At 48.0% G+C, this 64896-nt stretch overlaps 1 protein-coding gene across 4 annotated transcripts; it reads right to left on the reverse strand.

Annotated features, from left to right (window-relative positions):
- Positions 1 to 2866: 2866 nt before the first annotated feature.
- XYLB (xylulokinase) lies at positions 2867 to 50614 on the reverse strand. 4 transcript variants are annotated; one of them, XM_046002296.1, is made up of 20 exons: positions 50483 to 50614; positions 49127 to 49209; positions 39967 to 40036; positions 38016 to 38096; positions 35681 to 35767; positions 34970 to 35098; positions 34142 to 34207; positions 32739 to 32811; positions 30464 to 30582; positions 26853 to 26934; positions 23804 to 23844; positions 23103 to 23218; positions 22210 to 22325; positions 21501 to 21574; positions 20016 to 20112; positions 16109 to 16172; positions 11766 to 11824; positions 11153 to 11240; positions 8429 to 8523; positions 2867 to 3264 (listed from the first exon to the last, which is right to left on the reverse strand). In XM_046002296.1, the coding sequence occupies exons 1-20, from the start codon at positions 50537 to 50539 to the stop codon at positions 3227 to 3229; spliced, it is 1635 nt and encodes a 544-aa protein (XP_045858252.1). In that variant the 5' UTR covers positions 50540 to 50614; the 3' UTR covers positions 2867 to 3226. The 4 variants fall into 4 exon arrangements, with proteins under 4 accessions (XP_045858252.1, XP_045858253.1, XP_045858254.1 ...); XM_046002297.1 differs by lacking the exon at positions 16109 to 16172; XM_046002298.1 differs by lacking the exon at positions 16109 to 16172 and having other exon boundaries at positions 8429 to 8536.
- Between the last annotated feature and the right edge of the window lie 14282 nt (positions 50615 to 64896).

Genomic DNA, 64896 nt, shown 5'->3' on the forward strand with positions numbered 1-64896 from the left:
TAACAGACTGAGCCACCCAGGCATCCCTCTCCTGCAGCAGTTTTAACTATTAATCAATTCCACTGTCTTCTTTTTTGGTAGTTTCTGGGAGCTCCAATTTTGGCTGTGTTACTTCTTTACCTATCATTTTCGTTCTGTACCTTTTCAGCTCTTCCTCTGTATTTTTTGCTCTTAGCTTTTGTCATTCCCAACCTCTGTACGCTTTACTATACTTGTAGTCATCTCTATTGATTTTGTCTTCCTATCTATGATGATTTTAATTTTTCACTCAAATTGTTTCCCAAGCTTGGTCATTTCTCTCTTCATATATTCCTATTGCTTTTTCATTTTTATTCTGAGTTTGAAATTTTCCGAACTGGTATCTTTCCTATCCACAACTGTTCCAAAATTTGTATTTTAGAGTTCATGATGGAGGGTTGTTATGGTTTACTCTCTTTTGTTCTCTTTATTTTGGAGTATTTCCTCGGCTTGAAAAGTTATGATTCTCACTCTGTTTTCTTCCTGTATTTGTACACACAGTGAATTCCTTGTTCTATTTATGTTGACATGCTTGCAATAACACACAACTCTTTGGGGGCAGAGGTAAAACGGATTGATCGAGTGGCTTTCTCTGTTTCTTGGTCCAAGGGAATCTTTTTCAATTGGATAATGTTGTAAAGTGCCTTTAATAAGTAATGTCTAGGAACTAGGGGTGGGGAAGTTGTCCATTTTCTTCTGAATCTTTGACTTGCTATTGATAGGCTTTCTGCTTTCTTTTTCCCCTTCATCCACCAAGCTTCCTTAGGGATACCGCTTCCTTTCAAGACGACTTCATCTCTCTCAGAAGAGATGCCGCTGGTCCCACTCATTTTCTAAATCTCTTCCTCTAACGTCCACCTATCCACTGCCTTGATCGAGCAGGTCTCAGACCCGGTTTGCAGCACTTTTCCAGCCTGGGTGGAAACCACAAGTAGTCTGGTTTAACTGACGTTCCCATTTAGGCAAGGGCCTGCAGCAAAGGTAAAACTGGGGGGACTCTGCAGGAAGCAGATCACATAGGACTTGATCTGTAGGCTTTTGTGATAATTTGAGCATGGAATAAAGGGGCCCAAAGCAAAACAGGAGGGAAGGAGAGAAAGGGACTGCTTCAGGAGTTAACAAAGGAATAACCAAACTCAGCTCGGTGACTGATCTGACATGGGAAAGGGGGAGGACATCTGCATTTAGGGTTTGGGTTCCGCAATCAATGGACGGGTGAACAGTGGTGTCAGTTCACTGAAACAGGAACACGAGAGAGAGGAGGAGGTTTGGGGAAGGGCAAAGGAAGATAAGTGGAGTCTGAAGTACTCCTCTGAGTGAGAATTCTGGTATACTCCAAGGAGAGTTCGGGATGGAAGCAAAGATCGGTGCTCCTGGCATATAAGCAATGACTGAAACCCAAGAAGAGACGAAATCATCCAATAAAAGAGGACAAAATGGGAGAGAAAGAGGGATGAGGATAAAAACTGGGGGCCCAGCAATCATTAGGGACTACACAGAGCGTTTGTACCAGTAAGTAAGAAGAAATGGCAGATTAGGAAAGCAGGAGAAAAGTTGCAGAGAATGACTGTCAAAAAGAAGGCAAGGACAGAAACAATTACCGTAATGGATTAACATACATAAAATATATTAAATGTATCATATTGGCACTAAAAACAAAAAGCTATTGGCTGTTAGACAATGCTTGGAAATCAACCCATTATTTTGAAAACTGGTGAACAGAGGAAAAAATCTATTTACCCAGCCTCTCCTAGCTCTTTTGGGTAAGTCGATAGGGAATGTCAGTCACATAGAAGAATCCCGGGTAAATGAAGAGGAATAACAAGACTATATCCCTAGTGAACTAATGGAGCTAGGTATGAACATCCCTCAAATGAGAGAAAACCAGACATATGTGCCTCCTGATGGAAGAACACACCACCCCCCGATGAAGCTGACATAAACAGGCAAATAATCACACATGCATCAGATCAAGCCTCCAGGTCAGTGGTTATGAACCAGGGGCCACTTTGACTTCCTCTCCCCACCAGGAGGTAACGTGTGCAATGCCTAGAGACATTCTGGATTGTCAAGACTTGGGGAGGGCGTGCTACCGGCATCTGGTGGGTCAAGGCCAGTGACCCCGCTGCCCCCACAACCAAAACTTATCCAGCTCCATGTCAATAGTACTGAGATTGAAGAGCTCTGTCTTAGATCCAATCACCAATTTAAAGGAAATACAGAAGATAGAGAATATGTTAAATGACAAAACAGAAACGGAATCAACAAAATCCAGAATTAGAGAAATGCTTCCTGAAGGAAGGGACGGAGGGAGGGAGGTGCTACCCTGTACCACCTGGGAGAGGGCTCCTGCAAGTGGTCTGGTGTTCTGGGGAGTAAGGCAGGCTGTGGGCAGGGTGGATGGTGGGGTGGACAGAAAGCTTGGTCATTAGGCCTGTCAAGCATTTTGGGTAAGAGGCAGTGAGTTACAAAAGGTGAGCATGGGGAGGGAGGAGAGATCACGAAGGATGAAGGGGCAGATGCTGGGAGGTGACAGGGCAAAACCTTGGAGGGGTGAGCAAGGGGAAGACAAGAAAGGAAGCTACTAGGAAGCCCTTCAGACACTCAAATGAGGAGGGAGGCAGCAGCTGAGGAGATCAGGTTGGCGTGGTGGGGTAGGATGGACTGCAGGGTCACAGTATGGGGGGGCAGGTGGCTGGGGGTTACAGTTTGAGGAGAAGAAGCCAGAGTGAGAGTTGGGGAAGAGGTTGCTGGGTAGGTGTATGGGAGCACAGCTTTGTCTCCACCATTCACCCAGTTTAGGTCCCTGTATTCGCTTTACCTCTGCAATGGAAAGGGGGCAAAGTCACAATTTTTACTGGATATATCCCAGATTCATTGCTTTATTTTGCCCCCCAAGATAAAGGACAGGAGGAGACAGAGGCTTTCCTGCCCCAGGCACAAGGGCACAGAATCAGAAACAGCCCGTTTACATTCAGGAAGATGCGCTAAGGTGGGTTTCAGGTAGTCCCAGGCAGGGCCGGAGCAGCACGAGGAGTCAGATGGGCAGGCAGAGTCACTTAGGACAGGGAAGAGGATCCTGCTGTCCAGGAGGAGCACGTACATCTCAAAGTGGGATCCGTGAGCCTGGGCAGGCAGGGTTAACAGGGCTGCCTGGGCCTGAGGAATTCACTCCGGAGGCCCCCGGGTCTGGGACAGGATTCTCTGCTCAAGCTTGGTGTACTGTGGGAGAAGGGCCTCGTAGACCTGGAGGGGCAGAAAGAGCCGTTTAGAATGGGGAGGGAGAGATGCCTCTCATCTCTTTGCCACTTGCACTTTTAAAATTTAGCATGCCATTTACTTGCAATTTAAATGTTTGTGCTGGGCAAAAGAAAGGAGGCACCAGTTCACAAAAGAGGAACCGCTTCTTCCCAAACCTACAGCTTAAGATTTTAAAAAGTTGCAAATCAGGACCCAACAGTTTGTTATCAAATCTACAAAATGTTTAAAAATCCCGTGAAGACACCTGGAAATGCCGTCTTGTCGCACAACTGGTGAAGTCGGTGGCGCAGCCCTCCTGGGAATCAGCTTGACCGTACGTCGGTATGAAAGGGCTTGAAAAGGGGCGCCTGGGTGGCTCAGTGGGTTAAGCCGCTGCCTTCGGCTCAGGTCATGATCTCGGGATCCTGGGATCGAGTCCCGCATCGGGCTCTCTGCTCAGCGGGGAGCCTGCTTCCCTCTCTCTCTCTCTGCCTGCCTCTCTATCTACTTGTGATCTCTTTCTGTCAAATAAATAAATAAAAAATCTTTAAAAAAAAAAAAAAAAGAAAGGGCTTGAAAATGCCCACAGTCTTTGGCCCAGTTGTTCTACCTCTACACAGCTCTCCTTAGGAAACCATCCTAAATGTAGGGCACCATACCACTAACTGTCCAATCTCCTAAGACTACCACGGGCCACACACACTCCGTCCCTCAGGGTACAACAGGGTACACTGGAGAAACAAGCTTGAGTGAAAGACGACGTAGTGGTCCTTATAGCAGTTTGCACAAGTGTCCAGGAAAGGGTCTCCCCGCCCCCTATGCTACAGCTCAGATGCAAGGGGATAAAATTCACATGGTACAGGTGCAAGAGGCATCCTGGCTTTGAAACCCCATGCCCCATGGGAATATCTCTTATAACAACTCCACAGGCAAGACACGTGCCCATGAGACATCACTGGGCTCAGGGAGGCCCTCAGTATGACTTCCCATCAGGCATATATGGTTTTCCCCCCTCCAGATGCAGTGCCCCGCTTAAAGGCCATTTTTACATCGGCGATGGTGCATAGTAATACTGTTGACATTCCAAAGGAAACAGAGCTAGAAGTTGAACCAAAGTTCAAATTCTAATGCAGAATAGGAAAAGGTTTCTCAACCTTTGACCCACATGATTTCAATACAGTAATTTAAAAACTAGAAGGCATGCATGGGTGGCTCAGTCAGTTAAGCATCTGCCTTTGGCTCAGGTTGTGGTCCCAGGATCCTGGGATCAGGCCCTGCGTCAGGCTCCCCTGCTCTGCAGGGAGCCTCTTTCTTCCTCTCCCTCTGCTGCTCCCCCTGCTTGTGTTCTCTCTCTCTCTCAAGTAAATAGGCAAAATCTTTTGTAAAAACAAAAAACAAAGAAACTAGAACCAACTGCTCTAAGACATATAAAATCACAAGTAAATTACGGCCAAACAGAATATTTTGTAGTCATTAAAAATGTATATGCTCATTTTAAAGAATATAAATACTCATGTTGTACTGTAGTGGTTTTTTTTTTTTTTTTTAAGTGCAGTGTGCTGGATAATCAACCCAAACCAAAAACCAATAAGGGAAAAGGGTTTTTTAAAAGATTTTATTTTTGAATAATCTCTACACCCAATGTGGGGCTCACACACAGCACCCCGAGATCAAGAGTCCCGTGTCCACTGACTAAGCCAGCCAGGTGCCCCTCACAACTCCATATTCTTAACCTTCCTTCCCCCCTCCTTTTTTTTTTTAAGCTGTTTTCATCCATGACTCAATAAGCCTTGCCTGAGAAATGTGGGCACTTCCGGTCAGCACACGGGGTCTTATAGACAAGCAACATTTAACCAAGGGACCCAGATTTCCTTGCGACTCACAAATGCCACTACTCGCGCATGCCAATCCCACTCCTTCATTTGGTTTAATCAGCTCCAAAGTCAGTGCTTTAGTCACTGATCATGTACCCAGGGCCCACTCTGGGCGCATCTGGGGCAACTCAGTGAAGGTGACAGAGAACAGAGAACTCATCGAGAGCTTGGACCTCCTCTGTCAGGAGGAAACTGCAATATTCAGGCGAGCGGGCAGAAAACACTGGTGTGGGTACACCCATTGCTGTACGTGCCACAGAAAGAACACAGAGCATGGTACCCCGCTCCCAAGGAGTTTACAGACCAGTCCTCCAATAGGTCATTCCACCAACAGACACAGACTGCTGTGGCTTGCAACCTGGCCTTCCGAAGGATTCTGACGTTGCCCTTGGGTTGAAGGGTATGGAGTTCCAGGAGCCCTTAGTGACTCTGGCCATGGGCAAGCCAGGGAAGGTGGTGGTACACACACAGAGTGTTTGCTACCTGTAAGGAGACACGTGCAGTTGTCTGCCCCCCTAAAGCTTTCTCCAACTACCTTCTCCCTCGTGGGCCTCCTTCTGGAGGACAAAAGAGCCAGAACCTACCCCAGCCTTTCTTACAACCAAGTGTGATCATAGGTCCAAGCGGCAGCCTGGTGGGGGAGTTGAGAGAGCAGACCAGGTTTCTCCCCCTGATGAGCAAGGAGAGTGTGAGGAGGGGCTGCCCAATGCCAGGCTCTCAGTCCTGCCTATGGGTACAGTGGGGGGTGGGGAGTGGGATGTCTGGAGCAGCTGCAGACATCCTGGGGTCACCTGGAGCGCATTGAGAGCTGCGATACCCAACACAGGAGCTGTACGTCATACACACCTGGAAGCACTTGACGAGTGCTACAAGACTAAACGCCCATCAGATTTCAAAAGCTTCTTACAAAAAAGAGGAATGTAAAATAGCACATTAGCAATTTTTCTTATGCCTGTTGAAATGGCAGTATTTCAGACATACTGGATTAGATAAAAAATATCTTTGAGGTTAGTCATTTATTTTTCCTTTTTTTTATTTTTAAATGAGACTTCTAGAAAATTGTAAGTGACATAGGTGGGTCTCACATTGCCATTGTCCACTGCTGATCTGTAGAACCGCAGAGACGGTAACCCAGAGCCCCGACATTGTAGAACCACAGAACCAGCCTCATGACTACAGTCAGACTACTTGTTACATAATAAAGCCATTCGAGCCAAGGAGTCTTTTTTTTTTTTTAAAGAGATCAAAAGTAGGCAGAGAGGCAGGCAGAGACAGAGGGGGAATCAGGCTCCCTGCTGAGCAGAGTGCCCTATGTGGGGCTTGATTGCAGGACCCCAAGATCATGACCTGAGCCAAAGGCAGAGGCTTAACCCACTGAGCCACCCAGGTGCCCTCCAAGGACTCTTTTTAAGCCTCGCAATTAGAGGGCTGAAAGTAGGCAGGACCAGATGTTATCCCCACTTCACAGACAAATAGGCTCAGAGATGAGAAATACTGCTCAAGGTCACACGAAGGTCACATGCGATAGGACAGGCAGGGTAAGAATGAAAACCCAAAGGTCCTTTATATCAGTTGAGATCTTCCTACAGCATTTAGCTGCCTCTTAAAGGTAAGAACACACAACTTAAGGACAAAGTAATAGAAGCTAGGGCATACCTACGTGTGTGGGTTTTGTGGTCACCTGGAAATGGGGAGCTTCTGGCCCAAGACAGGCTGGGAGACAATTCTCCATGGTGTGTCTACATGTCTGGTGACAGCCTTTGTTGCAGACTATCTTTTCAATGTTTATACAGGAAATAGCACTGGCAGATAGAGATAGAGTCACCCTCAGGGCAGAGGGAAAATTTACTTGCTAACCAGGCTAGTACAGAAAATGTCTCCCTCGAGGGCAAAGGTTGGGCAGTTCTGCCTTGCAGGTCCTTTATAATTTGGGAGCTTCCTAAGCTTTGGGGTCACTCGGTTGTGATACGGTGTCTGCACAGTATCCTCCTGGGCCCACTCCACATCGTCCCATGGCACTTCAGGGCCAAGGGAATCTGGGACAAGCATGAAGCCCCTACTGCCTGCTGCATCAGTAATAATGCCCTCTGTCTGCACAGCCCCGCCCCTGGGCTGCAAGAACATTCTGCAAATAGGAAGAGAGGTTTACTGGATGCGGTGGCCTACCACCCAGATTGCCCCTTAAGAACGAAGACCTTATTCATCCAGGCCTCAGCTGACAGCCCCTTTTGGGGATGGCTTTGGCTAGAGAGCGCTGCCTTACCCCATCCTGGGGTGGCCTGCACACAGAGACCAGCTGACATGAGGTGTAACGGCCCAGCCACCTCACCCTAGCTTGGTTAGAGTCCAAAGAGTCAGCCCAGCTTCAGAACTTGCCCTTAGGGCTGGCTGAGGTCTCCACGGGGATTGCCCCATGACTTACCTCCTCCCTCTGCCCTGTCCTGCCTCCTCATTTTCCCCTCACGGATGTAGATCCCAAGAGCACTCCCAATAAATGTCCTGCACCCCAATTAGCATCTCAGAGTCTGCTTTCCAGAGAACCCAAGCTGTAACAAGGGGGGATTTCTTGGCCTGGGGAATTGCACACCTGTCTTGGATCCAGACTTCAGATCTGAGGGCTAGAAATGCAGCACGTCTTACGCTTAAGTGACAGAGTCTTTCTGTGGCTTCTGTAACCCTCAAAATATAAGGGCTCGTTCTGAGGCATACGGAACACTGAAGACATACCCAGCAATCGATCTGACCCCTGGGGCTACAAAATCAGCAGTATCTGTGAATCTCAGCTGACAACCTGGCTCCTTTTGCTCTGTTTCCCTGACAATTAAAACCCAAAAAGGACAATTTCCCCATTAGCTGAACATTCAACTTCAACATTAAGTGACACAGCCAAACTTACCTTTTGGAAAGAAGAACCGAACCTACTGTTGACCTTGAACATCATGGGTTTGAACTGTGCGGGTCTATTTACAGGTGGATTTTTTTTCCAATAGAGTCGATGGTAAATGCATTTTGCTTATTATTTTCTTGGCAGTTTCTTTTCTCTAGTTTATTTGATTATAGTAATACAGTATATAGCACATATAATATATAAAATTTGTGTTAATTGACTAGGTGTGTTATAAGCAAGGCTTCTGGTCAACAGTAGGCTATTAGTAGTTTTGAGGGAGTCAAAAGTTATAGGCACATTTTTGTGTCTGCAAGGGGGCTGGTACCCGTCACTCCTGTGTTGTTCAAGAGTTAACTGTGGTTGGTTTTCACAATGCAAAGGCTACGACCAGATTCTGATGGTCTCTCACCTGAGAAGCTCCTGGGGTTGGGGTAGCAGCTAATCTGGGGTTTGGGGCTAACTTCACCACCTCTGAAAAGGGCATGTCTGTTCCAGCTGCAAGGCCTAGAAGGGAAAGCTCATTTCACATTAGTGCATGTTGCAAATGAAGACATTAACTAAAAATAGCGTCTTATCTCTGGGGTGATAAAATATTCTAAAACGGGATTATGGTGACGGTTGCACAACTCAGTAAATTTACTAAAAAAATCACTGAGTTGTACACTTAAAATTGGGTGACTTTTATGTCATATAAATTGTGCCTCGGTAAAACTGTTACAGAAAAAAAGAGAGAGAAGGGAGAGAAATTTGATGTGCAGACCTCTCCCCAGCAGGGCCTACTTTGTCTGGCTCACTGAGACAGCAGCTGCCCCAGCTAACACCAACCCCCCCCACTGCCCCCCCTCCCCGACCCCGCACCTGACAGGAGGAGCTGCCTGCCTCTCCTCCCTCACCTGGCTCCCATGGCTCAAGGCACTGAAGCCACCCCAGGCTTCTTACAATTCCTTCTACCTCAGAGCCTTTTCACTGTGTCGAGAGTCTCTGTTTCCTCTCTTCATGGACCTATGCTCTTCTCAGACAACCTGTGGTTTACAATGTCACCTGTTCCGAGCCTCCCTAACCCTCCACCCCTAAGTACCATCTGCTGTACCCAGAGACTTCCTACAATTTCTGGCCCCAAATTTAAGGTCCCGCCCTTGCTGAGCCTGAAGCTCTGTGAAGCCAGGCACTGGGTCTCCAGAAGAGCCTCAGGGCCTCAAACAGCACCTGCATACCTGAGACACTCAATAAATACTGCCAAGCAAATGAGCACAGGGCTGGGAAGGAGGAAAGGCTACCATCGGTGGGCAGGAAAAGTGAGGAATTTCTAGACAGTCTTTAAGGAGTGCTATCAGATTGGCAGGGAAACACAGGACCACCGTGAGCTTGGCAGGGAAACGCAGGACCACCGTGAGCGAGGTAGGGCCTAGGGAAGACATGAGGCCCAGTTTCCAAGCAAATGCTGGGATATCTCGGCTTAGAGCTGCATGGGAACGGGAGGGGGGGCAGCACTGGTCCCTTTACCACTCAAAAGACACTGGTCCCTTGTCCACTCATTCAGAGACCGCCTATGTGTGAGGTTCAGCCTGGACGCAGCTGGGAGAACAGATGTGAAGTGGCTGAGACACCTCAGGGTGAGGGCCGGTGTGCTTGGACTTTGCCTGGGCTTCAGTTTTGGAGGGCAGAGTGGGGCATTGCCCCAGGTAACCTCTGGCAACACAATAGGCATAGAAAAGGAAAAATAAAAAAGAAATGCAGTGCCACATAGCAGTGGAGGCCCTAAAGGGCAGCACCTTTCCCACTTTAGCAGGAGGAGCAGTGAGAAGTGGGCTCTGAGCTTCTCACGGGCAACACTAAGGGCCAGAAGATTATGGAACAGTATTTTCAAGGTGCTGAGAGAAAGTATTTTGAAGTTAGAGTCCTTTTCCCAAACAAGGTAGCATTTAAAAAAAATACATTATTTATTTATTTGAGATAGAGAGGGAGGAAGAGCACAAGTGGGGGGAAGAGCAGAGGGAGAGAGAGAAGGAGACTCCCCGCTGAGCAGGGAGCCTGACTCAGGGCTCAATCCCAGGACCTGAGCCCAAAGTCAGATGTTTAACCAACTGAGCCACCCAGGCGCCCCAGAAGGTAGCATTCTTTTTGAGGGTAAAACAAAGTCCATGCTGGGTATGTAACGCCTCCAAAATTATCACCTACTAAATTCCCTCTTAAACTTATCTAGGTTGTAGAGTCCCAGAAAACTACCATGGAAAAGAAAAAGGAGAAAGAAAATGCACAGAATTAGAAAGAGAGAGAGATTCATAAGGAAATGCAAATAAAAGCCAGTATGATGTAAAGTTTAATTAAAAACACAATCGGGGAAATAAATTACCCAGTGATCTTGACACAGGAGGTGGCATGAGGGTAGGGAGGGAGGGAGTCAAAGAGTAAGAGGTTAATTATTAAGAGAAGGATCTGGTCCCTGATTAATTCTCAATGTTGATAGAAACATGTACGTTTAAATTGGTGTGTTAAAAAGCGAAGAGTAAAAGCATGAATAGAACTGCCGGAGGGAAGAGAGCCCTTGAGATAAATGGGCAGCTGGAGGAGCAGTGGGAGCCAGCAGAGGACAGGGCAGATTGACTAAAGGGGCCTCTTGTGGGCAGGGGCAGCTCCCAGGAGAACCTGCCTGGAACGGGGAGATCGGAGTTTCAGCAAGGCCTCCGTCAGAGCGGTGGACCCTCGTGGAGCTGTCCAGGGTACTGGACTGTTTGGCTCTGACGCCTTCAGCTTTGTCTCCACTTCCTGCTTGCTGAAATGATGGCCCTGGACTTCATCCACCTCTCCTGCCCACCAGTTGTCCAGACCCACCCCCATGCGCCCTCAAGCATGTCCTGCGTCCTTTCCCAATGTCCCTGTGCTGAGCCTGAGTGTGACCAAGCCTCATTCAGTTAGGAACCTACTTTTCTTTCCCGACTTTAAATACAGAATAAAAGAACAGAAGATTTGAAGTTGGTTCTTGCCTGCCAGGTGGGAGAAAGATGAAACTGAAGCCCAAGACTCCAATGTCCCTAAAGACTGGGAACATCCTAATCTCCCCTTTTCTATCCCCCTTAGTCCAGCCAGTGCCCCAACTCTTCCAGAAGCCTCTGCTCTCCATCCCTCGACCTACCATGGAAAGCTCGGTATGCAGAGCCCACACAGGCCGAGTTGGCAGTGTCTCTGACATAGACTGGAGCGCCAAACACATCTGCAAGCACCTGGAAAGGAGGGAGGTTCTTACTGAAGTAAGCCGTTCCTCGGAGGGAACACAGACATTGGGCACACATTTCCTATGCTCTCTTTCCTCATGTGTCTTTTGATGTCTTCCATTCCACCTCTACTGTCTGACAGGAAGTATACTCGGCCATGCCACCCTAATAATAATACAGTCAGGGTGGCCTGGGAGCCTTAGCATTTCCCCTGGCCCTGCCTGCCCCCCTCACTGTCTCCTGGGAGCACCTTCTCAACAATCCACTTATAGAAGAATTCCCAACTTGGGCTCTTCTTTCAGAGAATTTTATCTAAGACAGGTATATTATAAGTCAATAGTTGACACAGCCTCAGGATACATCCAGAACTGCTCAGTGTCCCAACAAGACACTGACAGCCCCATGATGTGATAGCCTGGTGATCAGACACCTGCAGCAGTGGGAACAGAGGCAGCCCAATAAAGACAGTGTTTGGCTCTTAGAAGTAACAGACATGGAAGAGGCCCTACTGCTTGGCCTGCTATCATCACATACCTGTAGGATGTCTCTGTTGTGAGATGCCCCTCCAGTGGCCAGAATCTTTGTCTTGGGCACTGCAAGGAAGAAGAAAACACTGATGGCTGTAACAATCTCCCCAAGACAAAAAAGACTTTTGCAGAGTTCTTCAGCCACAGAGGGCTTGTACTGAGCCAATGCTTCTTGCTTATCACAGGACTCAAGAAGAGATCCAAAGCTGGCTCTGTCCATGCAGGTTTGTCATAGGTAATTTGCTTGTGAGGCTGCTGCCCCACCAACCTCTTACTGTCTTCAATTTTTTTGTCATTTAAAAAAGAATCTATCAACAAACCAGGAATAGAAGGAAACTTACTTAAATTAATAAAGGCCATCTATCCAAAATTTATAACAAATGTCATTCTGCACAGAAACATTAAGAATTATTTTCTTTTTTTTTTTAAGATTTTATTTATTTGACTGACAGAGATCACAAGTAGGCAGAGAGGCAGGCAGAGAGAGAGAGAGGAGGCAGCAGGCTCCCTGCCGAGCAGAGAGCCCAACTTAGGACTTGATCCCAGGACCCTGAGCTTATGACCTGAGCCGAAGGCAGAGGCTTAACCCACTGAGCCACCCAGGTGCCCAAGAATTATTTTCTTTAAGACTGGTGTGCCTCTCAGACCTCAAAAAAATGGCCTCCAAATATATTTAGGTTCATGTTGTTCCCTTTCACAGTCGATAGGGCCAACTCCTGTGACCAGTGGGATATTGTATAAATGGTGGAGTGTGAGTTCCAAGAGTAGGTCATAAAGGACATTGAGGCTTCTATTCTGTTCTGCTGTAGATCACTCTCCTGGATCCCTCACTCTGGGGACTCCTGCCAACAGCTGTGTGAGCTGGCCACCTGGGAAACAGATACTGCAGCCCGAGTCAAGTCTTCAGCTGACTGCAGCCCCAGATGACATACTGACCTCAACCTTAGAAGAGACCTCAGCCAGAATGACTGAGTTATGTTAATCCAAAATCACTGACCCACAGAAACCACATAAGATAATACATGTTCGTTGTTATTTTAAGCTGCTGGGTCTTGAAGTAATTTGTTACATAGCAATAGATAATAAATAGTAGGAACAAAACAAAGACTTAATACCATCCACTACACTGGCACATAGTACTAGTTATACTAGCCATGCCTATAAGGCAAGAAAAATAAATCAATGTATCAGGATTTAAAGAAAATAAATAAAACTACCATTATTTTACAGACAACAAACTACCTACTTAGAAAAATTAAAAATAAGCAAACTAATTAAAGTTTAATAAGGTTGCCAGATACAAAAACCAACTTATAACAATCAGTGGCATTTTTGGCAACAATCAATTACCAAATGTGATAGTTACCATTCATAGTGGCAACCAGAAATACAATGTAGCCAGGAAATACCTTAGCAAAGAATTCAGAAGTATCTATGTGGGAAACAAATGGAAACTTATTAAAGTACAAAAAAGAATATCTAAGTAAATTAAAAGATATCCCAAGGTCTTGGATGGATTTGAACTAACATTATAAAAGTGTCAACTTTTTCAAATGAATTTATAAATTCAATGCAACCTAAACAAATATTCCAACTGGATTTTTTTTTAATAACTGAATCAATTTGGTATATTTATGGAAAAATAAAGACCCATAAATGACTAAGACAACAATGAAAAAAGAAATGTGAGGGATGAATTGCTATATTAGATATTAAGACATGTTTGGGGCTGAACTGTGTCCCCTCAAAATTTATATGTGGAGTTCTAACTCCTAGTACCTCAGAATGTGACTGTATTTGGAGATAAAGAAAGATACATGTTTTAAAAGGTAGTTAATTGAAATGAGGCCATTAGGGTGAGCTCTAATCCAATATGGCTGCTGCCCTTATAAGAAGAGTCTATTAGGACACACGGTGGGAAAACCATGTGAAGACACAGGCATCTACAGGTCAGGGAGAGAGACCACAGGAAAAACCAACCCTGCTGACACCTTGATCTCAGACTTTTAGCCTCCAGGACTGTGAGAAAATAAATATCTATCGTTTGGTCCATCCAGTCTGTGGTACTTTGTCATGCAGACCCGGCCAACTAATATATATTACAAAGCCATAATGATGGTTTGTCCCAAGAACAGACCAATAAACCAATGGAATGGCAAAGGGGATGCGGAGAGAGACCCACATATATATATAAAAACTTGATAAATGATAAAGAGGGCACTACAAGTAGTGAAGGAAAAGGGAAGGGGGTCATCATGTGGAAAAAAATTAAACCGATCCTGATTTACACCATTCACAAAGGTGAACTCCAGAAGTTCGGAATGTGGAAGTTACACGAACGGTACAAAGTGTAAAAAAAATTTCCGTGGCACTGGAAGAGGGAAAACCTCTTCGAAAGCATCTCAAAAGCATAAAATTTAAAAAGAAATATTGGCAGATTTAATTTAATCAAAATTCTGTTCCATTGCCAACACTATAAATAAGGATAACAGACAAATGACAGAAGATGCTTGTGACACAGAAAGCTGACAAGGATCTAGTACTATTCGAAGTATATGACAAACTCCTGTAAATGGGAAATCCATTATGGGGGAAATGGTAAAAGATACAAACAGCCAATTCATGGAGGAAAAAACCCAAAGTTATAAAGAGCTGTTCAAAATCATTATTAATGACAAAAAAAAAAAAAAAAGCAAATGAAAGTAACACTGAGATACTAGTTTATATCCCTCAGATTAGCAAAGGATTCAAAGGTGCTTAATGCTAAGTGTTGGTGGGGACTTGGGAGCCCTCATGCACTGACAGTAGACCAGTGATTTCAGAAACTCAAGACTCTCGGCCTCTGTCCCTACCGACTTCCACTGATCAGCAGCAGCATCTGACCCCCAGATAAAAAACTGCCCTCCGGAGTGCCTTTGTGGCTCAGTGGGTTAAGCCTCTGCCTTCAGCTCAGGTCATAATCTCAGAGACCTGGGATCAAGCCCCACATCAGGCTCTCTGCTCAGCGGGGAGCCTGCTTCTCCCTCTCTTTCGCTGTGCCTGCCTCTCTGCCTACTTGTGATCTCTGTCTGTCAAATAAATAAATAAAATCTTAAAAAAAAAAAAAAACCTGCCCTCCAGCCAAATTGAGCTGCTGCCTGGGGAGGGGGCCTGGAGGCCTTGAAGGGAATCAGAACTTGAAGTAATACTGAGCTAAGGGGGCAGACATGGAAAGGGACAGACAATCACCCATCAGAGAAATAAGCTGCATTCGTCTTCCAATCAGAATGAAATGCTGCTGATTTTAGCATGTGGCGAGCCTTTGTAGGGAGGACTCCAGCTTTAAAGCTTATCCAATGCTCACAAGTTTCAACTTAAATCTGCCTGTTGTCACGCCATCTACTTCTGCAGCTTGGAGAGGGCAGGTGGGGTGGGACACTGGGAGGAGGGGCCTCGTACCTGAACAGCAACCTAGGCTTGCTGTCTACACTGAGACCCAGTTACTCATTCAGTACTACCAACCCACAGCCAAGGTGGTTGAGAAAAACCAACAGCGTGAAAGAGAAGGATCACTGTGAACAGACTACCTCAGAAGGAAAAGAACCCAGGCAACAAAAGGGCAAATTTGAAAAAATTCCAATATTTTATCATCTCATGTACTTCAACAGGTACAGAATCCATAAAAAAGAATAAGAAGAAGAACTGGGACACAAGACAGAGTTCTAAAAATTAAAAAATGACATATAGGGGCGCTTGGGTGGCTAAGTCGGTTAAGCATCTGCCTTTGGCTCAGGTCATGATCCCAGGGTCCTGGGATCGAGTTCCACATCAGGCTCCCTGCTAAGCACAGAGTCTGCTTCTCCCTCTGCCTCTGGCTCCCCTCCTGCTTGTGTTCACTCTCTCTCTCGCTCAAATAGATAAATAAAATCTTTAAAAAATAAAAATAAAAAACGATACGTGATTACAAAAACATTTAGGTGGAAAAACTAAATAGTAGAATAAGCACGGCCATATCTAATACAATAAACTGAAAGATGCAATCCAGGAAATTCCCTATGATTTAAAATGACAAGGAAAGTGACAGAATGAAGTCAGAAGACACAGAATTCATTTATCCTTTAGAGCTGTTCAGTCTACAAATCCTTAGGGGGAGCCCAGTTACCACCTGGCAGTGGTTTAAGAAGTGGGAGTAGATGGTTCCACAAGACAGAGGAGATTCTCCTTCTCAAAGAGCCTATTTCCTAGTTGAGGAAGGACAGTCCATAAAGAGATAAATTTAAAAACAGAGTATGATAGTGACAAGTTCATTCTTTAACAATTTTATTTACTTATTTATGTCATCTCTAAAGCCAATGTGGGGCTCGAACTCACGACCTCAAGATGACGAGTCGCATGGTCTTCCAACTGAGCCTGGGGCCCCCAGTAATGACAAGATCTATGATGAAATAAAGCAACATGCAGTTAGGGCTAGAGAGCCCACACCTGGCCTGTATTAGACAAGGTTTCTCAAGCTGGGCACAGCTGACATTTGGGCTGGATAATCACTGGCTGCGCGGGGCGGGGAGGGGAAGGCTGTCGCGCACACTGCAGAATGTGCAGCGGCATCCAGGCTGGTGGGATGCCACGAGTGCTCCCCGTTTGTGACACCAGAATGTCTCCAGATATTGTCAAATATCCTCTGGGGGACAAAACCACCTCTGTCAGAAACCACCGGTCTAATATAAATCTTAGTAAAAAGAACGGGGGAAATGAAGGAAAGAAATCATCAAAGAAATAATGTAATAAATTTTCCCAAGCTAAACGAAGTCAGATATATTCAGGCAAAAGGGGCTAGTGGGTGCTCAGCACAATGAAGGCATAAAGCCTGATATCTAGACTTTAGTTGAGAAATTTCAAAATCCTAAAAAAGAAGATTCTAGAAGATTCTGTAGAGGAAACAATATCATTCAGATGGGCTTCTCACTGGCAACACTGTAAGTCGGAAGACAACAGAACGTTATTTTCAAAGTTGTAAAATAATATGATGTTTGAATTCGGAACTCCACATATTATAAAGTAGCATTTAAGTGTGAAGACAAAATTAAGCTATTTTCATAGAGACCATCCCCCATACCTCTACATGAAAGAATTAGTCAAGGATGTCCTGAAGCAAAGATGAAAGATAAAAAACCACTTAGATGCGTGATATAATAAATAGTGGTAATCAAGGAAAGCCACCAAGTGTATAATTTAAATAATTACTGATGCATAATGCACACTGAACAGCAGCATTCTGGAACTGGAAAATGGGAGATAAAGAAAAGAGAGAAGAGGGGGCACCTGGGTGGCTCAGGAGGGTAAGCCTCTGCCTTCAGCTCAGGTCATGATCCCAGGGTCCTGGGACTGAGCCCCTCGTTTGGGCTTCTTGCTCAGTGGGGAGTCGCTTCTCTCTCTCCGTCTAACCCTCCCCCACTTGTGCTCTCTCTCTCTCTCTCTCTCACATAAATAAATGAAATCTTTAAGTAAGAAAGAAAAAAGAGAAAAGAGGGGACATAATATAATGTCTTTTAGTGGGGGATATAATTACTAAAGAGAATATAAATTCCAAACAGTGATCAAAAGCAGTTAAGTATTGGTATCTATGTTGAAATTTTAAAAGTCATTACTAGAAAAAAAAACAAGGGGGCACCTGCATGGCTCAGTTGGCGAAACGTCTGCCTTCGGCTCAGGTCATGACCCCGGGGTCCTGGGATCGAGTCCCAACATGGGCTCCTTGCTAACCGAGGAGCCTGCTTCTCCCTCTGCTCCTCACCCCTGCTCCTGCTGTCTCTCTCTCAAATAAATAAATAAATAAATAAAATCTTAGGGGAAAAAAAAAGAAGCAGGAGCTGTAGACTCAGGTGCCAACAACAGGACTGTCTGCGGGGCCAGGAGAAGGGAGCAACGGAGTGGATTGGGCTAGGGAACGGCCGCACCTGTACCACACTGGCAGCCGAGTGAGCAGGCCCAGCCCAAAGGTATCTGATTAGCAAAGTAAACATTGTGCTAGCCAAACATGACAAGTTCTAGAAAAAAAATCCGTACACCCAGGTGGTCAGTTTACTGACATCTGTCACGCAGGAGGGATGAAGTAAAGAAAACTCAGCCAAGGGCATGCACCGTTCACGGCACAGTTCATGACACTGAGCTGGGAAGAGCAAACGTCCGTCAGAGAACAATCGATCAATCGACCCCGGTACAAGCCCATGATGGATCACCACACCGCCGGGAGAGCCGACAACGAGCAGCCGGAGGAATTCACACAGAGGAATTCATGAACATAACGTCAAGTTATAGAAGCCAGCCCCCTAAGAACACGGGTCGGTCCACACAGCAGCTGGGAGAAAGATGCCTCACGTTTCTGTAGCCCTGCTTGGTTCCAGACATGTTCATTTATGTAATCTTACTGGAGAGGAACCCAGCAGAGCTGGCAAGAAAGGTCTGACACTGCCTTTAAGCTTGCTAAGAGGATAAGGAACTTTATGTGGGTTTGCACAAAAATGCTTTAAAGGCTGGGAATGGTGGCATAATCCCATCCCCTCTCCAGTGCCCAGGAGGACTTCTCTGCTCTCACTGCCTCGACCTGCGCACTGTTTGGGGCCAGCCCCCCCCAAAGTGCTACCTTCTGCTGGCCGGAGAACCCTTTGTGCCAGGTACTGGGCGCCAACTTCAGCCCCATCCCTGCCCTGCTCACCGGTCTCACTTTTCAGGAGATTGAAATCTCTGGAGATCTTTGGAGAATGTCTGTCTTTCTTTCCTTTTTTTTTTTTTAAGATTTTATTTATTTATTTGAGAGACACAGAGAGGGAGAAGCAGACTCCCCGCTAAGCAGGAAGCCCAACATGGGGCTTGACCCCAGGACCCTGGGGATCATGACCTGAGCCAGGGGCAGATGCTTAACCGACTGAGCCACCCAGGTGCACCCAGGGAATTTCTTTTTAGACTTTGAGTGACGGAATGGAAAGAAATGAAAATGTTTACCATACTCATTTTATTTACTTTCAAATTTGTGGTGAACTCATATACCCCGAAAAACATACAGAACGCCTCATAAGCTGACCACTTGACAAATTCTCACCAACTCCAGGCACGCGTGTAACTTACAGAACACCACCAGCACCGCAGAGGCCCTCTACCTCTGAAAGGTAGCAGCTCGCTGCCCTGGCTTCCAGCGACAGCAAATCATTTCATCCAGCTTTGAACTGGACGGACATGGGATCCCACCACGCGTACTGTTGTGCCCGGCTTCTTTCGCACCGAGTGACGTGCGAGATTCATCCATTTCATCGCCCACAGTGGAGGCTGGTTTATTTTCACTTCTGTGTCGCGTCACATTGCATGAATAGCCGACAATGCACCTGTCCTGCCTACCACCCATGGGCGCTGGGCTGCAGCTTGGGGCTGGTGAGAAACAGCCACGATGACTGCTCTCCTGTACGTCTCTAGAGCCACAGGTAACATCTCCATTAGGCCCTCACAGAGAGGCGAGACTGCCGGGGGGGTGTGCGTGTGCAACTTCCCGGAAAGCCTTACCTAGTGCTGACTTCTAGAGTACGCTTGCACTTGGTTGGTTCAAAGGCAGAAAACATACTACACAGAGCTCAGGTTGTCCACAAAAGTATCATGAGGACTCCACCCTTAGGGCAGAAGCCTGTGCCCCAGACCATTCCAGGGCCAGCAGTAAGGAAAACTCGCTGCCCCCCTGAGGCCGCCCGTTCCATCGTGCAAGTTCTTAGAAATCCCTTTCTTTCCATGAGTGCCCACCCCAACCCACCCTGCCCTGCCTTTCCATTTCAGATATCTAAGTGGGGACAGTGGTTCTGTATCCCCACTCTTCTCTGTCCAAACTGAAGTGCTTAGGCTGTGCCCCAGAGGCAGGTGGCCCCAGCCTAGACCTCTCCCACTGGCATTGCCCATGTCCTCAGGGTCCGGGGCTTGGGATATCATGTTGTCGCAGGTCTGGGCTACAGAAAGGTCTCTAAGTGCTACAGCTACTTGCCAGGAGGTCAGGCTACTGGGGACAGAGCAGAGAAGCAGGACCAAGTGCCCCCTCGTCCCTGCCTGTCTGCATATCCCTGCCCACTGACTCACCTTCTCTCCAGCCACCTGGGGCCGGGCTCCCTCTCCCCACTGCCCCTGGAGTGAAGCCTCCACAGACCGTGCTACGCGAGGCCTGGCCTGAAGGCTGGGAAGGGTCACAAGCACTGAGTCAGTGTGAGGGTCCCCGCCCCAGAACACAGCCCGCCAGCCGCTCACTTACTGACTCGGTAGCCCAAGCCCTCCGCATGGATCCTCTTGGCCATGAACTGCCCTTCAATCAGTGCCCGGACCTCCACGGCCCCAGGGAATGCTGAGACCTGTCCCCAAGAGAAAGTAGGCACCGTGAAAACCTTTGCTGTCCCTTCGCTGCGTGTGCACGCATCTGTGCGTGCGTGTGCATATGTGGTCTTTTGAAACGACGGCCCGGATTCGGAACTCAGGACTCGGGCCTCCTGGGCAGCTCGCACCGCACACAGCTGGAGCTCTTGACCCACTAAGCACCTGCCATATGTGCGCACACAAGCAGGTCCCTCACACACACGTGACCCCAGCCTCAGGCGTGCTCACTTCAGGGAGCCGCAGCATTGGGGAGCTCGGTCTCAGGCCACCAAGGGTTCAGCTCTGCCACCTCGAATAAATTGTGTAAATCTCGCTGGGATTTTCATTTTCTTTCTTAACAAAACCAAGGCCATAATGGTACCTGTGTATCACAGTGGTTCTAAAGATCAAATGAGACAACCGGGTCGGGTCTCGGTGTTTGGTCCTAAGTGAGAACCCGGAGCTTATGCTGAGAACCCACAGCTGTGGACTGTCACTCAGGCTAATGCTGCTAGGCGTCAACCCCGGCTTCGCCCAGGCCTTAGCCCCTGAGACCAGTGACAGACCCCCACCTTCTCCCTGACAGACCTCGATGGGTTTATGCAAAAGGGAACAGGCATGTCTTCTCTGTTGGAACAACAGAAACCAAACAGACCCTTCCTCAGAAGACTGAGGTGAGCCCCTCCCCGCTACCGTTTGTATAAAGCTTTCCACTTACAACCCAAAATACAGTGACTTCATCAGCCACAAATCTGATGCCAACTCTAACTGTAACAGTTACTAGACAGAGGGAATTACTCAGTTCCACGCAGGAAAGGCAGCACGATGGAGGAGAAAGGAAACAGCACTTCAGGGCCAGGGAGGATCGGGTCTGGAGGCCCCCTCCCTCCACTTCCTAGGTCCTGGTGACTTGGGCACATGATTCGGCTTCTCTGGACCTCAAGATGCTCTGAGCAGTCAATGGAGGATGCAGGAAGCCACCAGCACAGTGTGCTTGGAGGGAAACAGCGCTTAGTAAATATTCGTGCGTCCTGCCCCAGAGGCTTTCGATCAGGAAGAAATTCCTGATCGGAAGAAAGTGTGAGTCCTCGGGGGTGCAGGGTTGAGCCTGCCAAGGGAATAGTCTCTATGGCTCTCAGTGGCGGTCAGCGTGGACACGTGTTAGCTCAGAGGAAAAACCCCCAGGTGTTCGTACTCCTCTTTGTGAGGGACAACAGCATCTTAGATCCTGTGGGTTCCACAGGACGGAAATGCACTCTGGCCCATCCAAATGTTTGCTCAAGCAATAGCAGAGCACAGGAAGTCCCTCAAGTAGCAGAACCTGGGAGGCGATTGTTGAATTCAACACTCAGAACTGGAGCTGATTTCTCTCCCATATCACACGTACCTGGCGGTTTTCTGCACTAAACCGGTGGCGCCCAGTAATTTCAGGGGTGATCTCCATTACATCAAAATAAAAACCTGAAACCAGACCAGGAAGAGATTCACTGTCGGTAATCAAAAGCAAAATATAAGCTTCTCAAAGACTTAGGACAGAATAGGGTGACATGACCCCACATCTCTGACCCCCAGAAGAGACGGGAATGCTCCGCGTCTTGCTCTCCAGCTGGAAAGATAGGAACTGGAAGTGCTGGGGCTAGATCTTCCAGACAGTTCCGCCAACTCTCACCCAACAGCCCGGACCAGAGGCAACTGCCCCAGCACCCTGAAAACACCAGCTCAGGTTTGGCCGAGGGCGGCGCGTCCCCTCCCTGTTCAGGAGGCCTGGTCCAAGGTTGGGCCCTTTTCCGAACAGAACCCTGCATCTGGGCAGAAAGCTACGGATGGGCGCACACCAGAGCGGAGCCGTGGCTGCCATCCCTGAGGTAGTCACCAGGGGCTCTGAGGGGGACAGAGCCCTCTACTCAAAGCACGGAGAACAGCCCTACTCACTCAGATCACTGGGTCTCACGATAGCTTGGAAGGCCCACAGAGCAGAAGGACTGACAGCTGGGGCTCCCCTGGCTTGCTCCATGGCCCCCTCTCCCCCTTCCCCTGGGGCCCTCCTGCCAGAAGCTGCTGCCCTTCACAGGCCGGGGCATCACCGAACAGCCTACCCAGGTTCCCGCCGTTGCCCATCTCCGTGGACCGCAGCGCCTCAGAGAAATCACTCCAGGAACAGGAAGCAGACTCATCACGGATCTTCTCTCTCATGAGGGAGCCGTTTTTAAAGCTGCAGAAGTGCACAGAACCCTGAGGGGGGGCACCCAGTGCTTGCCAGCTGGACCCATGGGTTTTGGGGAAGAGTCCCAGGTTGAAGGGCTGCAGGTCAGGCTGGACCACAACCCCCAGGCAGTGGACAGCAGAGATCTGAGGTTCTCCCTCAGGTATCACGCACAGCTAAGGTGCCTGGGAATCACTGGGGAAGGCCTGTCTTGGGCTCTGTTTACAGAGGCTGCCACAAAGACACCCCGGGGAAATACGGGGAGCTGTGGCTTCTACACGTTATACCACCTGGACGATGGAACAGAGCCAGCTGAATTTACTAGACCTACATATTCTCCAATGGTTCCTGGAGCTTAGAGTCTCAGGAACTTCCCTGGGTGCCTGTGGTGGGTATCCAAAGGCCTATGATCAGGGTGCAGAGTACACCTCCTCCTGAGAACCATCAGGGGCAGAGTGTGCTTCCTACTATTTACTGAATGTCTACCATGTGCTATGCATGTCCCAACAACACAATGGTAAACCTTTCATTCTTCGCATTTCGTGAGCCAAGATTGTGGCTCAGATGTGCTATGGGGTCTGCACCTGGCAACATAGGATATGGGTGTTAAGGATGGGATTGGTATCTGGATTTGGGGAGGACTCCATGTCCTGGGTTCCTCCCCACCCAGCTCTGCTGTCAGAAAAACCCAGTGAGTCCCAGGGTCTCAGCTGCCACGAGAGCCTGATAAGAAGAGCTCAAAGGCTCCAGATAGCCCCAGACGTGCCCACTGCCCGCCAAGCCTACCACAGGAGCGCCATATAGTGCTGGGCATCAACCGGGTTGCAGAAGATGTGCCCTTCCAGGGCGGGCATGGGCTCCTGGAGCCAGAGAAATAGGGTGTCGCTGGTGCCCAGGCTGACCTGGGAAGAAATGGCCAGAGATGAGGCACCTCTGCCCCACTCCACCAGCCCCGACGCCCCATCATTTCACTCCTCACGCCGCAGACCTCAGAGTAAACGCCACTTCCTCAGAGAAACCTCTGCTGACCCTCCCACACCAGATGAATCAATAGCAACCAGATTTAGGCTCTCATGGAAACTGTGGGCCCATTTTCTAGAACTTACCACAATGGTATCTAACTAACTGTTTGGGTGACAACTGGTTCCTAGATGACTTTCCCATTAGACCCAGAGGGGCACAGGTTCTGTTTTCTTTATTCATCTGGAGAGCTCACAGTCCTCCACGCTAATGCCTGACCCTTCTGCCACTGTACCCACCAAGACTGGCCAACAAGGGGACCTGCCTACCAGGCAAAGGCCATGACCTTCTAAGAGAGAAGATATGAGCAGGTCCCGGGGCCTGGGTCTTCCTATCCCCTCCCTGAGCTGCCTTTTGGGACCGCCAGACCCTCTAACAGGCAGCAAAGATGCTGCTGGGGCCCTTGTCCCCCAGGGCAGAGAGAGCAGGCTTCGCTTATGGGTGAGAGATGTGGGAAGTCGCCTTACCGCAATGTCACCTTCCTCCAGCTTCATGCCTGCCAGCGACGCTGAGAATGGGAGGGGAACCTCTGGTTAGCGGAGGTCACACAGAGCCACAAAGCAAACCACATTCACCCCCAGGTGGGAGCCAGCTCCGAACCTCCCGCCCCAAGCCACATGCTAGGGTAGAGGCAGGAACAGGATGAGCTGAGGGTTTGAGAGAGCCCAAGGGGAGATCCCTGGTGTGAAAGGGTAGAGTCCCTGCAGTCAGGGCCTCTGATCTGAGCTGCCATCAGGTGCTCCCAAGAGTGCAGAGAACCAGGTCATGTCAACCAAGGGTCGAGTCAAGGCATCAGACACATGGCAGGGAAAGACAAAGGTGAGGCAGGAGTGTGAAGGGGCAGAATGTAAAGGGCGGTCTGTCCCCGAGACAGGAGGCCCAGAACAGCAGTCCGCATCTGCCAGGCTCACTGATGCACTCTGGAACTAAGAGAAGGTCTGGCATGGACCGGGGCCGGGGGCCGGGCGGGGGTGGGGGTGCTCACTAAATGTGACAGACTGAGCGAGTGAAGGAGAAACGTGGGAGGGACAGGTGTCCTCCACCCCCGCAGTCGTGTGTGTCAGAGCCTTGGATCCAGGAGCCCCATCTCGGAAAACTTAGCCTGTGGGGATGAGGGACAGGACAGGGTGTGCGCATCATCACTGTTTGCACTGCCTGAGCACAGAAGCCCCACCGACCTCCACCACAGGGGACTAGGGAAATAAATGTGGGACCACTGGGCCCCAGGCAACCGTTGAAATGCTGCTGCCCGCTAAAACAAAGTATGTTGACTTATGAGCACAGAAAGAAACGTGGAAGGATAGCCATCAAAATTTTAACTGTGGTTCTCTCTGGGTTAAGAGATTATGGGTGATTTTTACATCCTTCCTTTGGTTTGTCGGTGTTTAACAATTTTTTTTTTCCTGCAGTGAAGAGGTATCCCTTGTGAGTAAGACAAAGAGCACAAGCTTGGTTAGTCTGCTTGCTCATTACTGTTGTTGTTTTAATGAAGAAGCAACTAATGCATTATTTAAAACAGCCGCACACTCAAGGTCACACTTGGGGAGGACTGACTGAGGGCTACCTGCCTGGTGTTGCCAACCTTCAGCCTGAAACCGAGGTCCAAGAGGGAGGATTGGAAAGCTGCTTCTTGGTCATTCCTGCTCAAACAAACCCAGGCGCTCACTTCAGTGGTGATAAAGGCCCATTCTTCCCCCTGACATTCTTCTAGTCGATAGAGGAGGTACAAGACTATACATTGCCTAATGAGACTCAACAAAGTTATTTTCATTCTGAAAGGAAAACAGACGTGGCCCACAGAAGTGGAGAACTTTGCTAAGTTGGTGTGCCTACACCAACTGTTCTTCTTTGAGGGAGGCTGGACCTCCCACCTCTTAGGGATATGGAAATGGGGGCCAGGAGCACCAGAACCCGCACACTGCAGCCTAGAGACTCCTCTCAACCCCAGGGACAGCCTGGGGCTTTGTGCCTTCCCACTGTGGAAATCCGGCTTCCATCCACCAGCCTCTGCCTCCCCTCCACCTTTGGACCAGGAACACTGGGATCCCTTCTCCCAAACCTGCTCTGTTAGTTTCTGTGCTTGGCCAACAGGTCCCGCATGACCGTCTCCACAAATGGCTCAGGGATGGGAAAGGCCCTTGTCTGGCTCCTGGGGTTCCCTCCAGACGCCAGAGCCAAGGCTGTCCCAGGAGGGAGGGGTCACACCCAGGACACTGATGTGGCCTCAAGTGTGATGCGGACGAGCTCGCCGTGCCCTCAGCTCCAGGCTGGAAGCAGACCAAGGAACGCCATGAGCATTATTCTCAGTGACGCCTCTAACAACAGTAGCGACTTCGGTGCTTTTTCCTGATCACAAAAATATACAGAAACACTGCAGAAAATAGGGACTCTAATAATAATACTGATAAAGTAACTCTCGCTGTTAAGAATGAATTTTAAAAAGGACCATCCGCTCTATTTTGAGGCATACAACTCCCAGACATATGCATCTCTATTTATTTTGGATGCCCCTGTCCTGCTTGTCTACACAGCCAACAGGAGGAGAGTACAGGGAGGCTGGTGGGTGCTGAAACCAGGAGGACCGCTGAAGGCAGAAAAAAAAAACATAAATGTGTTTAAAAGGAGAGCAAAGCATAAGAAATAGGGAGCCACACTCCCTGCCCACAGAGAGGAGGAGAGACTCTAAGAAGGAAGTGAGCCTCCCTAGGACAGCAAACCCTGGCCCCACCTGTGCAGCAGCCCAGGTCCTCTGCTACGTACTTCACATTGACCTTTAAGAGCAGGAGCTGAGGACGCTGATTTGGGGTAGAGTTGCCAGAAAAAAATGGAGGACACTCAGTGAAATTTGAATTTCAGAGAGACATACTTTGGGCCATACTTAAACTAAGACATCATTTGTTATGTGAAATTCAAATATTGCATGGGATGCACTTATTACACTAATTACTCATCATTCCTCTGAAATTCGAGGCACACTGGGTGTCCTTCTATCTGTATTTGCATTTGCCTGGCAACCTGAATTTTGTGGCTCTCTAGGAAAAGGGCTGCAGGGGTGGGGCTGAGGCGCCACCATCATACGGCACAGTTCTGTCACCTGCCCTTTCTTCAAGAGACCTGATGACTCTTCCCCAAGCAGTTGGGGGAAGGACAAGATGTTTGGATGAAGAGTAATTCACACCTATAGATCAAGTGACAGGAAGGAGATACAAAACCAAGTCCTAGAGGAAGGGCTGGAGAACTGAGAAGATTAGCTTGGAACAGAAAAGGCAGTTAGGGAGGGGTGGGCGTGACCACCTGCCTTAACTGCTGCTCATTCACGCCGGAGCCGGGAGGCAGAGGACAGAGTCAGAGCCAAGGTAGGGCAGTACAAGGAGTCAGATTTCAGGCCAGCAATGTGGCAGGTGGCCAGGGAGGAAGGGGCCTGCCACAGAAGGGTTTCCAGAGGCTGGCCTTCTCAAATGTCCAGCATGGACCAAGTCAGGCTACTTAGAGAGTGAAATCCTCCAAGGTACTCACCAGGGTTGTCCCCAGTGAAGGCCACCACTTTGCATCCTGGAGGAAATCCATAGCGCTGGACAAAGTAGGAGGAAATGGCTCCCTGAGGAGGAAAAGCAAGCATGCCCTACTGAGGTAAATCTGACCTACACCGCATAGCCCTCCAAGCCTCAGGTCGCCAGGCCTGCAGGCACATCAGTCCCTGTCCTAAACTAGGGATGTCCCTCCCGTTCACGAGAAGCCGGAGGAGCCCAGCCCAGGCTTGGAACCACAAATATTAGGTCACCCCCGTCCTTGAACACCACTGGATTTTGAGAGGCAGCTAGAACAAACCAATCCCCAATATGTACTTATTTTGTAAGTTCCAAATTCTGAGACAGCATTAGTGGTAAATAAATAAGGGGAGGGTGGCTCAGTAGGTTAAGCGTCTGCCTCCGGCTCAGGTGGTCCTGGGATGGAATCCCGCATTGGGCTGCCCACCCCCCCGCCCCGCACCCCCTCCCAGTAGGAAGTCTGCTTCTCCCTCTACCCCTCCCCCCTGCTCATGATCTCTCAAATAAATAAATAAAATTAATTTAAAAAATTTTAAAATAAATAACAAGAGGACACACAGGGAGAAAATTCATGGAAGAAGAGAATACCCCACACCTTTGCTCTATCAGCCCAGCAATGTGATTAACCAAACACACAAGTGCACAGGTCAAGTTTCTAAGGAAAATAAACCAAAACCAGCAGTGTGGGGAGGGAACACCCCTGGGGAAACATGGCCTCCAGGTCTCTTCCCAGGGTAGCTGTGGGACCAGACAGCAGTGACCCCTCTGGACAGACTATAGTCTTTAGAGAGCATGGCTATAAAAGAGAAACATTTTTTCCCCTTTCCCTGACTTTACTGAAGCTCCAAAAGTTTCTAACAAATGATGGGCCATCTTGGCGTCTGGAAAGAAAATTTTGCTCCACTGGGGGGGAGGTATGTGATATGGTGAGTGCTGTGAAATGTGTAAGCCTGACGATTCACAGACCTGTACCCCTGGGGGAAATAATGCATTATATGTTAATAAAAATAATAAAAAATTTTTAAAAAAAGAAAATTTTGCTCCTTCCAGGAAAAAAATCGGATTTACATCAGAATAAGCCATCTCCCAGGAGAGAAACGTGTTGGCACTGGTTGCCTGAGGAAACAGAGCCCGACACAGGGTTCACGTGCAGGTGGCTTATTTGGGGGAAGGAATCCCTGGAAACGAGAGGGGAACTGGGGAGGCAGGAGAGACCACCCAAAGGTACACTGTCAAGCTGGTCCTCACTGTGGGCAATGTCCAAGGAGCTGTGCGTGAAGGATGCGGGGGCTGTCCCCCTGGGGTGTTAGCTCCCTGGACCTCCAGGTTTGCAGGCCACAAACATGGAGTCACAGAAGCCCCGGGCAGAGGGTGAGAGAAATGAGATGCAGCTGGGGCAGGGTGCCACCGGGCGACACCTGCACAAAGCCACGGCTGCTGGCAAAATAAGTGGGTGAGGAGGCCGCAAGCTGGGGCTGGAGAAGCGTCGGATACCATATATCCCAAACCCGTTCCTGCCGGAAATAAGGAAGCTGAACCGGCGCTGCCTGCAGAAGAAGGAATGCTGGGAAACACGGATTCGACTTGTTTTCCCCATCACGTGGGTACGTATGTACAAATGAAAAGACCCTTTCAGAGTCAGTTCTTTTCCATTCCTCAAGCTGCCGGTCTGTGCACAGGCCCCCTCCTGGAGGCATGTGTTCCTGGCATAAGGCAAACAAAGCCCGCTGCCACGGACCGAACACTGCTCTCCATCTCCCACAAAACCAAAAGCCATGCATGGAATACCAATCCCAGAGGCTTGGCCAGTTCCTGCTGGCCCTTCCTTATTCTCTCCACTGGGCTTCAGCAGGCCTGGGTCCTGAACTGTCCCCTTCCAAGGTGGGGGACACTCCTCCCTCAGCTCTGTACATCGGAATCAATCTCAGAAGAGTGGCTGGGACTCGGAACAGGCAGCACGAGCGGGCTTCAGGGACCTTCTGCTTCCTTCCCAACGACACTCAGAAACACCGAGAATTGTCCCTCTTCTGAATGTGTGGTGTGTGCTCCCACCAAAGGGCCTCTGAAGGCAGGGCCCAGTCTCCCTCTACTCCATTCTCCCCACAGAACAACCACAACCGTAGTTAACTCCGGGACACCAGTGTCTATGCTTAATGGGGATTCCGTGCTAATGGTTAAATGTTCTAAACCGCATGATCTTGCCTTTTTGCTGTAGAGCTAAGTTCTTTATATATTTTGGATACTAACTCCTTGTCACATATATGATTTTTAAATATTTTCTCCCATCCCGTAGGTTGCCTTTTTGTTTTATTGGTGGTTTCTCTTGCTGTGCAGAAGCTTTTAAGTTTGATGGGGTCCCACTTAATTTTTGCTTTTCTCGCCTTTGCTTTTGGTGTCAAATCCAAAAATTGTCACTAACACCTGTTTTCTTCTAGGAGTCTTTATGGTTTCAGATATTACATTCAGGTCTTTAATCCATTTTCAATTAATTTTTGTGTACAGTGTAAGACAGGGGTCCAATTTCATTCTTTTGCATGCGGCTGCCCTAAATGTTTTTAATATTACCCTTGGGACCAGACACTATCATAAACACTTTATCTGTTTTTATTCTTTTTTAAATTTTTAAAAAGATTGTATTTATTTATTTGACAGAGAGAGAGAGATCACAAGTAGGCAGAGAGGCAGGCAAAAGGAGGGGGAAGCAGACTCCCTGCTGAGCAGAGAGCCCAATGCAGAACTCGATCCCAGGACCGTGGCAGAGGCTTAATCCACTGAGCCACCCAGGCACCCCTCTTTTTTAATTTTTTAAATATTTTATTTGTGAGTGATCTTTACACCCAGAGTGGGGCTCAAACTCATAAACCCGAGATCGAGAGACGCATGCTCTAATTGAGCTAGGCAGGCACCCCATCTTAAGCGCTTCAAATGCATTAACTCGTTTATTCTGCACAAGTCCACATGACACAGAAAAGTATCATTATTCCCACTGTTTCAGGAATAATGGAAATGATGGGGAAACTGAGGCACAGATTAAAGTCACAGAACCGGTGAGCAGCTCAGGCAGGGATGGAGCCTGGGCAGTCTGGCACACAGTCTGCGTTCTCCCTCAGCTTGTTCATATTTCTATTTTCTCCAGACTGTCCATTTTAAGCTTCAGAGGTGGTACCTAGCCCTAGAATGTCAGCATTCTGTGTACTTTTTCCTAAAGTGCGCAATCACCCACCACTTATACCTTCTACTTTTCTTCCCGTTCTAATAAATTTCTAGTGGAATTTTTCTAGGTCCCCCAGCCCACACCTTGCTGCCACGAGGCAGTCATCTGTACGTGCACTTGAGTCCCTGCTAAATGCAAGGCACTGATCCAGACATTTGGCTTTGATGTACATCAAATACTTCCCTTACACTAGCCTGAAACTCCCGCGTGTGCATGCCTGTGTATAAAGAAATGAATGAGGGTGACTCTGTGTGTGCATGTGTGTGTGTGTGTGTGTGTGTGTGTGTGTGTGTGTGTATTCTGCACTGCTTGCCCCAGAAGCTGCCCGCTCAGAAATGAGCCATGTCACCCACACGGGGACCTACCACTACGGAGCACGATGGTACAGGTGAGCCAAGCTTCTCCTCTAAATGAGGTGCACAGGCGCGAAGGCAGACCTGCAACCAGACTTTGTCCTGGATCTGCAACAAATTCATTCCAGAACCTAAGGAATGAAGGAAATGAGAAACAGAAACATCTTTGCAAAGGACCTGTGGTGAACACGCACCCGTCTGGCGGAAAGCCCGAGTTCTTGCAGCAAAGTCGTACCTGGAGCTCTTTCCCAACAGAAGCATGCAGTGTGCCTGGGTCATTATGCAACTAGAGAGCCGGAGAACCAGAGGTCAGCAGGGGCCTTGGAAGCACACGGCCCCACCACCTCCTCCAAATATTCCTCATGTCAGCCTAGGAATCTGTGGTCCTAAGACCCGGCACTATGCTGATGAGGAACTGTTCTCCGTGTCCCCTGGGGCTCGAGGGGTCTGTGCAGAGGTGGCCCCATGCCAATGTGGGTCAGGCTTCTCTAGCCACCTCTAACTTTTCAAGGACGTCACAGGGACCAGCTCCTGAAGTCTGTCTGAAAAAAATCTATGTCTCCCAAGGCTTTCCTGAGGACAGCAAAGGGGAGAGAAGCCAGAGCAGAGAAGGGCTCTTCTCTTCCTCCTCCACTGCGCCCAGGTGGAGACAGACAGTTGTCGGCAGGGACCTAAGCGAGGAGGTGAGACCCTTGGTAAATCAGGGAGTGACTTCTCGGGGGAGTGAGGAGAGTAGAGCCGAGGGCCCAGCGAGGCTGTAGAACCCGAACTTTGGAACACCGACGGGATCAGGGCTGTGACTTTTCCCAGGGTGGGGATGGCAAAGACGGGTGGACGTGGGCTATTCCAGGTTCAGGGTTCTGCTGGCCTGACTTGTGTGCAGCTACCTTTGGGAACCCTCTCTTCCCCAGATTGTGAGTGAAGCTCAGGGACCACCTCTTTGACACCTTACTTTCTCTTCCTGAACGCTAGAATAGTGTGTGGCCAATGACAGCACTCGGACAACTCCAGCTGGATTCCAGGGGGCTCTGAGCCTTCCAAGACTCCTCTGAAGTCACGAGCATCGGTCTGGGCTCTCGCTCTGTACTCTGCTTCCTTCTGCTCTTTGGCCTTGTAGTGTGGCCTCACCCAAAAGTACCTTCGGCAGCCTCCTCCCAGCTCTCCTTCCTCACTGGCATCGCTTACATTAATTTTTGGCAAGGCACTAACTCCAGAAACTCACCACTCCCTTGAGTTCCCCAAATGTGAACAACAACTTCAAGAAACAACACCTTGTGGGAGCCAGGCTCCAAATGGCCTATGCCCACTCCAAGCCCTGTTGTTCCCACCTAGTGAGGTCCCTGCCTTCCCGCACCTGGGGTAGGTCCGTGCGACCAGCAGGGTGAGCCAGAAGGGATGGCACATCACTTCCAAGGGTAAGATGTAGAGATTCTGCAGCTTCTGCCTGGCCACCCTTTTGTCTCGTCCCTTGCTCAGGCAGGGATGGCGGGGGGTGATCCAGCTTCACTGTCACTGGTGTCCTATGGGAGGCCCACGTGGTGAGGAAGTGAGGCCTCTGGCTAAGAGGTTTGGGGCTCTGGAAACGGATCCTCCAGCCCTAGTCAAGCCTTTTGATGGCTGGTCCTGGCTGCCAGCTTGAACACCACCTCATGAGAGCTCCTGAGCCAGGCCCACCCAGCTCACCGGCTCCCAGACTACGGACCTGTAGAAATCCTGTGAGATAATAAACACTTGCAGTCAGGGGGCCTGGGTGGCTTGGTCGGTGAAGTGTCTGCCTTCAGCTCAGGTCATGATCTCAGGCTCCCAGGATCAAATCTGGCAACAGGTTCCCTGCTCAGTGGGGGCCTGCTCCTCCCTCTGCTTGTGCTCTCTCTCTCTCAAATAAATAAAATATCAAAAAAGAATGTTCCTACTCAGGGCGCCTGAGTGTGTCTCAGTGGGTTAAAGCCTCTGCCTTCAGCTCGGATCATGATCTCAGGGTCCTGGGATCGAGCCCCGCATTGGGCTCTCTGCTCAGCAGGGAGCCTGCTTCTTCCCTCTCTCTCTGCCTGCCTCTCTGCCTACTTGTGATCTTTCTCTGTCAAATAAATAAATAAAATCTTAAAAAAAAAAGTTCCTACTCTGCTAAGCATTGGAGTCATTCATTACACAGCAAAAGATAATTAACACACTCCCTTCATAGCTGAAGATGACAGGGCTAAAAGTCTGCCCTGCCCACACCGCCCACAGGCACACACATCCACCCACATACTGAACAGGCACACCCCCCAGGACTCTGAAGGCTTACCGTCACTGTAGTCGATAGGGGCATAAGACCCAAGGAACAGGGAAGCAGCAAAACTACTAACCAAAGAAATTCTCTGTGAAAGAGAGAGAGAGAGGCAGTGAGATAGGCCTCATAGCATAAGCAACTGAATACTTTGATACCCACCACCCAAGAAGAGTTTTAAATCGGGGAGGGAAGCGGAAACGTGGAGCGAGATGGCCCAGTAATGGCGGTGAGAGAGTATCCTGGAGACAGGACCGTTGGCGTATGTATCTGGAACACCAAGAACTGAGTCCTTGGGGGAGTGCCTCACTCTGCAGTTTCTGACAGGCCAGAGAACCATCAAGTCCAGCAAAGAGGAAGAGCAACAAGGCCTGTGGAAAAGTCGTGCTCAGGCAAGTGGCCCTTCTGCCGGGCGTCCAAGGACGCCTGATTTCCTTTCTCTGTTTCTGTGGTCTTTATATCTAGTCACGAGGGAAGTGGGGTGCGTGGCCTCAGGATTTGGAACCAACAAAGTCACTCTTGGGGGTTCAGAATAAGTGTGAGTGGAAGTCAGCCCCTCAGAAGCCACAAACCCCAGGCATGAGCTGGAGGAATGGATAACGGACTTCAAATGTCCCCAAGGGTCCGTGCTTCCAGGCGGGAATCACAGCAGACAATGCCAACACCTCCTGTCCCCCCTCAGGCCACCTTTGTTCTACACAGAGAATGTGGAGAGGGTTTTTCGTCTCTGCCCTCCCCTCCCCGGGAATCTACACAGCTAATGCGCAGAGAAATCTGGAACCTTGAGTCGTCACGTAATAATGGGATGTTGTTAACTTCCAAGATTAAAAAGGCACTTTGGTTTAACATACACTGATCATTTGCTAATGATGCAGAGATGAAAATCACTAGCCAAGGTATGGAACTACTTCCCAGGCAGCATTACGTGCTGCCTTCCACCGCCCGTGGATCGAAGAACGAATGTGAGCTCCTGGGACACAGGCTCTGGCAGAAGGGCCACAGCTGCGGCCACATGGGTCCAGCTTTCCCCATTTCCAAAGAAAACATCAAGCCCTCGCCAATCGAGTGCCTGGTAGTCATCCTGCACTAAGCAGGCAGGAAACTGAGGGGCACCTGGAACTCCTACTCAGGGGGCCCCAAGAAGACACCAGTCCCCAGGGCTCCCACCCTGCCCTTGACCTCTGCCCCCGACCTCCACCCCGCTGGTCAGAAGAGGCCCTGATTTTTCTTTCCCATGATTCCCTTTTCCCCTCCTCTTTGGAGATGACTTACCAGTGAGAAATAAGCAAACCGAATATACGCCATATCTAAGGTCTGCTAATCAATGTTTCTGGCCAATGAACATGAGATCTATTTATGCTAAGGGTAGTTATAAAAGAAATCCAACTATGACTTAAATCAAATAGGAACATTTAACCAACCTCTGTGTGTGCGTAGGCCTCAGGATTCTGCTGGTAAATCTTTGCAATCTGGTTTCCTGTAAAACGCTGGGAAAAGAGCGCAAATTCTTAAAAACCCAAATCCTATGTGCAATGATCATCTCCACAAAGTGAGGTCGCCGTAGCATGCTCTGGATATGAGTTAGTATCGTGAACGCTTTACAAAGGCCTCAAACCTAGAAACGTTTGCTGCACACCCTTACTGAAAAAGCCTTGCTCGCCTCCCCGCCCCCCCCCACAGGGACTGTGCTGACCAAGGGCACCTGTGCAGGAGATGAGGCTATGTTCCCTACCCCCAATCATGAGCCAAACGGGGCCAGTCAGAGCCAGCTCCGGGAACAGGGCTGAAGCCAGCAGGAAGGAAGCATTCCTTTTATTTATTCATTCCTCTTTTACTTTTCCGGGAGCTGTACTAAATGCCTTGCATACACTGACTCCCTTGGACGTCAAAACTGTCCCCAGCATGAGTGCGATTTTTATCCCCAAGTTAGAGGCTGAATAGAAGTGCCATCATCACCCTGCACAGAGCACGGCCATGAGCCCACCTCAGTCCCCTGCTGGGCAACGGGAGGCCCGCGCTTGCTTGTGGGCAGCAGAGGGAGGCAGGACAGCCTTGGGCAGAACCAGGGGCCAGAGTGCCCAATCCTGGCTTTGCAGGGGCGATACCCACAGGTCCTCATGGGATCCCCACTGGGGCAGGTCACCAGCTGTGTCCTTCCAGACACCCAGGGACAAGGGGCCAGAACCCAGCAACAGGACCCTCCTCCCAGGACCAACCCTGGCCCCCAGCCCCAGGCAGGCACTGCACACCTCATAGGCTCGGGAGCCGGTGAGGCAGCTGAGAGCCTGCGCCCCGCCCACGGCGGCCTCCAGCCGGCGGCACTGGACTGTGGTGCTGGAGTCCATCCACACTGGGCTGTCCCTGATGGAGAAACACGCCTGGAAAGGAGGAACAAGGCACAGGCTTGAACTCCACCTGCCCACTCTGGAAGCCGCCCCGGCACTGGCAGTTCCACCGCCATCACAGCAGGCGTGGTCACCTCCCCCCTGGCTGTGACCTTGGGAGACCCGCGGTTAAGCCCTTCCCGCCCAAACCTCGGCCTGGCCCAGTGGTGTCTCTCCCAGGAAAGCTCAAGGAGACACCTGAGCACCCCCGGCGATACTGGAGATAAGCAGGGGAGGGCTACAGCTGCCGCAAAGTGCCATTTCCCAGGGGCATTTGCGGCCAGTAACCATGGAGAAGACAGAGCCTGCCTTCCCAGCACCACCCAGAGGCATCACGCGCCAAGGCGAGCTCTCTGAGGGGGAAACTAGCCGGAGCCATGCCTGGCAGGAAGGGACCCGAGACGGGGGCTGTCAGCACCTGACCCTCCATCCAGACACCAGCTGCACTCAGCAGGAGGCAGGGCAGACCCTGTTTACCGCACTACTGCCTGAGCCAAGTTCCCATACCCTTGACAATGCACAAAAGCCCCAGACTTCAGGGCCCGCAGGGGCTTGGGCTCTTCTTCCCACGGTTACCTGCAGCTGCTTATGTAACAGGAGGTCTGGTGACAGGCTCGTCAGCACGCGGCTGGCCCCAGCCTTCCAGTATACACTTCCATGTTGCTGTCAAGGGAAAACCCAAGCACATGCTCACAGGGCCACACACTGGGATCACCTCCCAGAGTCCAGACCACGCCCCAAAGAACTGGCTCCAAGCCTGGCCCTGCCACTTCTTACAGAACTCACACCCTTTCTGAGACTTGGTTTTCAGCTCTAGAAAACGAGAACTCTGCCCTGTCCCCCTCAAAACTTATAGGAAGGGTCCAAGAAAGAATTAGTGGTTTGGATTTGGGTATCCTCGTAAAATTGTATTGTAAAACCATATTGCTCACAATAGTACCTGAAATTCACTCCTTTATTCAGTCACCCGTTCGTTCACTCCACGAACATTTACGGAGCACCTAGGTCATGCCGGGCAATGGGATGGATGAATAGAATAGTACTGTCCTTATTCTCTACGATGTGGTCGGTGAGTCAGGGAGGAAGACACAAACACACAATTACAAAATCCTGTGGATGTGCAGTGGCAGGGCAGTGGGGACACAGAGGAGGGCCACTGAACCAGGTGGCAGAAGGGGCCCTGTTTAGTAGGAAAGGAGCTGGAGCTGAGCGCATGGGTGCTCCATGCAGAGAGCAGGCATGGCCGAGAGAGGCTGGCCGGTGCAGGGAGCGGTGGCACCTGACACAGTGGGCTGAGTCTTGGGCAGGAGGGAGGTGGTGGGGGCTTGAGGGGGGAGGTGGCAGCCTGAGCGCCAGGGCCTGGAGGTGGGGGCTTATCTCGGAGGCGTGGGAACTCTGGGTTAGCAAGGGAGTGCCATGGCCAGGGCTGAGTGTATGAAAGGGTTTAGGAGTCACGGAGAAGTTACCTGGGAGGCAGGGAGGCCCAAGCAGAGGCCCAGAGAAAAATCGTAGATATTCGGCCTGGGGCAAGAGAGGCAGGATTGGAGAGGAGGTGAGAGATTCAGGAGTCATGTAACAAATCAACAGGGCATGGAGACCTCTTGGACAGTCAAGGATAACAGGTGGGTTGTGGCCCTGGGGTAAGCTGGAAGTGTTCTTGGGGACACCTGGCATGGGATCAGAGGATGCCCAGGAGGGACAGGGTATTCCAGCCTGTGGTTCAGATGAGAGAGGTGGGCAAGATCTCCCGGGGAATCTGTCGAACAGGACAGGAGCGTTAAATTCCTGTTAGGCTGGAGGGTAGAGGAGAAGAGGTGGCTCAGAAAAATCTGTAAGCACTCTCTCACAAGGATGTGAAAGCAGGCTAATCCATCACGGAGCAAAGGGATTCAGAGGGTAAGACTCAGCTTGGGTCCTGACTCCTCCACCAGGCAGCTGTGTGACGTTGGGTAAGTGGCATTGCCCCTCTGCGCCTCAGGTAAATGGCAATGATACTAAAGGTAGTAGCTAAAACTTACCTGCAGTTTTTATGCACTAAGTATTTCACATTCACACTGAACCTCAGGCAGAGGAGGACAGGAGGCACCGGAAAGTTCGATGACATACCCAGGTCACTGCTTTTAAATGGCGAGCCTGGGGACAGAGCCGGGCAGCAGACCAGTGCTCCTGTGCTAACCACACCCTGACACTGCCTCCTGAAACACTGCAATAATTAGGTTAATTCATCTAAGTAAGAGGCGCCTGGATGGCTCAGTCGGTTAAGCAGCGGACTCTTGGTTTCGGCTCGGGTCATGACCTCAGGGCTGTGAGCCCCACGTCCGGCTCCACCACTGAGCACCGAGTCTGCTTGAAATTCTCTCTCCCTCTCTCTCTACTGCTCCCTCTATTCATGCTCTCTCTCTCTTTCTTAAAAAGACAAAAAGACAGTCTATGTAAAACGCTCAGCGCGGCACCTGGCCTGCACTAAGTGCTCAGTCAGTGTTTTGTTGTTGTTTTTACAAATATTGCTACTACTAAAACTGCCCTCATTAGAAGTCGAATGTTTAAAAAAAAAAAAAAAGTCGTCAAATGTTTGACTTTGCCTCTACTTCCAGGAAACGGAAAAGCAATGCCAGTGCTCCCAGGCAGGCATCATCAATGCACGCCAAATGCTTCCTCTACCCCAATCGACGACCTCTATCTGGTTCTTCCTCACCCGGGGTCCTGTTCTGGATAATGTTGCACATTTCCAGCCACCTCCAATCCTTCGCAAGAAGGCACGCTCTACATCCTCTGAGGTAGCAGGGCGGCAGGGCTCTACCAACAATAGAAAGTGTGCAGGGACTCTCGGGGGCAGCATTCCCTCCAGGGGAGCCCCGTACCCCTTCCCAACGGCCGCCCACACGCCGCAGGGGGGCTGCTACAGACAAACCTGGCCGGCCCCAGACAGGGCGAGGACTTGAGAGAAGTCGAAGCCTGAAGCCTTCATCCTCTCCAAGATGATATCCAGAGCCTGAAAGACAAACAGAGCCCACTGTGACCTTCCAGAACCACCCGAGTCACGCAAACCCATGGGCCTCAGCCCTGAAACCCTAGTGCTTGCCCTTATCCTGGAGACGCAAGAGAGCTGATCGCTTAGGATGGATAAAGCTTGGAATAATTCATTAAAGTCGTCACAAATCAAATAAAAAGGTAAACCACAGTAAAAATAGCTTAAATAGATGGAGTCAGAAACCATGGGTCCCTCAAATTCTGCTTCTCCAATCTGGGACTTCTAAGCACTCAGGAAGAGCAAAAACAAGGTGGATCAAATTGTGGTTTCATGGGATGCCTGGGTGGCTCAGTGGGTTAAGCATCTGCCTTCGGCTCAGGTCATGATCCCAGCATCCTGGGATGGAGTCCCACATCGGGCTCCTTGCTCAGCAGGGAGCCTGCTTCTCCCTCTGCCTCTGCCTTCCGCTCTGTCTGCCTGTGCTCACTCTTTCTGACAAATAAATAAATAAAATCTTTAAAAAAAAATTGTGGTTTCTTTTATTTGCATTTCCAACCTCTGAACTACTGGTGTGATTTCACTGCAACAGAGAGGTGAAGAGCAAAGTAGACAGTCCCCAACGGAGGGAGAAGGGACCAGGCCTAAACTCTGTGTCCAGGAGCACCAGGCTGGAAAGGGTAGGCAGAGATGGCCATCTGTCCCAATCCCCATTCCACCCCCCACCATCTGGGTGCAATCTTCTTTCTTGCAAGACCCCAACTGTGGGATAGATGGTGCTGCCCAGCAGAACCTAATGCTCCCTAAGACTTCAGGGCAGGAATCAGAGAGTCACCCCAGAGAATCACTGTGTTTCCCTCGAGGGCAGAACAGCCACTGGAGCTTTGACCTGACTCCACCATCCCTACCCTCTGCTGGGAGGGCTCCTCTCACAGCCAAGGTTGTGCCAACTGGGCCCTCCTGGCCAAACCTTGAGCAGGGGATGGGGCACAGCTGGATGGGGGACTGGCAAAGCTAGAACAGGTCCAATCCTGGGGGGCTGCTCAAAATGAGAAGTCACGGGGCCCCACCCCCAAGTCTGGCTCTCTAGCCATTGCTCATCACCTCAAGTTAAGGCCCCGATCTATCAAAGGCCCTGACATTATCACTGGGACCTCTAGACACGGACTCTTACCTGTCACCCCCCCACCCCTTGGTCTGGCTCAGCCTCCTAGAATGGACTTTCTAGCTGGCCTGGCTGGTAGAAAGCTGTCCTTTACCCTAATCCTCCAGTATGAGTCAGGGTTAAGTTGATTAAAAAAAAATTTTTTTTTTTTTTTTTTTAATTACACTAGTTATCTTAACAGAAAGAATTCAGGAGAGGGAACTGCTTAACCAGGTACTGGAACACCGGGCCAGCTTTGGCAGACACACTGAGCATTGCCTTTGGCTGGCTTCCAGTTTCAGGGTCTCGGGACCCCCGAGGCAGACCCAGCCCTACAATGCTGCTCTGTACTGGCCATATCCCTGGTCCCACGGCTCCATGTGTCACCCATGTTCGGCAACAGGCAACTTCCTTTCCTGTCGGTCCTGAGCAGGCAGGCCTGGTCTGGGGTCCGTGTGAGCCCGAGTACTAAAACGCCAGTGCCGTGTCTGCATCTCAGGGTTTGAGGGTTGGCCAGAGGCGCTCCCGCAGTGTCTGGCAAAGGTTTGGGAAAGGCGGTATTCTCAAGATGGTTACTTCCGGGCAGGGTCTGCCAGTGCTCTAGCACCAGATCTGCTAGACCTTTCTGTGCCCTCTCAGCTCGGAAGTACTGACACCTGCTGGGGGTGAGCCTAGCCCAAGGAGCCAGGCCGACTCCCTCTCCCAACGAGGACCTGGTCTCAACAAAGGGTCTGGGATCCCTGTGCTTACCTGGACCCACATCAGGACTGGAGAGGTCACTGTCAGCCGGTCCTCGTGAACGTGAACTCCACCCTGAGTCCTACAAGAACAAGACAGAGTGCTGGGCAGGGCCTTGGGCAGGGCCCCAGTGGGGACAGAAATGCCCCCCTTCCCCAAGGTCGGTGGGAACACTCTAAACTGAACGAGACTGAACAACGCTGGCAGAATGGAAAGAGGAGACCTAGGAAATCGCTCAGGGGTGGTAATTCTCAGAAGACACCAGCAAAACTAAGCCTTCTAAATCCTTCTAAATATGAGGGGCTCGCCCTGGAAGGCAGGCATGGCGCCACTTGGCGCTGTGGCCATGAGGAAACTAGGGGGTGCAGGGTTGGATTAAAACCCTCCCAAGCCCACTGCATTTGGAGAGGTAGAAAGGATGTGCCACACAGAGGTGCTGCGTCTGCAAGAAACATTCTTGGCCATCAGACCAGGGAGTCCTTAGATTGCAAGCCTGGAAAGTTGCCTGGACCCCTCTCCCTACCCTCGTCCCTCCATAAGGCCCTCATGCAAATAACTGATTTGACAAAATCCAACTCTTTCAATGATGCGTTTATCTTTATTTTTAAAGATTTTGTTTATTTAATTGAGAGAGAGAGAGCACAGAGGGATAGGGAGAAGCAGAAGCCCACTGAGCAAGGAGCCTGATGCAGGGCTCAATCCCCGGATCCCGAGATCATGACCTGAGCCAAAGGCAGACGCTTAACCGACTGTGCCACCCAGGCACCCCTCAAGGATGAGTTTCAAACAATAACAACAACAACAACAATAGGGAGCCTGAGTGACTCAGTTGGTTAAGCATCTGCCTTCAGCTCAGGTCATGATCCTGGGGTTATCTGGGATCCAGTCCCATGAGTCCCTGCTTTACTGGGAGTCGGCTTCCCCTCTTGCCTCTCCTCCCACTCATTCTCTCAATCTCTCTCTATCAAATAAATAAATAAAATCTTTAACAAACAAACAGCTCAGAATCCATAGCTAGATGCTATGAGATAACCATGGGACCCAGAGATTCTATTCCTAATTATCCAGCCAAGAGAAATGAAAGTAAAAGTTCCAAAGCAGGTTTGTACACAAGTTTCCACAGCAGCCTCATCTGTGGCAACAGAAAACTGGAGTCAGGGGCGCCTGGGGGGCTCAGTCGTTAAGTCTCTGCCTTTGGCTCAGGTCGTGATCCCAGGGTCCTGGGGCTGAGCTCTGCATCAGGCTCCCTGCTCAGCGGGAAGTCTGCTTTTCCCTCTCCCACTCCCCCTGCTTGTGTTCCCTCTCTCGCTGAGTCTCTCTCTGTCAAATAAATAAAATCTTAAAAAAAAAAAAAACAAAAAAACCCAACAACAAACTAGAGTCAACTCAGGTGTTCCCAAGCAGGTGAATGGATAAATTGTGGTATGTATGTGTGTGTGTGTGTGTGTGTGTACGGTGGGGTACTACATGATGATGATGATGATGATGATAAAGTGAACTACTGTGGCACCTGCGTGGCTCCTTCGGTTAAGCATCTGCCTTCCGCTCAGGTCACGATCCCGGGGTCCTGAGATCGAGTCCCACATTGGCCTCTTTATTCGGTGGGGAGCCTGCTCCTCCCTCTGCCTGCTCTGCCTATTGTCCTGTAGCTCTCTGTGCTTCTGCTCTCTCTCTGACAAATAATAAAAATCTTTAAAAAAAAAAAAAAATGAACTACTGATACACACACTGACAGAGATGAATCTCCAATGATCATGCTGAGTGAAGGAGGCCAGACCCACAAGAGTCCATATTATACGATGCCATGTGTATCACATGCCAAAAAGCACAAATCCACCTGTTGTGAAAAAGGAGGTCAGTGGTTTCCCAAGTCCAGTGGGGAAGAAAGGATGGAATGCCAAGGGGCACAAAGAATCTTTTTGGAGCGATGTAGACAGCCTGTGTATCATAATTTCGGTGGCGCTTTTCCAGCTATAGGTCTGCTTCTATCAAAACGCACTAGAGTGTACATTTGAATGAATGTCCTTTTTTATACACAAATTATACTAAATAATACTGACATTTTTGAAAAGATACTATTAGGGAAAAGGTGAAAAAGAGCAGCAAACTTTCCAGAGACAATAAAAACCATCGGAAAAAGATGTTGCCTTTACAAAACACATGATAATTGCAACTAAACAGTCCGCATGTATTTAACAACTTAAAATTGGCAATTTCTGCTAGGTGGGAAGACTGGAGCTCCCCACACCTGCCAAAGCACCAGGCCCAAATGGTTTCATAGAAGAGTGCTCTGAAACCTTTAAAAAACAAGTGTTGCTAATATTATTTAAATTGTTCCAGAGCACCTTGGAAATTTCCAATTTTTTTGTGTGTGAAATAAATACAAAATCAACACCAAAACCTAACAAATACTGTACCAAAGTACAAGCAACAAAGAAAAAAAATAGATTAAATAGACAATTAAAATTTAAAACTTTTGTTTCAAAGGATCATCGAGAAAGTGAAAAGACAACGTACAGAAATGGGGAAAAAGTTTTGAAATCATATTGTCTGTTAAGAGATTTGTCTCCAGACTATCCAAAGAACTTTCAGAACTCAACAATAAAAAGACAACTAAGGCAGTCGAAAAGTGGGCAAAGGATCCAAGTGGACATTTCTCCAAAAAGGATACACAAATGGCCAAACATATTCAACACCATTGGTCATTAGAAAGATGCAAATCACCACCACCATGAACCACCATTTCATGCCCACTAACACGGCTATAATCTGTAATTGGAAGAATAGTAAAAAACCAATGTGGGCAAAAACTTGGAGAAACTGCAATCCTCCTATACCACTCATGGGAATATAAAATGGTACTGTTGCTTTGGAAAAGTCTGTTCATTCCACTCCTAGATATATACCCAGTGGAAATGAGAACACGTGTCCACACAAAAACTCATACACTAGATTAGTCGGCTCCGGCTGCCGTAACAATTACCACAGACGGAGTGGTCTAAATAGGCATTTATCTTGTCACAGTTCTGGAGGCAAGAAGCCCACGATCAAGGTGCTGGCAACTTTGGTTTCTGGTGAAAGTGTTCTTCCTATATGCAGAGGGCCATGTTCTTAGCGTGTCCTCACATGGCCTCTCCTCTGTGCAGAATCAGGGAGGAGAAGGAGATCTTCCTCTTACCAGAACACCAGTCCTGTTGGATTAGAGCCCCATCCTTACCACCTCATTTCCCTGAGTTACCTCCCTACAGGCCCTATCACCAAATACAGCCACACTGGGGGTTAGGGCTTCAACAGGATTTCTCAGGGGACAGGAACGGGGCACGACGTAGTCTATAACATCCATGAATGTTCACAGCAGGATTGTTGATAAGAGCCAAAGATATCTGGATATCTTTGCTGGATATCTGGCAACTGATGTATGGATAAACAAAATGTAGTAACTATACAATGGAACGTTACTGAGTACATTATAGAACGGAATGAAGTACTCATAGCATACAACAGAAACTCTGGAAACATTATGGTAAGTGAAAGAAACTTGCCAAAAATTACCAGCCATTGCACAGATTCATCGATAGGAAATGTTCAGAATAGGCAAATCCGTCAAGACTGCTTGCCAGGGCTAGAGGAGGGGGCGTAAGCAGTGACTGCTAGTGGATACGGGGTTTCTTTTTTTGAGGAGATGAAAATGTTCTAAAACTAAATAGTGGAGACTATGACCCAGTTCTATGAGTATATTAAAAACCATGCAACTGTACATTTTAAAAGAGTGAATTTTTTGGTACATGAATTCTATCTCAATAGAGCATTTAAAAAAAAAAAAAAGTGATGGGAAGGGATGACCCTGTATTAGTTAACTTCCCTGGTTTGACACAGTTGAAGTTAGTTCCCACTCATGAAAGCATCATCAGTGGAGTTCTGGGGACCAGGAATGTGGAGTGCGGGGCCCGGGGTGGGGGGTGCTCTCTGTTCCCTGCGGTTAATCAGGGACCCAGGAGGACGGGGGCTCTTCTCATCTTCCAAGCGGTTTCCAAGGTGCCCTGGACAGTCGCGTCCAGCCACAAGACCCAGGAAGACACAGGGCAGAGGATCACAGCTGGGATTGTATGTTCTGATAGAGAGCTCTGTTCACTTTCTCCCACGTTCTGCTGGTTAGGACTCAAGTCGCACGACCGACCAAAACTGCAAGGAAGGTGGGGGTATGCCCAGGAGGAGAAGGAAAGAAGCCTGGTAGATCGCTGCTCAATGGCTACAGAAAAGTCACCATTTACATTTGTAAAAAGATATGACAGTCAGAAAGGAGTTTAAAATGAATTAGAGGTACCACGTGGTTTTGCCTTGTTACAAACCACTTCATAGCTAATTAACTTGAACCTACTAAGCTCGTTTAGCTCACAGTTCTGTGGGTCACTGGGCTGAGCTTGGCTGGGCTCCTTCTGTGTGTCGGCTAGCAGTAGTGAGAGGGCTCTGCCTCTGGGGGCCAGTTGCTGCTTCTCTTGGCTGGGGATACCGGGGTAACTTAGCCACGTGCCTCTCATTCTCCAGCAGGCTGGCCCAAGCTTGGTCACATGGTGGCTGGGCAGGATTCCAAGGATGAGAGCAGAAGTCAGCAAGGCCTTCTTGAGGCTTAGGTCTAGAACTGCACGATGTTACCTCCCTCACGTTCTACTCGTTAAAAATCCACAGGTCAGTAAATGACTCCCATCTCTTGCAAAGGGGCTGGGCACAGGGAGGGGTGGGGTAGAATGGTCCTTTCTGCAACATGTCCATATGTCAAACCCGGGCACCTGGGTGGCTCAGTTGGTTAAGCAACTGCCTTTGGCTCAGGTCAGAATCCTGGAATCCCAGGATCTAGTCCCGCATCGGGCTCCCTGCCTGGTGGGGAGTCTACGTCTCTCTCTGCCCCTCACCCCTCTCATGCTCTTTCTCTCTCATTCTCTCTCAAATAAACAAAATCTTAAAAAAAAATAAATAAAATTTCCAGCAATTAAAAAAAACCAACATATCCAAACCATGTGAAGTATTCAAAAGAAGCTTGAACAAACGGAACAAACATGTGCTTTGACAGGAAAACTCAATCTCATAAAGTTGCTAACTCTCTGCAACTGTTAATTTATAAAGGTAATATGATTTCAATAAAAATGCTAGTAATTTTGCTTACTGGAACTTTAAAAGCTGATTCAAAAGTATATATCAAAAAAGAACAAGGGGGCGCTTAGGTGGCTCAGTCGTTAAGCATCTGCCTTAGACTCAGGTCATGATCCCAGGGTCCTGGGGGGGTGGGGGAAAAAAAAAAATCCCTGCTCAGCAGGGGGCCTGAGCCTCCCTGTGCCTGCCTCTCTTTCTCTGACAAATAAATAAATAAAATCTTTAAAAAAAAAAAAACGACAAGAATGTCCATGGACACTGTACAACAGTCAGAGGGGACCAACAATTCTATATATTAAATCATATTATAAAGCTGGAATATTAAAACGCGTTACTGGCTCATGAACAGACCTGACCCAACCAACGGAACAAAAGAAAAGACCCAGAAATCGACCTAACCATACACAGAAATTAGCATATAAAGTTGGCATCTCAAATCAGTGAGGTAAAGACAAGCTTCTAAAAATATGGTAGCAAGACAATTGAAGAGTCATCAGCAAAAAATTGGAGCTGGATACAAAGGTCATGCCATACACCTAGATAAATCTCAAATATTTTTATATAAGAAAACAGAAACCCTGCAAGAACTAGAAGAAAATGCAGGCAAATTGCTTCACAATCTCAGAATGGGGAAGGCCTTTCAAACTGTGACTCAAAATCTGGAAGCAATAAGAAAAGGCTGAGAAGGGCAGTAGCACAGGAAACATCCCCACCTCTAACCCCGTGTTAGAAGAAAAGAAATACTAAAAACGAGAGCCAGATCAATGAGAAATGAAAAGAGGAAAACAGTAGAGAAAAATCAACAAAACTGAAAGTTGACATTTCGAAAAGACCATTAAATTGATAAACCTCTAGCCAGGCTAACCAAGACAATAAGCAAGAAGACACCAATGATCAATATCAGAAATGACAGAAGGGCCATAACTACTGATTCCCCCAGACACCGAAGGAAAATACAGGAATATTTTGAATAATTCTGTAGCCACAGATTTAAAGCCTTAAATAAAATGGACCAACCCTGGGCATCTGCGTGGCTCAGTCATTAAGTGTCTGCCTTTGGCTCAGGTCATGATCCTGGGGTCCTGGGATGGAGTCCTGCATCAGCTCCCTGCTCCACAGGAAGCCCGTTTCCCTCTTCCACTCCCCTTGCTTGTGTTCCCTCTCTTGCTGTGTCTCTCTCTGTCAAATAAATAAAATCTTTAAAAAAAAAAAAAAAAAAAGGACCAATCCCTGAAAGACACAACTACCAAAACTCAAACACACATAGTCTACAGTAATACAAACTACAAATGAACGATGGCTTCCAACCTCGGCTCAGTGTAGGCCTAGGACATGAGCAGCAGTGGGTCATGCCAAAGAGTCAACAGGGAAGTGATATCTTTTTATTTTTTTTTTTAAGATTTTATTTTTAAGTAATCTCCAGATCCAACAAGGGGCTCAAACTCACAACACTGAGATCAAGAGGGGCACGTTCCACCAACTGAGACTGCCAGGTGCCCCAGAAGTGATATCTAAAACAGTTGTGGAGGGACACTTCCACCAGGGCCTCTCAGAGACACCTCAGAATCAACAAGTCCATAGCTATTATGGACTGAATTATATCCCCGCAAATTCATATGTTGACGTCCAAATCCCTAGTACCTGCGAATGTGACTGTATTTGGAGAAAGAGCCTTGAGAAAGGCAATTAACTTACAAAGATGTTATCAGGGTACACCCTAATCCTGTATGACTGGTGTTTTTATAAAAGTAGACTGGGACACACACAGTGGGGGCACCAGGGATGCAGGGGCAGTGGATGACCGTGTGACAGGCAGCAAGAAGGCAGCCATCTGGGGCGCCTGGGTGGCTCAGTGGGTTAAAGCCTCTGCCTTCGGCTCAGGTCATGATTCCAGGGTCCTGGGATGGAGCCCCGCATCGGGCTCTCTGCTCAGCAGGGAGCCTGCTTCCTCCTCTCTCTCTGCCTGCCTCTCTGCCTACTTGTGATTTCTGTCTGTCAAATAAAAATAAAAATAAAAAAATTAAAAAAAAAAAAAAAAGGCAGCCATCTGCAAACGAAGGAGAGAGGCCTCTCAGAGGAAACTGACCCTATGAGCACCTTGATCTAGGACTTCCAGGCTCCAGAACTATAGGAAAATAAGTTCCTGTTGTTTGAGACACCCAGTCTGTGGTATTTTTTTTCTGGCAAACTAATACAACAGCTAAACTCATGATCTTTCTCCCTAAAACCAACTCTTTTCAGACTACCATCCGTCCAGAAGGCCACCCAGAAACCTCTCCTTCACATCTCAAATTCAGTTCTTCCCCAGGACTTGTCAGTTTTACCATCCAGCTCTCTCTTCCAAGATGTTATCATTTCCCATCCAGATGATCTTGACACACCTCCATGGTCTCCCAACATCCATACTGACCAACCCCCAACTGATCTTCCACTACACCCAGAGAGATCTGTTCACATTACAAATACAACTGTGTCACACCTTACCCCCATCCGTATGGTCCTTTGGGGGCTGTTCATAGGTATTAGGATATAGAGAAACGTGTACCCAGGACTATGTGACCCAGCCCAGCCTCCACCTCCCTCTGCTCTCCAGCCACACTGGCCTTCTTCAATTCACTGAATAAGCAGTGCTCTTTCTTGCCACAGGGCCTTTGCACGCACTGCTTCTTCTGCCTAGAACGCTCTCTCCTTTCCATCACCAGGCAAACCCCACTCACTTAGACCTTGGCTAAAGCACTACTTCCTTCAGGACCCTTCCTGACCACCTCCCAAGTCTGGGTCACATTCCTTTATAATAAACATTTGGAGAAGTGAGTTCCTTTCCTTTAATGACCTTCTCTGATTCTATAATCAAATATTATTTTGTCAGAGTCCTTGATTGGTATCAGTCTCCCCTGCTTAACAGGAAGCTCTGAGAAAGTAAGGACCACGTCCCTGGTTCACCATCAAATCCTGATACCCTGCATGGTGCCTGACACAAAGCAAGTCTCAACTGATACCTACTGCAAGTATGGATGAATGAGTGCATGGAAATGGGAAGGAACGGAAAACACATCCGGGGCACAGGAAAAAAGGATGCCGAGAGGTCTACCCAGACCACCACACCTGCAGTTTGATAAAGATGGATCTATAGATATATCAGCTCTCAGGTTCTTGGACGCAACTCTAATATGGTGGAGGACGGGCAGGGATGGTGGTCCTCTACACACACCACCAAGCAGTTCTCGGACACCAGAAGATGATCTGACATTATCTACCCAGAGACAGCATCAAATCCCGGTGCAGGGGTCAGTCCTACAACATTGCCCACCCAACCCACTTCAGATGCCTGGCGCCAGCCCTAAGCTTTTCCCTGTGCTTCTGACCAACCAACCAGTCACAGACTGTTGGTTCCAATGGCCTTAGGTTCTTTTAATTTGCTTGAGCAGCTCACAGAACTCAGGGAAACTCATACTTAGGTTTACCAATTTATTAAAGGACATGATAAAGGACAGGAATCCACAGACAGATGAAGAGGTACCTAGAGTGAGGTATGGGGAAAGTGCAAGGAGCTTCCATATCCTTTCCAGGCATGCCACTCTGCCCAAACCAACCCAGAAGCTCTCTTAACCCAGTCCTTTTGAGTTCTTGTGAAGGCTTCATTACACAGTCAGGACTTAGTCATTAGCCATTGACCTTTCAATCTCCAGCTGAAAATTCCAACCCTCTAATCATGTGGTTGGTCTTCCGGGCAACCAGCCCCTACCCCCAGGTGGGGGTCCAAAAGTCACCTCCATTAACATAACAAAAGACACCTTTCTGACTCTCAACTCTTACGAAGTTCCAACGGTTTTGGGAACTGTGAGGCAAGAACTATGGATGAAGACCAAATGCATGTGAGAAATATATTTTGGCCATCTGAATGACCAAATATGTATTTCTTCTAAATCACAGTATCACACCAGAATAGTGTGGTTAATGAATGTAAAATGTTAAGGGACGACCCCAAAACCAACCCCCCACAACACATATACTATGTACATACCCAAATTCTGGAAGGTCTTTGTCAAAATTCACACTGTCCTCATAGAACACATTCAGCTCTGCATCAACAGCAACAACTTTCACCTGGAAGGCATTTTTAAAAATGGTGTATAGAATTTTCCTTGGCTTCTACACTGGTCCAGGGGTAGGAACATCACCAGGTAAAGCCCCACACCCCAGTGAGTGGCTTAGCCTGGAGACCTCCCAGAAGGCTGGGGGTACATCACTGTAACCACAGTAACAGAGGCCTCCTCTGGGAACATACCCAAAGAGTAGGTAAAATGAAGAGGCTGAGGCAAGGTAGAAATACCCATACAGCTCAAGGCATCTTTGTCCCCTAAACAACCAAAGCCAAGATCATCTTAGAACTAGATGTTCAGAGATGAGCTGATTCCAGAACCTGGCAAGGAGGCCTGAGGAAGTCTTGCAGGGGAAGGAATGAGAGGCAGGATTTGGAGATGTCTCTGGGGACTCCCTCTGCAGGGACCTAAGAGACCAGACAAGGTCCCTGGGCTGTTCCCATAGGCCATGATCATGGTCCAGAGATATACAGGTCCGGATGGAGCAGACCTCCAAACTCAGGGGTACAGATGGGCACTGAGACAACCTCACTGCCTAGCCCCACAGGACTTTCTGGTCAGAACTGGTCTAAGCCTGCCACCCAGAACAATCTCGGAGACCAAGGGGTTTGACTGCACCCCCGTTGATTTCCCAAGTTAAGGAAAAGGAGCCCCTTGGCACCCCACACCCAGTTTGGAGGCATTTTGTCTCTGCTCTCTTGTCCGCAGAGCCCCGGGAGCAGCACAGCCCGTCCTGGGGCCAGCAGTGCCGGGTACGTTGACCTGGGCATGCTGGCGCCAACCACGGGTGGAACAAAGTTCATGCGTACATCGTGCCCACTCCACCTAAAAAGTTTCAAGCAGTGATCTGGTTCCAGGTCACTGGTTATGCCCGCGTGCACGTCTACCGTCTGTCTGTTGCCGAGTCTCAGGCGGCCAACTTCCTTCGGGTCCCTGTCGCTCAGCGCCCACGAGGGGCGAGCGCTTCGGGACCCCGGCCACTCGGGGCACTTCCCGCTACGTGCCCGCGGGATCCGCCGGGGCTGGGGACTGGGGCGCCCACCGTTTCCGGGCGGGCCCGAGTCCAGGCAGGGTCGCGACCGCATCTGGCCGGCGGGCGGCACGGGCAAGACATCAGGGGGTTGGGGTCGCCGGCACCCCCAGGAAGCCCGGGAGGGAGGCTCGCCCGCGGCTCGGCCCACCCAGGGTTCCCCGCGCCCGGGTCCCGCCAGCCAGCCCGGCGTCCCGGAGGAGGCAGCCCGCCCCGCCCAGCCCGGACCCCGGGCCCGCGACGGTACCTGCTGCGTGCTGAAGTCCCAGCCCAGGCAGCATGGGCGAGCGGCGTGCTCGGCCATGGCCGCGGAGGGTCCCGCGGAACGTCCGTCCGTTCTTCCCGGGGCCGCAGTGTCGCCGCGCTCCAGCGCCCAGAGACGCCGGGCCCGCCCCTCGCTCCGCCCGGCTGGACTCCCGGACCCGTGTCACTCGCGGGCTTGCGCTCTGGCGCCGCCTGCCGGGGGACGGGGCGGGGACACGCGTCCGGCCGGGCCCCGGCGCGCTTCGCACCTGTGCCACAAGACAGGTATCTCCTCCCCTGCCCTCCTCCCCATCCACCTGTGCTCTCCTGCACATCTCTTGCCCTAACGCGGCCTGGCTTCCTGAGGAGGACGTCTGGGCCAGAGGTTCCACCTTTAACCTAGTTTATCCCTCCCTGTCTTTCTGGTGGCCCTGACCCTGGAGGCTTCCATGGCTGTCTCTTGGGTGCTAGGCCAGCTGTCCACTCATGCTGGTGACACGGAGGTCACAGGCAAATGTTCCCTGGAGCTGCAGGCGCTGGGCTTTAGTGGGCCCTGTCAGGTCCTAGCAAATCTGAATGGTTACCCAGCTCTGGCATGGGCCACATCCCACCTCTGTATTTAAAATCAGAGCTTCCCATGTTCTGGACAGGGAGGCTCATTTGTTCCCGGGTCAGCTGGTATTGGTAGTCTAATGTGTGCCAGACATGTGGAGGGAGCATGAGAAACAAAATCAGATCCACTCCCTTTTCCCCTGGAACCAAGGACACGGTCTCTTTCGCACATTCTACCTGGCTGTGTCATTCTTGTTCCTAGGACTGACTTCTGGGAAGATCTGCCCCGTGAGATGCTCCTCCCAGGGCCTTCCCAGCCCGTCAGAGCCTCTCTCGTACTTTTGCAAAGGTCTGATCACCTTGCTGTCCCTCTTGCTGAACTTGAACTGCTTAGAGCCTAGATGCTCCTTTTTGTCAGAGGTCCCAAATCAGTGGCAGAGCTGGGCTCAAACACCAGTAAGTTTGACTCCAGAATCTGCGCGTTTAACCACGAAACAAGACAATTTGAGCTGGGCTCAAACACCAGTAAGTTTGACTCCAGAATCTGCGCGTTTAACCACGAAACAAGACAATTTGCTGCGCAGTCTTGTGAAAAGGCCCGTGGCAAAATACAAATCTCTCTGAAGGCCAAGGCTGCTGGCTCTGTCTCAAGTTGTCTCACAGGGAGGCCTTGTCTTGTTCAGGGGTGCCTTTCTCTGTGGGCTGTGGCACCCACCCCATTCTGGTGACTCGTTCTTTCTTTTAGTGTAACAGCCCTTTCACTGTGGCCAGAGAAGGCTGGAGGTCTGAGGGCCTGTTTGCCTACATAGGAAAGCTGCCCATCTGCAACTTAGCCCATTAGCAAGGAATGAGGACAGAAAGTGTAATTCCAAGTTGTCGCTGTCTGTCAGGTTGTCCTCTCTGCTGATGCCCTGAGAAAGCACACTGAGCAGTAGAAGTGGTTCTGGGGGACCCTGCGGAATTGCTGCCATGGCCTGAGTGAAGACAGTGTTTTACTTATTTTCCTTCAAGCTTGAACCTGACTCCCTGCGCAGAACCCATTAAAAAGCCCCTGCACTGACTTGGGAACAAAGCAGAAACTGCCCCCGTGAGGTCTCTTCTCAGTGACCAAGATACCCACAATCCCCAGCGAGGCTCCTTCCCTCATCTGGGGCTCTAACTGATACTCCAGCCTCCGGACAAAGCCAACCCCCAGGAAAGTCACGTGGTCGGATTTGCATAGTCGGAAGATGCTGTGTGGAGAATAGGGGCAAAAGGCAGGAAGGGAAAATGGGTTAAAATGGGGCTGCAGGAGGCCCGAGGTAAGGCAGAGGTGCCGAGGATGGAGACAGTAAATGGAATCGAGAGATACTTGGGAAGCTCTGGGAATCACGTGGACCGAGAGTGGGAGGAGTCAAAGGCAATGCCCTGGTTTCTAGTCTGGGTGGCCTGGTTGGTTAACTGTTGGTGCATAACAAAGCACCCTCAAACTTGGTGGCTTATAGTGTCCCTCACTTGTCAGCAGGGGGTAGAAGGGGGTGTCAGCTGATCTGGGCTAGGCTCAGGTGGAGTGGCTGTGTTCCACAAGTCTCTCCTCCTTCTCGTTCTGGACCAGTAGAGTACCCTAGCCATGCTCTTCTCACAGAAGCAGAGGAGCAGAAGGGGGCAAGGGCATACATGTGAGGCCTCCGAAGGCCTAAGTTCGGAACTGGCATGCCACACTTCTTCCTCTGTGCCACCAGCCAGAGTCTTGCGGACAGCCCAAAGCCAAGTGGTGGGGATGAGGCCAGGGCAAGGCTGTGGATGTAGGGAAGGTGAAGAACTGGGGCCATGGATACAGTCTGCTGCAGGCCACTGCCAGATGGAGAATGCTTCCGTTTTCTGAGCTAGAAAACATGGGAGGAGAAGCAGCTGCGGGAGCGGGGAAGGTGGGGAACTTACTCGGGATGTGGTAGGTCTCAGGTGTCTGAAAGAGATCATGAGAAAGGGATGGAGTGGAAGCCAGTGGATGAACATTTCTGGAAGGAGAAGGGCTCAACAAGGCTAAATGCTGCATGGGAGCCTGTCCTGTGGTTTAGCAGTAAGGTCATTGAAACCTCAGTGAGAACAGACTGAGTGGGGCTCCTTGGGTCTTAGTTTTCCAGTACTTTTTAAAATTTGGCGCTGTTTTTATGGTTTCTTCATACTGCGATAGGTATGCCTAACTCTGTGGTTCCCAAACGGTGCCCCGGGAACTGCTAATCTGAAGTAGTCTACCTCTCCAATATTAGATTGGGTTACATTCCTTTCTACAATATAACCTCATATATCTTTGCAGAGCTCTGCCTTCAGCAGTTGTGTGAGAAGCAAGTACTGCAGGGAAATCAGCAGGAAACAGAAAATAAGGACAACAGTGTCCAATCCGATGCCAACATTTGAGAAGCTGGGTAGGCACACAGATCCTCTTAGGAAGTTATTCTTGTTGTTTAAGAATGCAGTGAAATATTATTTTCTCCTCCAATTTATGTGCATTGTTTTCTTCAAATACTACTGGGTTGTTAGAACATAAATATATATTCAGCTATTTGGACGTACCTACTTAATACACAGAATTCTTAGCCATTGCTTTTGACCTAGGAGTTGCATGAAAAAATTGTTGAGATTCTAAGGGTGCTGTGAAATGAAAACATTTGGGAACCCCTGATCTCATTGTTTGCTTCTAACTGCTTCATCATACTCAATAGTATGCCAACCCCGCATTTTACCGTATTTTCATTGTACCACATTTTCGTGCCACCCCATGAATGACACCTGGGTGGACTGCAGCTCCCCATTAATGCAAAGAGCACTGCATACAACGTCCTCATCCATGGCTCTATGGATCTGTGTGGGGGAATTTTTCAGCGTTTATATATCCAAGAGTAAGATTTCTACTGTGTGTGCATAAATAGTTTGGTTGAAGTGCTGGATTACTCCTAATCTCTGCCAATCTACACTCCCGGCTACAGTGCACAAAAGTATCTCTATCCCCACATCTTATAAAGTCTTTGGTATTTCCACTGTGAACATTGATAGAAGCAAACTTCATTTCGAATAAAGAACAGAGGCCAGCAGGGGGAGCTCTCACACCCTACCACTTGTCAATTGCAGACTCCATAGGAAGACAGGGACCTCACCCTAGGCTACTTTAGCGACTATATTATCCCAGCAGGAGGAAGGCAGGCCTCTTCATCCCCACCCCCCATCAAGAGCCCCGCCAATGAGAGACAGTCACAATTCAGCCAATCAAAAGCCACCATACTTCAAACTCCTAGTTTCCGCCAATGGACTTTTTGTTTATATCATCGGCCCCCAACTCCCCCCTTTCCTCTATAAAAGATTGGTCCTGTCTTGTGTTCTGCGAAGTTGCCTCCGGTTTTATGGTAGTGCGTGGTAGTGCAGTTGTACGTGATCACACTTCTCTGCTGTTCCCAAATAAACCAGCTTTTGCTGATGAAATGATGCGCACTTTTTTAAATTTTAAGGATAACACTATCCTTCTAATATTTGCCAATCTAGTAAGTGAGGAATGATTTCTCATTTTAATTTGCATTTCCCGCATTACTGATGAATTTGGGCAACTCTTCATATATACTCAATAGACATTTGGGATTTCCCATTCAGTGACTTACTGCTTATGTCCTTTGCCCATTTTTCAGTTGGGCAAAGGACATTAAGACGTTTTTGCTTTTTTTGTGTGAATTTGCAGGAGTTTCTGACATTTCAAGGTATAAATCCCCTGTCTCTTTCAGATGTTGCAAATCTTTTCTCCCAGTGTGTCATTTATCTTCTGACTTTCTCCATTTTGACCTTTGTTGGTTGGAAATCTTTAACTGAAATATAATAAAAATCTATCGATTTTTCTCCTTACTGTCAAAGCTATTTGATCTTGTTTAAGCAGTATTACTGTCAGACCACAGAGCTATTATCTGACATTTTCTACAAAGATGTCAGCCTACATTTTCTTCTAGTAGGAAGGTCTTTGATTTTTGAATTATGGCGTTTTCTTTGAATGTAGGTGCATGTCAGCTGGATAAATTACATCATAATACAGAAATCAGTGAAAACTAATCAGTCTGAGGTAAACACTAGATACAAGTGTTTGAGAGAAAGAAAAAACTTTTCATTTAGTACATACAGTAATGAAATTCATTGTAACGTAGGAAAATGGAGACAAGCCTAAATTCAAATCTGGTCTCCAATGAAGCAACACCAGAGTATCTGTTCATTTTTTGAAGTTGGCAGCCACAACATGGATTTTTCTCTAAGTAAACATGGATTTTTCTCAAAATAATCCTTTTTTCTTTGCAAAAGTCCTGAAGAAAATATGCTTTCTTTCCAAAGATGCAGTGTGTATAAATTCCAAAATGTTTTATTTCGTTCATGTAAAAATAGAAAACTCGTTTTTTTTAATCCCACCCAGGCTGAATCTGTGTTCGTTAGAACTGAACTGTTGAAATCATCCAGGCTTATAAATATTTTTTTTTCTAAATAAATAGTCTTAAGAGTGAAAAGTTAGGAAAAGTTGGTAGCTTTAATTCCTACTCCTTTCACTTCTAAGACAAAGATTAAAAAAAATAAATAAAAAATAATCAGGGGGTGCCTAGGTGGCTCAGTCAGTTAAGGATCTGCCCTCAGCTCAGGTCATGATCCTGGAGTCCTGGGATCCAGCCAAGCCCTCAGTTGGACTCCCTGAGTCTGGTTCTCATTCTCTCTTTGCCCCTCCCTCTGCTTGTGCATCCCACCCCCCATCAAATAAATAAATAAAATCTTTAAAAAAAAATCAGAAATTAGGGAATGAAATAGACAATCAATTATAATTCAGGTTCACTAATTATTATATCTCTCTGAAATTCTATAGATTTCATCTTGGGATATGTTACAAATTAAATAATTCTTCTGTCTATTCTATATCAAAGGTAGTACAAATTCTTTGTAAAATGAGTGGGAAGCTGTTATGAGGGAAAAGAAATATTTTGAACTATAATCCCTAACAGGGCAGATGTCACAGAGATTTGTTTGTCTAAGTTTGAGGGTAAAGAGTGGTCCAGCCTCCAGTTAAATAAGTAACTTATTTAGCTGAGGTCAAGATTTTTTGAAGCTGATTTTTGTGTTTATATCTGGAGAAAAGTTAGATGGACTTTGATGTTTAAGCAAACAGATTCTCAAGACCCCCTGAGGAGGAAAATGCTTATTTTCAGAGTGTGGATACACTTGCTGTGTATGTGTTTGTACTCCCCTCAGAAACAAACTTGATTTAGGAAAATTAAATGTTGGTTTAATTTGTGCCTTGGTATCTGCCCTTCCACCCTCCATGACCATTTGAGGCAGATAATTAAACATGTATATGTGAAAGAAAGGTCTGGAAAGATTAACTCCAAGTAATTAACAATTATCTGTGTGAATGGGATTTAGAAACTGGTGGTTAGCCGGTGACTTTGCCATTTTAATTAACTAGGTATTGTGGGGATTTTTTTTTTTTTAACCATGGTTGATAAATTATTGAACTTTCAAGTTTTGGACTAAAAGAACTTTTGAAAAGATTTTTTTGTTTATTTGACAGAGAGAGAGAAAGCATGAGGAGGGGGGGCGGGGGAGGAGAGGGAGAAACAGATTCTCCCCTGAGCAGGGAGCTGGATGTGGGGCTCCATCCCAGGACCTCGGGATCATGACCCGAGCTGAAGGCAGACATTTAACTGACTGAGACACCCAGGCACTGTAAATGAATTTTTAAAAAAAGAGAACAAGCAAACAAAACAGCAATAATGGGATATCTCAAGGTGCTTAGGACTTTTAACTCATTCTCTTAAAAAATTGTGGGTCCAAAAAAAAAAAAAATTCTGGGTTGAAAAGGAAATCAAAATTTAACATGCTCTCTAGGAAGCAAGAAAATAAAAACATCTTTAGCAGAATCTTTGGGATTGACTCAGAGGTGAGTCATATTCTTGAATGCAGATCCTTGAGTGTTTTCATTAAAGAGTGAAAAGAAATTAACTCTATTTAGTAAGCATGATTGTGTCCCCCGCCCCAAATAGAGTTTGAGTTTTAACACATAGTACCTGCAAGTGTGACCTTATATGGAAATAAGGGCTTTGCGGATGTAGTTAGGTTAAGATGAGGTACATACCGGATTAGGGTGGGTCTGAATCAAAAGACTGGTGTCTTTTTGTTGTTTGGGGTTTTTAAAAGCTTTTATTTATTTGACAGAGAGACAGAGAACATGGAGAAGAAACACTATGGGGGGGGTGGGGGGGTGCAAGTGGGAGAGATTGCTGGGAGCCTGATGCAGGGCTTGAGGACCCTGGGCTCGTGACCTGAGCCAAGGGCAGATACTTAACAACTGAACCCCCCAAGCACCCCCCAGTGACGGGTGTTTTTATAAGAGGAGGGAAATTTAGACATGGACACACACAGGGGAGAAGGCCACGTGAAGATAGACAGAGATTGGAGTGAGGCATCCAACTCCAAGTCACAAAGCCCCAAGGATTGCCAGCAACAGAAGTCTAGAAGGGATAAGGAAGCATTCCTTCCTAGGTCCTTTGGAAGGAGCGTGGCTCTACCAAAACTTTAATTTCAGATTTCGAGCCTATAAAATTGTGAAAGATTGTTTCCCTTTCAGCCAACTAGTTTATGGTACTTTTTTTTTTTTTTTAAGCAGCCTTAAGAAACGAATACACCCCATAATTCAGGAGGTTAGGAAAACAAAAACAAAAACAAAAACAAAAACGTGAGCCTGAAGGAAAACAGAACAAAGGTGAACCAAGGCAAAAACAATAAGAATATAGCACATGCACAAAAAAGATAATCCAAGAGCCAGTCTTTGACTCCAGAGAAAAAGATCAACCTCCTGAAAAAAACAAAACCAGAAAAGGGAAAAAAGAACCCAAAAACTTCGTAAGAATTAAAAACCACAATGTTGAGCCAGGCCCTGCTGTCACAGCACTCAGGCCTGGTCACCAGCTCAGTCCTCAAAGGGTACAGGAAACTGCTGGTCTCCAGTCTAAAGAGAGGCTGACCGCAGGCATCCAGGACCCAGCTCTCTGGGCTCTGATGAAGCCCGGGCATGGTCCTTCCCTGAGCGCTCTCCACTGGGCCCTGGGTCCCATGCCCTGTGAGTCTCTGTGCTCCCCCTCTTCATCCTGGTGAATGAGGGAGGTGAACAGCAGAGTCAGTGGCCTTTCCTCAGTGGTGAGTCAGTAGCTGAGGACAACCAGAAGCTACTGGAAGACGGGAACAGGGCAAGGACATGGTCAGGGTGTGCTTCTGTTTAAACCGGGGTCTCGTTTTGAAAAATGAAATTGTGAAACTATTTCATTTTGTGACATTGGCAATATAGAATCATATCTATGTGTGAATCAAATGTTAATTTGCTGGCATAACCTTTTGACAAACCAGAGCCTAGGAAACACTTTACATTTTAAGTATTTGTACATGCTTAGAGGGTTTGGCGAAAGATATTCATGTTTTCCCAAAAGAATGCTTAGTCTTGCTCAAGACTTTTTTATATCACTACAATTTTAAAGTCTTTTTAGTGGAGATTTCTTTGAAAATCCATGAAAATAGATAGAATGGTATAATGAACCCCTCTGGAACCATCAAGCAGCCCCCAAATCATCCACCCAGGGCCCATATTGCCCACCCCCCCCACCCATCCACACATCCCCACCCATCATTTCCCCTACTTTATTATTATTTTGAAGCAATTCCAAATGCTACATCATTTCATAACTATGTAATTTTTTTAAATAAACTTTTTTTAAAAAGATATTTATTTATTGAGTCAGAGAGAGGGAGAGTGGAGGGAACGGCAAAGGGAGAGGGACAAGCAGACTCCCCACTGAGCGCAGAGCCAGACACAGGGCTCGATCCCTCAACCCTGAGATCACGACCTGAGCTGAAACCAAGAGTTGGACACTCAACTGACTGAGCCACTCAGGCATCCGGAAGAAACAACCTTTTTAAAAAACAACCACAGCCCCATTATGAAAGCTAAAGGAAAACTTAAAAGAATGTCTTAGTATAGCCAATATTCAAATTTCCAGTTGTCTCATGAATGCCATAAATATTTATTTGAATCTGGGACTCCAAAACGCGCACACATTGTGATCAGCTGGTTGTCCTTTTACGCTTCCCTCCGTCTGCGGGGTCTCCTTCCATCTTTTTTTTTTTTCCTCACAGATGATTCATTGCGGAAGATGGGTTGTTTGTTCCATAGGGTTTCTTAGGATGTGAATTTTGTTGAATGCACCCTGGGGTGTCACCTACAATGTTCTCCTGCTCACTGTTTTCCTGCAAGTTGATCATTTTTTCCCTAGAAGCTTGACCACATGGAGGCAGCAACAAGAAAGGAAGAATGGGTCAGAACCCGGTGATATTTGGGAGGATGAGTCCGTGGATCTTGGAGACCTAAGTGGAAACATGAGGGCAAGAAAGATGCTAAACTGAGTTTCACTCACCACCCCCACACCCCCACTTTGTGGCAGGGGTAAGGCTGTCCCGTGCTTTGGAGATGCTCCATCAAGGATCTTTCCTGTCTTTTCAAAAATTTTATATAATGTTGAATTTTTAACACCCCTCAACAAAGTTTTGTAACCCTTCCTAAGGTCACTGTCTTAGTGAAATTTGAAGTTTGAAGTCCTCTTCTCATACTCCACGATCTTCCAGAAGTTGCCTAATAAGGGCACTGCTTGGTGCTGTCCTCTGGTGACCGGACAGGTCCTCCGTCTGGGTACCACTCTGGGCCTGGACTTGGAAAGGAGGCTTGCTCCTTGGCTAACATGCTCCCAAGATCTTCACAGACGGCATGTGGATTTGGACTGGAAATTTGCGTGGAGAACAGCTAGTGGTATCTTTCATTTCATTTATTCTTTTTATTTTATTTTTTCTTTCTTTCTTTATTTTTATTTTATTTATATTTATTTGTATTTTATAATTTATTTATAATATTTATTTATAATTTATTTATATTTTATAATTTATATTTTATTTTATTTTATTTTATTTTTTCTTTATTTATTCTTTATTCTTTTATTTTATTTTTATAGGTTTTATTTATTTATTGGTCAGAAAGAGAAAGTGAGAGTGCATGCATAGATGGGAATGGGGGAGCAGCAGCCAGAGGGAGAGGGAGAAGCAGGCTCTCTGCTGAGCAGAGCCCAATGCAGGGCTCGATCCCAGGACCCTAGCAGATGCTTAACCGACTGAGTCACCCAGGCGTCCCTCATTTATTCACAGAGTTTTAAGCTCTTCCTGCAGGGATCCTCATATCATCTGCAACTATAATGTTGACATTTCAACATGCTCATCCTGTTACTGGTCTTGCCACACTGGCTCGGATGTGGAGTAAGCTGCAGAAGAGAAGCAGTGAGAACACAGATGTTCCTGTGTCTGATCTCAAAGAAAACACTTTCAACATTTTACCACTGAGTACAATCTCTGTTGCACAGTGTTTTTAGAGACACTGTATCATCCAGGGCTCTCCAGAGGAACAGAACCAGTAGGATGCATAGAGAGCTAGACAAGAGAATTCTTATAGGACTCGGCTCCTATGGCTACAGAGGCCAGGAAGCCCCGCCGTCAGCCACCTGCAAGCTGGAGAACCCGGTAAGCTGGTGGTGTAATCCAGTCAAGTCTGAAGGCTGGAAGGTTGAGGAGCCGTGATGTAAGTCCCTGTGCTGTCTGAAGGCCAGAGAATCCAGTGTGCCTGTGTTAGAGGGCTCATTGGATTGGAGATGGGGAAGGCCCTCTTCTTCACTCCTCGACATGCTAATCTCATCTGGAAACCCCTTCACAGACACACCCAGAAATAATGTTTTCAGCAGCTCCCTGGGCATCCCTTAGCACAGTCAGGTTAACACAGAACATCATCACAGATGCCCTTCATTCGGTTAAACAAATTCTCTCACCTTCTTGAGTTTATGCTAAGAGTTGTTTTGAAATTAATGGATGTTAGATTTGTGAATGATAGTTTTAATTCTATTAATGCAGTCAAATATATTCATCTATTTTTAAAAGATTTTGTTTATTTATTTATTCATTTATTTAGTTGAGAGAGAGAGAGTATGAGAGGGGAGAGGGTCAGAGGGAGAAGCAGACTCCTCACTGATCCGGGAGTCCAATGCGGGACTCAATCCAAGGTCTCCAGGATCATGACCTGAGCTTCGCAAAGGCAGAGGTTTAACCAACTAAGCCACTCAGGCGCCCCTATTAATCTATTTTTCTAAAGATTTATTTGTTTACATATTGGGGACAGAGAGAGGGAGTGTGCACACGAGCATGGGGGAGGGGCAGAGGAAGAGAGAGAAGCAGACTTCCCACTGAGCAGGGAGGCAATGGGGGCCTTGATGCCAGGACCCTGGGGTCATAACCTGAGCTGAAATCGAGTCAGCCATTTATCCAACTGAGTCACTCAGGCGTCCCAAATACATTAACCTATTTTATAACGTTAAGTCAATCTTGAATTTCAGGAATAAATTCAACCTGGTCAGAATGTATTTTCATTTTTTTTATTTTGCTGGGCTTTGTAATCTATTGCTTAAAATTTTACATCTATGTTCATGAATGAGAAAGAGATGCAGTCTTCCATTTCTAAATAGTCCTAAGCTGTTCCTGTGTAGTTATCAAGATTTTACAAGCTTCATAAATATTTCACAACTATTTTGTCTTTCACTGTTTTCTGGAGAAATTTGTGTAAGGTTGGACTGTATATTCCTTAATGAGTGGAATTTACCTTTTTGTCCTCTTTCCTTAAAAAAAAATTTTTTTTAATGTTTCTCTTTGGGAATAGCTTTAACATCCTATAAGCATCATGCATATATATTTTTTAAATTTCCAATATTATGGGGGTGCCTGGGTGGCTCAGTCAGTTAAGTGTCTGCCTTTGGCTCAGATCATGATTCCAGGGTCCTGGGATCAAGTCCCACATTGGCCTTCCCACTCAGCTGGGAGTCTGCTTCTTCCACTCCCTCTGCCCCTTCCCCCTGGTCCTTCTCTCTCTCACTCTCTCTCTCTCTCTTTCTCTGTCTCAAACAAATAAAATCTTTTAAAATTTTTTCCAAAATTATAGAAAAACACAAATAAAATTTTTAAAAAATATTTCCTTAAAATCTTCTATCCAGGGGCGCCTGGGTGGCTCAGTGGGTTATGCCGCTGCCTTCGGCTCAGGTCATGATCTCGGGGTCCTGGGATCGAGTCCCGCATCGGACTCTCTGCTCAGCAGGGAGCCTGCTTCCCTCTCTCTCTCTCTCTGCCTGCCTCTCTATCTACTTGTGATCTCTCTCTGTCAAATAAATAAAATAAAATCTTTAAAAAAAAAATCTTCTATCCAGTGGAAATCACTCAACATTTTGATGAAAATTCTTCTATGTATAAATATATGTCTAAATTTTATATAACTGGACGTATTACATGTGGTTCTGTAAACTGCTTATCTCCCACAATATTGTGCCTCTGACACCATTCATGCCAGGAAATACAGAGCGTTATCAGAAATCGTATCAATTACTTTGTCGGAATTAAATTGTATCAATTACTTCCTCAGAACTGTAATGGCTCCTGGTGATGACTTAAAGGTTGTTTTTATAAAAACTGTGTTTTTAACATAACAAAGCTGCAGTGAACATCCTTGTGTCCGCGTCCGTTCATACTGGGATAATGATCCCCTTGGAATATATCCTAGAAGGGTGATTTCAGGTCAAAGGGTATACACATTTTAAATGTTTGCAAGTATTGCCAAACTGCCCTCCAGAAATGTTGCACAATTTGCTCTCCTGCCCAGGAGAGTCCCTTGCTCTCTGCTTCTTCATGGTTCTGCCTTCTGTTAATCTTTTTTTTTTAAACTAACTCCCCTCTTGATATGTAATCATATTCCACCTAATTAACCTATTTAGAGTACATAGTTCCATGGTTTGCAGTGTCTTCATGGAGTTGTGCAATTAGTTTAGCTTAGGTTTTTTAAAAATTTTATTTATTTATTTGACAGAGAGAGAGAGATCACAAGTAGGCAGAGAGGCAGGTAGAGGAGGAGGGGGAAGCAGGCTCCCCGCCCAGCAGAGAGCCCGATGCAGGAATCAATGAGGGGCTGAGTCCCAGGACCCTGAGATCATGACCTGAGTTGAAGGCAGAGGCATAACCCACTGAGCCACCCAGGCAGCCCAGTTTAGCTTAGTTTTTCTTTAAATTCCAGTTAGGTGAGGGCACCTGGGTGACTGTCATTAAGCGGCTGCCCTTGGCTCAGGTCATGATCTCACCGTCCTGGGGTTGAGTCCCGAGTTGGGCTCCCTGCTCAGCAGAGAGCCTGCTTCTCCTTCTCTCTCTATCATTTGTGTTCCCTCTCTCACTACCTCTCTCTGTCATAAATAAATAAAACCTTTTAAAAGAAAAAGAAAAAGAAATTCCAGTTAGTAACACGTAGCCTAATACCAGTTTCAAGTATAGAGTTTGATGATTCAATACTTTTACCGGTGCTCATCACAAGCGCCCTCCTTCATCTTCGTTGCCACAACCAGTGAGAGCATTTTCATCGCCTGCCAAAAGAAATCCCATTCTCCACCCTTTCCCACTTCCCCCCAGCACCTATCCCTAGCGACCACTATTCTACTTTCTGTCTTTGAGGATCTGCCTGTTCCAGCCGTTTAAAATACATAGAATCACGCAACATGTGGCCTTTTAGGGCTGATTTATTTCATTTAGCATACAGTTCTCAAAAATGTGTCCACGTTGTAGCAGGGTGAGTATTTATTCCTTTTTTTTCCCAGCCAAAACATATTTTATCACATGTATATACCACACTTATATATGCAGATAATGGACATTTGGGTTGTTTCCGCTTTTAGGCTCTTATTAAAAATGCTGCTATGGGGGTACCTGGGTCGGTTAAGCGGCTGCCTTCAGCTCAGGTCATGCTCCCAGAGTCCTGGGATTGACCCCCCTGTTGGGGTCCTTGCTCAGTTGGGAGTTTGCTTCTCCCTCTGCCCACTCCCCTGCTTGTGTTCCCTTTCTCACTGTGTCTCTCTCTGTCAAATAAATAAAATCTTAAAACAAACAAACAAAAAAACAGGGGCACCTGGGTGGCTCAGTGGGTTAAGCCTCTGCCTTTGATTCAGGTCATGATCTCAGGGTCCTGGGATCCAGCCCCGCATCAGGCTCTCTGCTCGGTGGGGAGCCTGCTTCCCCCTCTCTCTGCCTGCTGGTCTGCCTGCTTTTTATTTCTTTTAAGATAGTATTTATTTATTTATTTGACAGACAGAGATCACAAATAGGAAGAGAGGCAGGAAGAGAGAGAGGAAGGGAACCAGGCTCCCTACTGAGCAGAGAGCCCCATGCGGGGCTCAATCCCAAGACTCTGGGATCATGACCCCAGCCGGAGGCAGAGGCTTTAACCCACTGAGCCACCCAGGCACCCCTGCTCTGCCTACTTGTGATCTCTCTCTCTGTCAAATAAATAAATAAAATCTTTTAAAAAAAACACAACAAAAACACAAACTGCTCCTGTAGACACTCGTACATAGGTTTTTGTGTGAATGGATGCTTCGTTTCTCTTGGGTATACACCCAGCTGGGGGACTGCTGGACCACACAGTATATCCAAATGTTGGACCGTGTCTGACCTTTTGAGGAGTTTCTTTCCCTTTTAATTTTTTTAAGTTTTTAAAAATTATTATTTATTTAAGACAGAGACAGAAACAGAGAGAGCACAAACAGTTGGAGCAGCAGAGGAAGAGGGAGAAGCAGACTCCCCACCGAGCAGGAAGCCTGATGTGGAAATCAATCTCAGGACCCCAAGATAATGATCTGAGCTGAAGGTAGATGCTTGACTGACTGAGCCACCCTGGTGCCCCTTCTTTCCCTTTTAATTCCTAATGTTGTTTTA

This window comes from Meles meles, chromosome 4 (assembly GCF_922984935.1).
Source record: "Meles meles chromosome 4, mMelMel3.1 paternal haplotype, whole genome shotgun sequence".
Classification (NCBI taxonomy): domain Eukaryota; kingdom Metazoa; phylum Chordata; class Mammalia; order Carnivora; family Mustelidae; genus Meles; species Meles meles.

Excerpts from the sequence above, each read along its gene's own strand:
- XYLB (XM_046002296.1), bottom strand. The coding sequence starts at position 50,539 with ATGGCCGAGCACGCCGCTCGCCCATGCTGCCTGGGCTGGGACTTCAGC. Across the intron at positions 32,812-34,141 it reads AGGCCTACGCACACACAGAG|AGAATTTCTTTGGTTAGTAG; the intron begins GTTGGTTAAATG and ends TCTCTTTCACAG. Across the intron at positions 22,326-23,102 it reads CACTATATGGCGCTCCTGTG|CTTTAAAAACGGCTCCCTCA; the intron begins GTAGGCTTGGCG and ends GCACTTCTGCAG.